The 72,089-nt window shown below is 38.8% G+C and overlaps 1 protein-coding gene across 1 annotated transcript; it reads right to left on the reverse strand.

The window, feature by feature from the left end:
- Positions 1-20,793: 20,793 nt before the first annotated feature.
- LOC121450661 (zinc finger protein 431-like) lies at positions 20,794-36,760 on the reverse strand. The gene is made up of 6 exons (XM_041655825.1): positions 36,578-36,760; positions 24,475-24,601; positions 24,209-24,269; positions 21,834-22,142; positions 21,589-21,722; positions 20,794-20,825 (listed from the first exon to the last, which is right to left on the reverse strand). Exons 1-6 carry the CDS (start codon positions 36,758-36,760, stop codon positions 20,794-20,796), a joined length of 846 nt encoding a protein of 281 aa, XP_041511759.1.
- Positions 36,761-72,089: the final 35,329 nt, after the last annotated feature.

A 72,089-nucleotide genomic window follows, 5' to 3' on the forward strand; every position in this document is an offset into this window, starting at 1 on the left:
GAAGGGAGATTCTGTTAATTATTTAGGCTATTGAATAGGTTTGCAAAAATTTAAGACACAAAAGGCACAAATTCGGAGAGATCACCTACGGACTCTTAATGACTTTCAAAGACTGTTAGGAGACATTTGCAGTCTACGACCAGCTATTGGAATAACACCTGATCTAATAATTCATTTGAACAAAACCTTGGATGGTGATAAAGATTTAAACAGTCCCAGAGAATTAACAGCTGAAGCAGAAAAGAAACTGACAATGATTGAGGAGAAATTACAACAGGCACATGTGGACAGAGTGAATCCAGAGCTCGATTGTATTCTCGTCATATTACCATCAAAAATTTCTCCTACAGAAATTTTAATGCAGAGAGATGATATTATCTTGGAATGGATCTTTTTACCACATAAACCAAGTAAGAAACTGAAAACTTATGTGGAAAAAGTCTCTGAGTTAATTATAAAAGGCAAGCTGAGACTTCGTCAACTAGCAGGCATAGACCCAGCAGAAATTATAGTGCCTTTCACTGCTGATGAACTAAAGAAATTATGGGAAGATAAAGAACCATGGCAAAGAGCTTTTGCTAATTTTTTGGGAGACATTAATAACAACTATCCAAAAAGCAAGCGGCTAACTTCATAAAGAGAACTTCTTGGATCCTTCCTCGGATCATCCGTGATGCTCCAATAACTGGAGCCCGTACATTCTATACTGATGCCAATAAATCAGGGAAGGCAGGTTACAAATCAGAAGACTTGGGTAAGGTGGAGCAAAGTCCTTATGATTCTGTCCAGAAGGCAGAATTATATGCCATTATTATGGTGCTAAGGGATTTTAAAGAACCTATTAATATAGTCACTGATTCACAATCCGCAGAAAGAGTTATTTTACATATTGAAACTGCTGAATTTATACCTGATGATACAGAACTAACCTCATTGTTTCTCCAGGTTCAAGATTTGATCAGGAACAGGCTTTGCCCTATGTACATAACACACATCCAATCCCATATGGGTCTGCCAGGTCCTCTAGCACAAGGTAATGCAGAAATTGATCAATTATTGATTGGCAGTGTGCTACAAGCCTCTGAATTTCATAAAAAAACATCATGTTAATAGCAAAGGTTTGAAGAAAGAGTTTTCTATTACATGGCAACAAGCTAAGGAGATTGTGAAGAAATGCCCTACCTGCTCTTTCTATAACCAAACGCCACTGCCTGCAGGGGCTAATCTGAAGGGCATCCATAGGAATGAAATCTGGCAGATGGATGTGTTCCACTTTGCAGAGTTTGGCAAATTGAAGTATGTTCATCACACCATTGACACTTATTCAGGTTTTCAGTGGGCAACTGCTTTAAGTTCAGAAAAAGCTGATTCAGTAATCAGTCATTTATTAGAAGTCATGGCTATCATGGGTATACCTACACAAATAAAGACAGGTAATGGTCCTGCTTATGTGTCTAGGAAAATGAAACGGTTTTTTGATTATTATAATATCAAGCATGCTACAGGTATACCATACAATCCTACAGGCCAAGCAGTCATAGAAAGATCAAATCGAACTATAAAGGATATGTTGAGCAAACAGAAAGGGGTGGAAAACACCCCCAGATATAGGTTACATAATGCTTTGTTAACCTTGAATTTTCTCAACGCTAATGAGAAGGGAACGACGGCTGCAGAAAGACATTGGATAATGGAAAAGTCTGCTGAACTAAATCAGCCAGTTTATTTCAAGGATGTGCTGACCTCACAATGGAAGCCAGGAGATGTGCTGTGTTGGGGAAGGGGTTTTGCTCTTATCTCCACAGGTGAGGAAAAATTATGGATACCGTCAAAATTAATAAAGGTTCGGTTTGAAGATGAGAAGTCACTTGGAAAAGATAAATAACAATTCATTCACAAGGATGGTGAGCATACTGAGGGTAAGGTTTACAGATCAGTTGGGGGCAGGGTTCTTTTATTATCTCCACAGGAAAATACTCATCTTCAAAGAATTTAATGGACCCTGAATATTTAATTACTGATGGATGGAAAATAGTTACGACCCACTAAGTATCAACAATAAAATTCTATACATACTGTAAGTATTGATTTTTATATCTATTTATATGTTTTATTGAACACTTCTTTATAAATGTGTAGAGCTGGTTTTGGAGTTGGACTATTGCTCAGTCCCTCTTCAATTCCAAGCCTGTTGATAAGAGATATTTCAGAGTTTCTGTCTCAGGTCAGGAGCCATGAAATGGGACAGAATTAGAATAATTTTATACTTTATAATCTTTCTTTGCCTTTTCTCATATCTGTGTCTTTCTTTATATGTCAGTAGATGTCCTTGTTGTTAAAGTTTAAATTTCCCATAACAAGCAACATGTTTTCCTACAGTAATCTTTGAAGTTTCCAGGATGAAGATGGGGCCCCACAACATCAACTCAATCTGGTTTTTATGACGTCACGAATTTTTTTTTTTAAGCGCTAATATTAGACCTGTTTTTTGGTACCAACTGCAGGAGACAATTTCGAATGATGCACATTTTTGACAACACTCTGGCTGGACCTTCTCAAAATGCTCAGAGACTAGTTATAATTTTCTTAGGTCAAAGGTTAATTTGGGAATTTTACCATCATTTGCTTTCACAGGGGCCCCTAAGAAGAACGTCACCCCCATGTCAATCTAAGAGGACGATGTCCCCTCTCCCAACAGAGTTTGCCCACAGGGTTAGGGACACCTTTTAGTGGTTGGTTTAGGGTTGAGGGGATGGGGAGATATTGTATGGAATTAGGGGTATATTCAAAAACAGGGGGAATTAACTGGTTTGATGGGATGATTGGTATTTGTGACTTACTGTTTTTAGAAAATTATATTGGTACTGTTTCTTGTATATTGATATATTGAATATGGAATGTGAGTATTCCTACCTCTATTTTTGTATAAGAGTATGCTTATATTGTATTGATACATCTACCATATCACAATGTACATTTCTACCTCTGATACTATTTATGTAATAACATTGTTTACATTTGATATGTAATGACATTGTTTACAGGTGAAGATCATTGTCTTCATATTTTGCACAGTTGTTTATTCTCTTAGTTTTCAAATTAGATAGGTATTGAGAATTATATGTTTGTTATATTTATTTTTAGGTTAATCAGGTCTTTTAGATAGATAGAGATTATTTTTATTATAGATAGTATAATCTTCAGCCTCTTTGAAGAGCTGTAGAAAATGGCCTTTAATCTAACCTAGAATTCTGTGCCAACGAGACACAATTACTCCTGGCAACACCACTCTACTCCCAAAATAACGTTGAGCACCAAAGACACTCCACTGGGAGCTTGTCTTCTTGGCAGAACTGGCCTTTGGGTTAAGAAAAGCCCATACCTCAACTACTGACTAAGATATGAAACAGGATTGTCTTATCTTGCCAAGACAGGGTAGGATAATTCTAATAAAGTTCCTTGCATTTGATGTTAGGCCTTAGCCAAAGTTGGTTGACTCAACATTGCAAACGAGACTTTGGGTGATTTCCCAGGTAGTCAGTTGTCTGTCATGTGTTGCACATTTTGGATATCTCTCATTTGTTAAGTAATATTTATTCTCTTCTCAGATCTTTGATGGAGTTGAAAATTATTTAATTGTAGTTACTCTCTACATTATTTAGACTCCTTGAGATAGAATGTCTAGCAAAACTTTTGTTCTCAATATTGTTTGTTATATCTATCATTTGTTATTATTGTTTATAGTTATATTTGGTTTAGTTCTGTCTTATTTAGACAAAAGGGGGAGATGTAGGGTTAAGCCAGCCCCTTTAGGGGGCGGGTTTGCCTCGGGCGAATGCATAGGGATAAATCGGGCACGCGGGAGGCAGCCCCTCCCATTTTCCTGCCTTCTGTGAAATGGCTAAGCAGAAACCTCGGTTCTGTAAGTTTGTTTAAACATTAAAACTGTATATATATTCTTCAATATCTGCCTTTGCATTTATTTACTGCCGATACAGTCGACTTTTCGGTTTTTATGCCAATACCACACTGTTTTCATTACTATAGCTCTGTAATAGAGTTTGAAGTCAGGGATGGTAATGCCTCCAGAAGTTCCTTTATTGTATAAGACTGTTTTGGCTATCCTGAGTTTTTTGTTTTTCCATATAAAGTTGATTATTGTCCTCTCAAGATCTGTGAAGAATTTTGATGGGACCTTGATGGGGATTGCATTGAATCTATAAATTGCTTTTGGTAGAATTGCCATTTTTACTATGTTGAACTTCCCAATCCAAGAGCAAGGGATATCCTTCCATTTTCTGCTATCCTCTTCAATTTTTTTCTTCAATGCCTTAAAGTTCTTGCCAAATAGATCTTTCACTTTCTTGGTTAGAGTTACCCCAAGATATTTTATGCTGTTTGTGGCTATTGTGAAAGGTGATGCTTCTCTGATTTCCCTCTCTGTTTCCTTATCCTTTGTGTATAGGAGGGCGACTGATTTTGGAGTTGATCTTGTATCTGGCCACATTACTAAAGGTGTTTATCAGATGTAGGAGTTCTTTGGTGGAGTTTTTGGGGTCGCTTATGTACACTATCATATCATCTGCAAAGAACGAAAGTTTAACTTCTTCCTTTCCAATTCGAATCCCCTTAATCCCCTTATGTTGTCTTATTGCTATTGCTAAAACTTCAAGCACTATATTGAAGAGGTATGGAGAGACTGGACAGCCTTGCCGTGTTCCTGATTTTAGTGGGATGGCTTTGAGTTTCTCTCCGTTTAGTTTGATGTTAGTTGCCGGTTTGCTGTAAATAGCTTTTATTATATTTAGGTATGACCCTTGTATCCCTAATCTCTCCAAGACTTTTATCATAAAGGGATGGTGAATTTTGTCAAATGCTTTTCTGGCATCTAATGACATGATCATAAGGTTTTTTTCTTTCAGTTTATTTATATGATGGATTACATTGATAGATTTTCGTATGTTGAACCAGCCTTACATCTCTGGGATGAAGCCTACTTGATCATAATGGATAATTTTTCTAATGTGTTCTTGGATACACATGTGTTTGCCAGTATTTTGTTGAGGATTTTTGCGTCGATGTTCATGAGTGAGATTGGCCTGTAATTCTTTTTCTTGATTGAGTCTTTGTGCGGTTTTGGTATCAGAGTGACTGTAGCTCCATAAAAGTTATTTGTCAATGACTCTTCTGTTTCTATATTGTGAAATACATTAAGGAGTATAGGTAATAGATCTTCTTGGAAGTTCTGGTAGAATTCTGCATTGAAACCATCTGGTCCTGGGCTTTTTTTGGTAGGGAGATTTTTGATAACAGCTTCTAATTCTTCGCGACTGACAGGTTTAATTAGATTGTTCACCTGGTCCTGGTTTAACATTGGTATATGGAATTTATCTAAAAAAGTGTCCATTCCTTTTATATTTTCCAGTTTTGTGGCATATAGGCTTTTGTAGTAAAATCTAATGACTCTCTGAATTTACCTCTGTGTCTGTGATTATGTTCCCCTTTTCATTTCTGATCGTATTAATTTGCATATTCTCTCTCTGCCGTTTGATTAGTTTGGATAGGGGTTTATCAATCTTGTTGATTTTCTCCAGGAACCAGCTTTTTGTTTCATTGATTCTTTGGATTGTTATCTGTGTTTCTATTTTGTTGATTTCTGCCCTCAGTTTGATTATTTCTAGTCTTCTACTCCTCCTAGGTGAGTCTGCTTCTTTTTTTCTAGAGCTTTCAGGTGGGCTGTTAAGTCTAGAATGTGTGCTTTTTCTGTTTTCTTTAAGTGGGCACTTAGTGCTATGAACTTTCCTCTTAGGACTGCTTTCATAGTGTCCCTTAAGTTTGAGTAGGTTGTTTCTTTATTTTCATTGAATTCAAGGAAGACTTTAATTTCTTTCTTTATTTCTTCCTTGATCCAGGTGTGGTTCAGTAGTTGACTGTTCAATTTCCATGAGTTTGTAGGCTTTCTGGGGGTAACATGGTTGTTGAATTCTAACGTTAATCCATGGAGATCTGATAAGATACAGGAGGTTACGAATATTTTTTTGTAACTGTGGAAGTTTGCTTTGTTACCGAGTATGTGGTCAATTTTTGAGAAGGTTCCATGAGCTGCAGAGAAGAAGGTGTTTTCTTTCCTATTTGGGTGGAATGTTCTATAGATGTCTGTTAAGTCCATTTGATTCATTACCTCCTTTCATTCTCTTATTTCTGTTAGGTTTCTGTCTGATTGACCTGTCCATTGGTGAGAGAAAAGTGTTGAAGTCTCCTACTATTAGTGTGTGCGGTTTGATGGCAGCCTTGAGTTTTAGTAATGTTTCTTTTACGTATGTGGGTGCTTTTATATTAGGGGCATAGATATTCAGGATTGAGACTTCATCCTGATGAACTGTTCCTGTTTTGAGTATAAAATTTCCCTCTCCATCCCTTCTGACTGAATTAAGTTTGAAGTCAACTTTGTTAGAAATTAGTATGGCCACACCTGCTTGTTTCTTAGGTCCATTTGCTTGATAAACCTTTTCCCATCCCTTTACTCTGAGTAAGTGCCTGTCTTTGTGGTTGAGGTGTGTTTCTTGTAAACAGCAGAATGTTGGATCCTGTTTTCATATCCAATCGTTTAGCTTGTGCCTTTTAATAGGTGAGTTGAGTCCATTAACATTAAGTGATATTAATGACCAGTGGTTGTTAACTCGGGTCACTTTTTTAGTAGTAGATTTTTTGTGTTTCCCTTCTTTGACTTGTGCTGGTGAAGGGTCTCTAGATGTTTGAGTTATTGTGGTCATTGTTGGACTCCTTGGTTTCTGATTTTCCTTCTATTACTTTCTGTAATGCTGGATTTGTGGCTCCGTATTGTTTAAATTTGTTCTTATCCTGGAAAATTTTGTTTTCTCCATTTATGGTGAACGAAAGCTTGGCTGGGTATAGTAGTCTGGGCTTGCATCTATGTTCTCTTAGTTTCTGCAGTACATCTATCTAGGACCTTCTGGCTTTCATGGTTTCCACAGAGAAGTCAGGTGTAAGTCTGATAGGTTTACCTTTATAAGTAACTTGACTTTTTCCTTTGCAGCTCTTAATATTTTTTCTTTATTCTGTATGTTTTGTGTTTTGATTATTATATGGCGAGGAGATTTTTTTTTTTTGGTCCAGTCTGTTCGGTGTTCTCTATGCTTCTTGAACATTCAAAGGAATATCTTTCTTTATGTTGGGAAAGTTTTCTTCTATAATTTTATGAAATATATTTTCTGGACCGTTGAGCTGTACTTCTTCTATCCCAATTATTCTTAGGTTTGGTCTTTTTATTGTGTCCCAGATTTCCTGAATGTTTTGTAAGGAGAATTTGTTGGTTTTGCTGTTTTCTTTGATCAGTGTGTTTATTTTCTCTATGGTATCTTCAGTGTCTGACATTCTTTCTTCTATCTCTTGTAATCTTTTGGTAGTACTTGTCTCTGTAGTTCCTCTTTGTTTACCCAGATTTTCCATCTCCATCCTTCCCTCGGTTTGTGTTTTCTTCATTACTTCCATTTCATTCTTCAAGTCTTGAACTGTTTCCCTTACCTGTTTGTTTACTTTTTCTTGTTTCTCTTGGTTTTCTTGGGTATCTTTGAGCGATTTATTCATTTCCTCTACCTTTTTGTTAGTAATCTCTAATTGTTTATGGCAATTTTTCACCTCCTGTTTAAGGTCTTCTATTATTTTCATATAATTCACTTTTGAGTCAATTTCTTCTAATTTTTCTGGAGTAGGGTGTACAATTCTTCTTATTTTGGTATCCCTGGATTCTGGTGATGTCATGTTGCCTTTCAGGTTGTTGGAGGAATTCTTGCATTTGCGCCTTCCCATCTCTTCCTTCAAATGGAGCCAGGGGAGGCCTGGTGTCTTGGTCCAGTCTTTGCTGTGATTGACTCTCTGGGTGTATCTCTTCAATGTAGAAGCAGGAACTGTCCAGTCCAGATTGAACTCCTCGGCACCAAAACAGGGCCGCCCATCCAGATGGAACTCCTCAGCACATAAACAGGGTCGCCTGGGAGCCCAATGATCCAGGGACAAAAGGAAGAATGTGGCAGGCAGGAGGGGGTCCAGGAGAGTACAGGAGACCCTAGAGCACAACCTGAAGCTGCACGGGCTCCCTTACAGGGACATTGAGGCCTGCCCTGTAGGCAGTCAATCACTGCTCTGGGTGGGTAGCCTTAGTGTAGGAGCTTAAAACTGTTCTTGAGCACTGGTCCTAGCATAGAGCAGGGCAGGGTTGAGGGGGGTTGCTGGGGGGCTGGGTAGTGCATAAGAAAGCTATATCCATTTTTTTAAGCTCATTGCTGGGAACATGCTTTCTTTTTTTCATTTCAAATAATTTTTATAATATGATCTTTTTCATTTCACATAGCTATCCCAGTTCAAACCCCCTTCTTATTTTCTGTCTCACCCAATCTTCACCCTCTTCCCATTAAATAATAATGTGAAACCAAGTGGAAACATATAGAGATCCTCCTGGATATTGGAAGCAGACAAGATTGCCAGGCAAAAGTTGGGACCATGGGCATGGGGATGTTGTAGAGGAAGAGGAGAGGGAGAGAGAGTAGGGAGAAGAGGAGGGTTGGGGAGAGCTTGGGGGAGTGGGATGGTTGAGATGGAGGAAGGACAGATATGGGAGCAGAGAAGAAGATATCTTAATTAAGGGAGCCAATTTTGGGGATGGCAAGGAGCTTGGCCAGGAGTTCCCAGGTTTCCATGAGGATGTCTGCAGCTAGGACTCTGGGCAGTGGAGGAGAGGGTGCCTGAACTGACCTTGTCCCATAGTCAGACTGATGACTATCATGAATATCACCACAGAACGTTCGTCTGGCGACAGATGGAGATAGAGAAGGAGACCCACATTGGAGCACTGGATTGAGCTCCCAAGGTTCAGTTGAAGAGCAGAAAGAGGAAGAATCTGAGCAAGGAAGTCAGGACTGCAAGGGGTTGGTTCACCCCTTGTATCAAGCCTTGATACATTCTTCATGACCCAGCAGGCCTGGGTTTGAAAAAGCCTGGGATAAAACCGGACTAGCTGAACATAGCAGACAATGAGGACTACTGAGAACTCAAGAACAATGGCAATGGGTTTTTGATCCTACTGCACCTATTGGCTTTGTTGGAGTCTAGGTTGTTCGGATGCTCACCTTACTAGACCTGGATCAAGGTGGGTGGTCCTTGGACTTCCCACAGGGCAAGGAAACCTGATTTCTCTTGGGCTGACAAGGGAGGGGAACTTGATCGGGGGAGGGAGAAGAAAATGGGAGCCTGTGGTAGGGCAGAGGCAGAAATTTTTAATAAATAAATAAATAAATAAATAAATAAAAAGAATTGTCTTCCAGTTTTAAAGATCCAATGCTTTCAGTCCACACACACTAACAACTACTCCACCAGCTGGTTCTGCAGAAGCAGATGTCATCCCTAAATAGGACGGTCTTTTATCTACCTGGAGCTTGTAACTTGGAGGTGCTGTGATTGCAGTTAGCACTGCCAGCTCTCCTGGGAGACTCCCCTGGTGGGGTTTGGGGTGGGGGTGAGTGTGGGATACTGGTGCTATCTCCAGCTACAAGCCTAAATGTAGAGCCTGGCAAACCTTAGAGAGGAAGACCTCAAGGGAAGAGAGGTGGCTGGCTGCCTGGAATTTACAAGGAAACTTTCATAATCCTCACCCCAAAGCCCTGTCAAAAATAGGATCCCATTTTCTGTGTGATATCTGAGATGAACCCCAGTGCTGATCTGGTATTTATCATCCATAAGAAATCAGAAACTGTCAAATGGTGGTGATTCTCACCTTTAATCCCAACATCCTTCAGGCAGAATTATCCACATCTGATTGTGAGTTCAAGGCTAAACTGGTTTATACACAGAGTTCCAGGAAAACCAGGGCTGTTACACACATAAATTCTCTTACGAAAGCCAAAAAGTAAAAGGAAACATAGAGCCTAAAATCCAAAGAGCCAAATATAAAAGTATTAGAAGAATGTAATAAAAAGAAAAAATAAAGTCTAATGAGTAATTGCATTGTAAATCTGAGTGGGCAGAAGTATACACTGTGTGACACAGTGCAGTTTTCTAAAGGCCTCAGTGGTGGGATGACAACTAACATTTTCAAATTAAATCAGAAAGCACAGACAGCAAATGATGAAGGCTCAGCTCCTTAATCTCAAGGTCAATTAAATGGAGGGATTTCTGCCATTGTGAGAGATATTTTTGGTTGCCAACATGACTACAACTGGAATGAACTACAAGCCAAAAATGGAGGGCACACCTGTAAAGGATCATTTTCGATTGGCTTGTTCTCAATCTCAAGGAGGGAAAGACACTCCTTAGATGATTGAATTTGGTGGGACAACACACCTTTAATCCAGTTCATGAAGCCAGAAGACACACCTTTAATTTTGACCACCCCTTGTGCTGGAAGACTATATAGACACATAGGTGGAGGCTTTGGCTCATTTTTCTCTGGCCCTCACCTTGTTCCCATCTCTGTTCCTTCTTGGGAATAAGAGCCAACATCTTTGGGATTCCAGTAGATACTGAAGACCAACCAAGAGAGAAAGCACTCTGGACTGAGCAACTCCTGAAATTTTTGAAGTTTCAGTTCATCACCAGCCATTGTCGGATTACCTGGACAGCAGCCTGTAAGCAATTCCCATAAATTCCAAGGGGGAGAGAGGTTGATTGTACTGTTCTATAAGGTGCTCTGTTGTTTAGAGAATTCTGACTAATAAGTCACCAAGGCTCTACCACATGAAATTAACTAAATGGGCCCCAAACTGGTGCTCAAATGCCCAATACTGTTGGGACCTGTCTCTTTCACATATCACAGTGTTTTTTTTTTTTTAGCAGGATCTCAGGTTTTTGAGCCCTTCGTGACAATTAGCCAGTGCTGATTGGAATCTTTGAAAGTCATAGAGGCAAAATTTTATAGGAAGTGAGTCACTGCCGGATAGAGAATTTATCCTGAAATGACATCAGCCACAGAAAAACCTAGCTTTATAAGATGATATTTCCAGCACCATGGCTTTGTATGTTTTTCTCAATAGCCACACTTTCTATGTATGTCTCATTTCTTTCATGGTTTTTCTTTTATCATATTTCAACGTTCACACTAATCTAGGAATTCCTTTCATTCTTTCAAATTCCTTAGGTTTTAATTTTTGAAGTATCCAGAAGGTATTCTATGGATTGTAATTTGCATAGAACATTATCCCTATTTACCTTTAATTTAATTTGTATCTCATCACTTGATAAGATTGGCCAAATATTTTCATTTTGTTTCAGTGTTGAAAATAATCAAATCATTATTTCTCTGATGTAAGTATTTGTATTTGCATTGACACATCCGAGATTCCCTCTTTGATATTTTCTGTGATTCCTTGTCTACTGTGTTCTATGTCCTTGGAGTGCATCATTAGTTTTGTGTGGGAAATCTTCAGTATTGCTATAGGATAGTGTTGCGGGACGTCCTCCCACTCCTCCAGCCTATCACCGCTGAGGTACCAGCCCATTGGGGCGTGGTTTCTCTCCCTTTAAAAAAGCGGCCACTTCCCTCTCCTCTCTCTCTTCACTTCCTGCTCTGCCTGCGACTAGACTCCTTTCCTGGTTGCGTAGAGGGCTGTTGCCTGGGACAGTGATCTGTAAGTTTTTTCCCCTTTTAATAAATACCACCCTATTAATCATAATCCTAAATTGGTGTGGCATTGTTTGTGACTTACGCCTTCATTTTGGCACCCAACGTTTGGTTTCAGAACCTCTCCTTTCCCCGCTCGCAGCCGCGAGTTCGGCTTGGCGGCCACAAGTTCGGCTTGGCGGCCGCAAGTTCGGCTTGGAGGCCACGAGTTCGGCTTGGCGGGCACTAGTTCGGCTTGGCAGGAGCCCTCTCTTCCTCAGTTGCTGCCTGTGCCTTGCAGCGGCGGCCTTGGACTCCCCACGTAGATTTAAACTCCACAGGCCCGCATAGTCTCTGCCCACGTGGTTTGCTCTTTTCTGAGTTGCTTTTAAATCTCCCTTGCAAGCACAGCTCTTAAGTGGCGTGAACCAGAGCACATGGTTGCTGAAAGCTGCAACCCCTCAGGGTGACTCTGTCACGTGGAGGCATAAGCGGCTTCCAGATTGCTCTTCTCTACCCCGGGATTCTGGGTTTCTGGTTCCGTCTCTGGAATTGATTTAATTACATTTACTTTGTTGAGAAACTTGCATTTTCCAGTTTTTAACATCTACTAAGGCACTGAAACAGGACCATGTTTTCACCGCGACTCTGCAACTGCGCCACCTGCTGGATAATATGTAATATGGCAGTTTTCGTTTCTAATGCAAATTTTACTGCTTTGTTTTCACTAATACAATGGATTAGTAAATTTATATTTACTAATTCAATGAATTACATCATACAAGGTTTATATGATTATGGGGATACCTTAATTTGCTTGTTACTAGGCTTCAGTTTTCTTTTCCATATTCTATCATTAAGGAAGAATATGGCACTCCTAAGAACGATTGAATCTTTACGTACTAATAATGAACAGAAGAATATGGTACTCCTAAGAACGATTGAATCTTTACGTACTAATAATGAACAGAAGAATATGGCACTCCTAAGAACGATAGAATCTTTACAAACTAATAATGAACAGAATATGGCACTCCTAAGAATGATAGAATCTTTACGAACTAATAATGAACAAATAATTGACAGGATTAAAATTATTGAAAATCAGAGGTTATCTGAACAAGTGGATACTATGACAGACAAAATTGATTCCATATCCAAGGGTATTAGAAAGTTACCTGAAAGGGTTCAGGCTGTTGAATTTGACCTTCAGACTTTATCACAAAGTTTTGATAAGGTAACAGACAGAATGTACCTCCAAGATGGGAATCTACATGATATACAAGAAAAGTTTAAGGAGGACATGTTATCTTTGAAGGAAAAAATTAAAGCTTTGGAATCACAGGTGCAGAATGGGGACCAAAAAATTGATACCTCAGTGAAATCACTGGAAATATATACAGGTCAGGAGATTCAGGATTTAAGAGAGACAATGATAAAAAGATTTGAAAAGATTGGAGAAATTATTGCAGCTGGTGAACAGAGTAAGGAGGCACAAGGACAGGATACAATGCCTCCACCAGCTATTAGAACTGGCTTACCCAGGGTTCTAGCGACATACCCTATACTTAATTCTGACAAAGTGTCAACTTCTAAAGGCTCAAAGGGAGTCAGAGAAGCTAGCTGGACACCAATAGCAATGAATGATCTGAAAGAAATTAAGCAAGCTGTTAATTTTGGCTTGCACAATGCATATGTAAAGGAAATGATAAGGACTTGGGCTTCTAATGCTAGAGCTACCCCCCATGATTTCCATCAGTTAGTGTCTGCAGTTTTAGATAATGGACCTTCTTTGATGTTTGGAATTTATTTCAGAGAAGAATCCAAACCTATGGAACAGCAAGGAAGAGCAAAAGGTATTGAGGTTTCCCAAGATCAAATTCTTGGTACAGGAGAATATGCTGATCCACAGGTCCAAGCTCTTTATGACGATGAAGTACTGTGTCTATGTCACCAAGCAGCTTTAAATGCTTGGAATAGGATACAAGATCCAGCAAAAAGGGTTGAATCATATACCAGAATTAGGCAGGGACAGAGAGAACCCTTTATTGACTTTTTGCAAAGATTAATTAAGGCTCTGGACATAGGGGTAACAGACCCAGAAGCTAGACGAATACTTCTTGAATCTCTAGCTTTTGAGAATGCAAACATAGAATGCAAAAAGATAATTGGGCCTTTAAAGTCTAGATCAGCACCTATGGATGAATGGATTCAGCATACGATGAATGTTGAGACGTTTAGCTATAATGATGAATCTTGGGTAGGAGAAGCGATTTCCAAAGCAATGAGGAGACATCAAACTGCCAGGTGTTTTAATTGTGGTAAATTAGGACATTTGGAAAGGAATTGCAGGCAAAGAATTTCTAGGAATAATATCTCGTCTGGGAATGACAAAAATAGGAGACCTCGGCCTTCAGGTATATGTAGGAGATGCGGTAAAAGCAGGCATTGGTCGAACGAATGTAGGTCAACAACAGACAGACGGGGCAATCCGATATCATCGGGAAACTCCTTGGGGGGCCTCTCGCAGGCCCCCAAGCCAACAGTGGCCCAGTCATTCCCAGTCACAGTGGAGAACGTGCCTCACCAAGAAAATTAAAAGCTCCAATTTCTGCTGTAAAAAGTAATACTGGTCTAAATAATGAATTACGTGTGGAGGATGAGTCAAAAAACCCAATAGGACAGAGTAAACGTATATTTTGGCAGACTTCTATTAATGATCAAAGACCAAAGCTAAGAGTCTGTATAAATGGCACTTTTATTGAAGGCTTATTAGACACAGGTGCGGATGTAAGTATCATTACCCCAGAATCTTGGCATCCGAATTGGCCTCTTCAAGAGGTAGATGTTCAGTTCCTGGGAATTGGAACCCTATCTCGTGTAAAACAAAGCACAAGATGGGTTGAATGCATAGGGCCCGAAGGGCAAATAGGAAGACTAAGGCCATATATAGCCAATATTGCCATAAATTTATGGGGCCATGACCTGCTACAGCAATGGGATACCCAGATTAACATTCCTGTATTTCCAGGAACTCATAATTCTGGGAAGGATATGATGAGGTATTATGGGAAAAGGTCACCAGCCATTCAGGCTGTACAAGAACATACAGCAAATACCAAACCTTTAGAGGTACCAACAGCCCTACCTTTAAAATGGCTAACTGAGAAGCCAATATGGACCAAACAATGGCCTCTAGCTGAAGATAAACTACAGGCATTGGAACAGCTGGTGCAAGAGCAACTAGATGCTCACCATATTGAAGAATCAACCAGCCCTTGGAATTCTCCTGTGTTTGTTGTAAAAAAGAAATCTGGTAAATGGAGAATGGTGACAGATCTAAGAGCTGTCAACAAAGTAATTCAACCTATGGGCCCACTACAATCTGGAATTCCTTTGCCTTCTCTGTTACCAAAAGGATGGCCTCTTATAGTTATTGATTTGAAAGATTGTTTTTTCACTATACCGTTACAAGAAAAGGATAGAGAAAAATTTGCCTTCACAGTGCCTACTTATAATAATTCTCAGCCTAATAGGAGATATCAATGGACTGTCCTCCCACAGGGTATGCTCAATAGTCCTACACTGTGCCAATATTTTGTAAATAAGCCATTGGAAATAATTCGTAAACAATTCCCCAAGTCCATCATTTATCATTACATGGATGACATCTTGTTATCTGATTCAAATAAAGATACTTTAGAAAGGATGTTTGAAGAAGTAAAGAAAGTCTTGCCTAGGTGGGGATTACAAATTGCCCCTGAAAAGATTCAAAGAGGAAATTCTATTAATTACCTAGGTTACAGAATAGGGTTAGAGAAAATTAAAACGCAAAAGGCACAAATTAGGAGAGACCGCTTAAAGACTCTTAATGACTTCCAAAGATTGTTAGGAGACATTTCCAGTCTACGACCAGCTGTTGGGATAACACCTGATCTAATAGTTCATTTAAACAAAAACATAGATGGTGATAAAGATTTGAATAGTCCAAGAGAACTGACAGCTGAAGCAGAAAAGGAACTGACAATGATTGAGGAAAAATTACAGGAGGCACATGTGGATAGGGTGAACCCAAATCTTAGCTGCATCCTAGTCATATTGCCTTCCAGAATTTCTCCTACAGGGATTCTAATGCAGAGGGAAGATATTATTTTAGAGTGGATATTTATACCTAATAAACCAAGTAAAAAATTAAAAACTTATGTGGAAAAGGTCTCTGAATTAATTATAAAAGGTAAGCTGAGACTTCGTCAACTAGCAGGTATAGACCCAGCAGAAATTATAGTGCCTTTTACTACTGAAGAAATAAAAAAGTTATGGGAAGACAATGAACCGTGGCAAAGAGCTTGTGCTAACTTTTTGGGAGAAATTAATAGCAACTATCCCAAAAGTGATAGACTTAATCTCATAAAAAGAACTTCTTGGATTCTTCCTAGAATTGTACGTGATGCTCCAATAACTGGAGCCCGTATGTTCTATACTGATGCAAATAAATCAGGGAAAGCAGGTTACAAGTCAGATGAATTGAGTAAGGTGGAACAAAGCCCTTATAATTCTGTCCAGAAGGCAGAATTATATGCCATTCTTATGGTGCTAAGGGATTTTAAAGAACCTCTTAATATAGTTACAGATTCACAATATGCAGAAAGAGTTATCTTGCATATTGAAACCGCTGAATTTATACCAGATGACACAGAGTTGACTTCATTGTTTATCCAGGTACAAGACATAATCAGGAACAGGCTTTGTCCGATGTACATAACACACATCCGGTCCCATACAGGTCTGCCTGGTCCTCTAGCCCAAGGCAATGCTGAGATTGATCAATTATTGATTGGAAGTGTGTTGCAGGCCTCGGAATTTCATAAGAAGCATCATGTCAATAGTAAAGGCCTAAAGAAAGAATTTTCCATTACTTGGCAACAAGCTAAGGACATTATAAAGAGATGTCCTACTTGTTCTTTCTATAATCAAACACCGTTGCCTGCAGGGAGTAACCCAAAGGGTACTAAGAGAAATGAAATTTGGCAGATGGATGTGTTCCACTTTATGGAATTTGGTAAATTAAAATATGTACACCACACCATAGACACGTATTCAGGTTTTCAATGGGCTACTGCCCTGAGCTCAGAAAAGGCTGATTCAGTAATCACACATTTATTGGAAGTTATGGCCATCATGGGTATACCTGCGCAAATAAAGACAGATAATGGTCCAGCATATGTATCTAAGAAAATGAAACGCTTTTTTGATTATTATAATATAAAACACATTACAGGTATACCAAATAATCCTACAGGTCAGGCAGTTATAGAAAGATCAAATCGTACTATAAAGGATATGCTGAACAAACAGAAAGGGACTGAAAATACCCCCAGAAATAGATTACATAATGCTTTATTAACCTTGAATTTTCTTAACGCTAATGAGAAAGGAACAACAGCAGCAGAAAGACATTGGATAATGGAAAAGTCTGCTGAACTAAATCAACCGATTTATTTCAAAGATGTGCTGACCTCTCAGTGGAAGCCAGGAGATGTGCTACGTTGGGGAAGGGGTTTTGCTCTTGTTTCCACAGGAGAAGAAAAATTGTGGATACCATCAAAATTAATAAAGTTTCGATTTGAAGAGGAGAAACCTCTTGGAAAGGAGAAATGACAACTCATCCACAACGATGATATTCATACAGGTGGTAAGAAAAACATATAGAATGGGGGCAGGGTTCTGTTCTTATCTCCACAGGAAAACACTCATCTTTGAGAAATTCAAGGGACCCTGGATGTTTGGATACTGACAGATGGAAAAATACCTGCCCAATAGGAAATATGAAGACAACTGAATGGATTGTGTAAGTAATATTAAACCACATTTCTAAATTTATAAAGCTGGTTTTGAAGTTGGACTTTGGCTCAGTCCCTCTCCAATTCCAAGCCTGTTAGTAAGAGAAAAACCCAGAGTTTCTGGAGTTTCTGTCTCATGTCAAGAGCCATGATATGGGACAGAAAGAAATATGAGTTTAGAAAACATCTTTGCTTTTCTTCATATCTATCATACTTTTCATTGAATATATCTATCATGTCTTTCATTGAATATATATATATATGTTTATATATGTCTATATGATTAATGTTTAAGTTTTTCATAATGAACAATGAGTTTTTCCTGAAGTGACATTTGAAGTTTCCAGGAAGAAGATGGGGCCCCATAACAACAACTCCACCTGGTTGATATGACGTCATGATACTGATAGCGCTACTACAAGACCTGCTTTTGGTACCAGCTGCACAAGACAGTTCCAACTTGGTTAGCTGAAATGGTGCACATCTTATACAACATTTTGGCCAGACCTGCACAAAATACTCAGAGACTATTGGCAATTTTAAAAGACATTGATCTTGAAATTTAACCATCATTTCACTTTCACAGGATCCCCCAGAAAGAACGTCGCCCCCATGACAGCTGGAAGTAATTCTAGAGGACGACGTCCCCTTTCCCAGTAAAACTTGCCCTTGGGTTTAGGGACATCATTTAGGGGTTGATTATAATTAGTATACGATTGAGGGTTGGGGGAGGAATTTTATACGCTCAGGGATCATTTTGAAAAAAAAAAAAAAGAGGGATGATGGGATAATAGATTTGTAATTGTGAGTTACTGTTTTTAGACAAATACATTGGTATAGATTCTTGTATATTGATACAAAGTTAAATTATATTGACTATTGTACGCATGCATGTTTCTACCTCTGTTTAAAACATTTTTTTATGTATTGACATATATTGTATTGATATATATATATATATTGTATATATTTACCATATTGCAGTGTACATTTCTACCTCTGATTAAGATACTTATATAATGATTGTGTATTGATATATATTTGCCTACTGCAATGTATATTTGTACATTGTTTATATTTGGAGGTCATTGTCCTCATTTGTTTCACAGTCATTTATTGTCTTAGTCTTTAAGTTAGATAGATATTGAGAATTATATAGACTAATAGTCATCTAAGTTTGTCATTTATAATAGACTAATCAGGTTCTTTAGATATATAGAGATTATACTCAGTATAGATAGATAATCTTCAACTTCTTCAAAGAGCTGTAGAAAATGGCCTTTAATCTAACTCAGAGTTTTGTGGTAGTGCGACACAATTGCTCCTGGCAACACCACTCTATTCCCGAGAGAATGTTGAGCACCAAAGACACTCCACCTGGAGCCTTTCTTTTTGGCAGAACTGGCGTTTGGGCAAAGAAATGCCCATACCTCAACAACTGACAAAGATACAGAGCATGCATCAATGGATAAAACAGGACTGTCATATCCTGCCACGACAGGGTAAGATAGTTTTGAAAAGTTGCTTGCCTTAGAAAATGGTATGTCAGTTATGTTAGGCCTTAGCCAAAGTTGGTTGCTTCAACGCTGCTAATGTGACTTTGGGTGATTGCCCAGGTAGCTAGTTGTCTCTGTAATTTGTTGCATGTTTTGGAAGTTGTTCTACTGAACTTCCTAATTACCCAGGTAACATTATTTCCCTTCTCAGATCTTCGATGGGGTTGAAGACTATATAAATGTAGTTACTTTCTCTCATGACTTGGCCAAGTTATTTATTATACAAGACCTAAGCTAGTTAGAATAGGATATTTGTACTTATTGTATATAATTTCATAGTAGGTTTAGAACTCTCTTATTTAAACAAAAGGGGGAGGTGTTGCGGGAGGTCCTCCCACTCCTCCAGCCTATCACCGCTGAGGTACCAGCCCACTGGGGCGTGGTTTCTCTCCCTTTAAAACAGCGGCCACTTCCCTCTTCTCTCTCTCTTCACTTCCTGCTCCGCCTGCGACTAGACTCCTTTCCTGGTTGCGTAGAGGGCTGTTGCCTGGGACAGTGAACTGTAAGTTTTTTTCCCCTTTAAATAAATACCACCCTAATAATCATAACCCCGAATTGGTGTGGCATTGTTTGTGACTTACGCCTTCAGCTTCCTCTTCAGAAGAAAGGCAGGAAGAGAGAGGGAAAGGTGGCCAATGGGAGCTTGCCTCAATGGGCAGAGTGACTGGTAGTGGACAGACCTTGTCTCTTAAAGGGACAGGGACTGACAGGGAAGGTCAGTATAATCATAACAGGAATTATTACTCAAATTATCCTCTTTTTTCCATTCTTAAAAACAATATATTAACACCTTTAAAAGAAGAGGTAATATTCAATTTATCTTCTTTAAGCATTAGTGAAATGGCTCAGTATGAAATGTCTGTGGTCTACAAGACTGGAACCTGACATGAATACCATATGAAGATGGCCAAAAGAAGATTCCATAAAGTTGTCTTCTAGTCTCTACATATCTGCCATGACCTACAAATCCAGAATCCCATTACAGACACATAAAAAAGAATTTTTTTTAATATAAATCTCATTGCTGTTAAATTATCTGGCATCCATGGATATCCTGATTAGAAGGCAGTACTTTAAGATGAAGAGACAAATGGATAAGTAATTGGGACACGAAGAAGAAAATGAAACACTAAATAATATATAAATATCCATAGCAATCAAGCTATGTTATAAAATATAGTTGATTGCTGATTATCCTACTTTATTATATATCAACCAGATAAAAGACAATTCTGCTTTGAATATGCACATGAGGTATTTACTGTTTCTTATATTCTCTATTATTCAGTAATTTCACATCAATATCATTAAAACATGTTATATCACAACAAAAGAGAAGGCACAAATATATATCCATCAATGTTTACAGCTGGATTAGTTATCTAATGTAAATGAAGTATACTGTGAAATCTAAAATAGTTATATCATTATTTAAATTTGCAGGAATTTCCTTTATATGAGTTTGCAGGGGCAAACAAAATAAAGGATACTACAATGCTTGGACAGATGGTTGATATTGTCAGATGTATTTTTCTCCAGAATCAACCCTCCTGTGTACCTTAATAATTATGCTGCCAGCCGGGTGGTGGTGGCACATAACTTTAATCCCTGCACTTGGGAGGCAGAGGCAGGCAGATCTCTGTGAGTTCAGGGCCAACCTGGTCTACAAGAGCTAGTTCCAGGATGGGCCCCAAAGCTACAGAGAAAACCTATCTCAGAAAAATATAAATAAAAATAATGTATGTTGGCAGAAGATCTTGCCAAATCCTTTATAGTTAGACTCCCTTCAGTATTGGTTTTGCACATCCTCAAAGAATACTGTAATATGAAAAGGCTTTAACAGATTGATTGTGAACTAAAAGCTCATTCTTGTAGAAAAACTACCACGAAATAAAAATAAATAACCACACTGACTATACTTATAGGGTTTCTTTGCAGCATATTTTCTCATGAATTTGAAGACTTCTGATATGTGCAAAGGCTTTACCATAGTGGTCACATTCATATGTTTGCTTTCCAGTATGTGTTCTTTTGTTTTTGAAGATTATTGTGATGTGCAAAGACATTATGATTAAATTCATAACTTTTATCTCCAGTATGTTTTCTTATATAAGACAAAAGATTACTGTGACTTGCAAAGGTTTTAACACACTTATTACATTGTTCAGATTTCTCTCCAGTGTGTGTTCTTTTATGCCGTTAGGATGACTGCTGCTTTGTGAGAAGACTTTACCACACTGAACAGATTCTTAGGGTTTCTCTCCAGTATAGGTTCTTTAATGTCTTAGAAGACTATTATGACATGTAAAGGCTTTATCACAATGATTACACTGATAATCTTTCATTTTCATATATATATATATATAATATTTGGAGAAGATTCTGATGTTAAAAGGCTTTAAAATACTGATTTACAATCACAGTTTCTCTTTAGTGTGTATTCTTTTATGCCTGCGAAGACTACTCAAATGTGTAAAGGCTTTATGACACTGATTACATTCATAGGATTTCTCTCCAGTGTGTATTCTTTTATGTATTTTAAGATAACTGTGCTGTGCAAACGCTTTATGACACTCATTACATTCATAGGGTTTCGCTCCAGTATGTGTTCTATTATGCTTCTGAAGGTAATTGTGTTGTGAAAAGGTTTTATGACACTGATTACATTCATAGGGTTTCTCACCACTATGTATACTTTTATGCCTTTGAAGATAACTGCAAGATGTAAAGGCTTTACCACACTGATTACATTCATAGGGTTTCTCTCCAGTATGTGTTCGCTTATGCCTGTGAAGATGACTGTGATATGTAAAGGCTTTAGCACACTGATCACACTTGTAGGGTTTCTCTCCAGTATGCGTTCTTTTATGCACCTGAAGAGTGCTATAACATGCATAAGCTTTATAGCACTGATCACACTTGTAGGGTTTCTCTCCAGTATGTGTTCTTTTATGCTTCTGAAGATGACTGGGGCGTGTAAAAGCTTTACCACACTGATTACATTCATAGGGTTTTTGTCTAGAATGTGCTCGTTTATGAATTCGTAGTTGACTGTGACATGCAATGGCTTTATCATGTTGAATATCTTCATAGGTCTTCTCTTCAAAATGAATTCTCTCATGCTTTTCAAAATGACTGTAATATGTAAAGGATTTAACACATTAACTATATTCAGAAGGTTACTTGGCATATGTAAAAGCTCTACCACATTCATTACAATGATCACTCGTTATATCTATATAAATTAATTTTACATATTGTCTAAATATATATATATATATATATGTATGTATGTATATAATGATCCTCCTGCCTGTACACCTCCACACCAGAAGAGGGCATCAGGTATTATTATAAATGGTTATGAGCCACCACCATGTGGTTGCCAATGGGCCTTGGTCTAATTTTTTTCCTTATTTTTCTTTTTTTATTCTTGATTTTTATTGAGCTCTACTTTTTTCTCTGCTCACCTCCCTGCCTCTCCCTTCCCCTTTAACCATCTCCCAAGGTCCCCATGCACCAAATTCACTCAGGAGATCTTGCCTTTTTCTACTTCCCATGTAGATTAGATCTGTGTATGTCTCTCTTAGGGTCCTCATTGTTGTCTAGGTTCTCTGGGATTGTGATTTGTGGGCTGGTTTTCGTTGCTTTATGTTTAAAAACCATGTATGAGTGAGCACATGTGATATTGTCTTCCTGTATCTGGGTTACCTCACTCAAAATGATGTTTTCTAGCCTTGGTCTAATTTTAAAGAGGAATCGGACCTAAAGTTTATCACTTCATTTAAACTCATGTTTTCCCCTACACTGCAGGTTGATATTCATCTTTGAAGACGTCTTTCATGGTAAGAGCTTTCATTACATGGTTCATATTTATAGCCTTTTGTTTTCTATATGAGAGTTTTCACATATGTGAAGAGAACTGGAAAAACAATGAGCATTAAATAAATATTCACAAACTGTCCAAGAGTGTGAGTCATACTACATTTGCAAAGTGAACCAGGACAAACAGAGTGTTTACAAATCCCTAGTACTCATGAGGTTTTTCTGCAGTGTTACTTTGTTGATGTATTCCCAATGAAGCTGGAAAATCAATTATTTATAAACTTGAATCACAATCAACAAATCTATTCAAAGTAGACTACTACGTATCTTCTAATTGTTCAGAGACAGATACTGTTACTTCTTTCCATATCCCTATGTTCCTATGGTTTCTATCCAGAGTGACAGTAAAGGACAAATAAATGATTTCCGCATTGCATTTCAATAGTTTGAATTTGATCCACATAGTCATGTGCTATGAGGATTATGGTTTTTTCCACAAAAATTGTCCCTTGACTCTGTCTGTCCATCTCAATAAACTCAGCAAACCCATCACCAGTATATAAGTCACACTAGCTTTCCTAGGGACTATAGAAGGTTTTGGACAGATACTTATCACCTGTTCAAAGTGCACACCTATTGTAATATGAGTGATATGAAACTACACAGATTTGCAGTTCTACAGCACAGCTCTCACTCAGCTGTGATTCAACTGGTGATATCTGTTGAGGCACTCTTTCTTTCTCTTCTTTTGATGGAGGAAGGTCATTGGCTAATAAAGGAACTGCCTTGGCCCATTTTATTGGTTAGAAGATAGATGGGAGGAGTAAACAGAACAGAACGCTGGGAGGAAGAGGAAGTGAGCTCAGACTCCACAGCTTTCCTCTCGGGAGCAGATGCCTCAGAGAGACGCCATGCTCCTGGCTCCTGGGCAGATGCACGCTATGAAGCTTTGACCCAGGATGGACATAGGCTAGAATCTTCCCGGTAAGTGCACCTTGGGGTTCTACACACAGATGATTAGAAATGGGCTAAATTAATATGTGAGAATTAGCCTAGAAGAGGCTAGATAGAAATGGGCCAAGCAGTGATTAAATGAATACAGTTTGTGTGTTGTTATTTCGGGGCATAAGCTAGCCGAGCAGGCGGCGGGGTGCCGGAGAGGCAGCCCCGCCACCCTTACTACTACATTCTTTCTTATGTCCTTGCAAACATAACTTTCCTACCTGACATGGAGGTATTTGGCTTTTTGAGAATTTAATAGTCACCAATACACTTTAAGCTTTGCTTATTTACATTGTTGTTTTCCTTTTAAAAATCCAGAACACATTAAACTTTCCTCAGAGGCACATTTATGTCAGCTTGCATATGTAAATTACCTGCCATGTCTTCTAGAACTTTGAGACTGCTCTTCAATAGCATGAACTTCCCAATTGTAGCCTAAAATATATAATACCAGAAAATGTATGATATATTATTGGGAATTTCAAAAAATATAAGTTAATATCTTCAATGAGCCTTAGCACCATGCATCATTTATTCAGCACACTCTTCCTCTTTCTCAATTTAAATTACAGAAAACTCCCAATAAAAAAGAAAAACTTGTTCTCTGATTTTAAAATGTGAAGTCAATTTCACACCTTACCAATAGTAGTGAGGTTTCTGAAGGTCTCCAGCATCACATCTTCGTAGAGATTCTTCTGGGAAGGGTCCAGCAAAGCCCACTCTTCCTTAGTGAAGTTCACATGCACATCATCATAGGTCACTGCATTCTAATGTATCCCGTACATGTGGAAAACAAAAGGTGTGATACCAACAACATTGTAAATGTATACTTATTTGACAGATTAGTCATCTATTTCTGGTGCTTCTCACACTAATTTTATGACAGGGACCTTATAATGTCATCCTCACATCACTACAGAAGGAAACTGAATAGGAAGTTCACCCCTGTCATTTTTGCAATGTTTCAATGGGACATGCCTTGCAAGAGAAAGGCAGTACTCAGTAAACATCAGAGAAATTATATGACCTATTACTAACAACAAAAAATAATAGACAGCCGGGCAGTGGTGGCGCACACATTTAATCCCAGCATTTGGGAGGCAGAGGCAGGCGGATCTCTGTGAGTTCGAGACCAGCCTGGTCTATAAGAGTTAGTTCCAGGACAGGCTCCAAAACCACAGAGAAACCCTGTCTCGAAAAAACAAAACAAAACAAAAAAATAGACATGTTGGGTTATTGATTCATGCCTTTAATTCCAGCACTTAGAAGGCAGAGGCAGGTATATCTATCTTTTTATATTCTAGATTGATATTTTTCAAGGGAGACAAGGTCAAAATATGTATTTTTGGCAAACACAGATGCCTGTAATTGTACTGCAGTAAAATCACAAACTAAGAATCTATGACCTTAAATTTTGTAATTTTTTTTGTGTACAGAACCAATTCAACCTCAATAATTTATCCAAATTTTGGGTCTTTGTTGTAACAGATCCTGCCATGCCTGGAACAGAGTGTAGGAGTTTAAGTATGAAGTTGTTTACTTGGAATAGGAATCTCTTTGTCTATCCCTAACTTAGAATGAAGGCTGAGTTGGATGGAGTCCTTCTAGGTATCCAATGCTGAGCCAGGGCCTTTTCTTCCATGGTGCTAAACATGTTGAAATTTCCTACCTCTGTTTCACCATACGACTGACTTCTGAAACTACCAAGTGCTGACTTTCTCTATAAAACAGACTTTCTGCCACACTAGTTTCTGATGTGGGAGTGTCATATATCAATCTGTTGATTTCATTGGTTAAGTAATAAACAAACTGCTTGGGCTCATAGCTTAGAACATAGGTGGATAGAGTAAACAGAACAGAGTGCTGGGAGGAAGAGGAAGTGAGGTAAGGCACCTCAGACAGAGACGCCATGCTCCCGGCTCCTGGGCAGACACATGCGATGAAGCTCAGACCCAGGATGGACGTAGGCTAGAATCTTCCCAGTAAGCGCACCTAGCTGTGCTACATAGAATATTAGAAATGGGCTAGTCCAGGTGCGAGAGTTAGCCTAGAAGAGGCTAGATAGAAATGGGCCAAGCAGTGATTAAAAGAATACAGTGTCCGTGTAATTATTTTGGGGTATGAGCTAGCCAGGCAGCCAGGGTGCTGGGGACGCAGCCCCGCCGCTCATATTACTACAAATGGCGCCTAGATGTGTGGACAACTGAACCCACTGAAAGCCTGAGAAAGCTTGGGAAAGAGTAAAGCATGTTTTCTTGATAGTGACAATTTCTCGGGTCTACTCTGCTTGCTAGAGGCAAGCAAGCGCCTCATCTAAGAGAGGTTTCCTGACTCAGCTTTAGCTGCAAAACCCTGCAGCTCATTAAGAGGTCCTGCCACGAAACACTTAAATGGTGTTGACGAAAAGCTGAACGCATGCTTTTCGGTTTTCAGCCGAAGCAGGAAAAACCCTGCGCCGTTTAAAAATGCCGGCTTTCTGGGCTGTCCTGCCCAGGCAAACTCTGACTCTTTTACACAGGCGGTTTGTGCGGTTTGCAGGCACAGGCTGCTGAAACTCGCTTGCTGGCAGGGACATTGAAACACTGTAGACTTGTGGCACTGAATGCGGCTCTGGCCGGCACCTCAGCCACAAGGTTGGAATGGCAGAAAGCTAAGGAATGGGCTACATCTATCCGGCAAAGCCACGGCTTTAGTCCTAATGATATTGCTTGGTACATTAAAGACAATAAAGAGAGATTCAAAGACAAAGAAAATTTTTAAATGATTTACAGTGTGTTAAAAATATATGCAAGCTAAAAGTTAAATGCTCTTAAAAGTATAAAAAGGAAGAAAGAGGGTAGTTGGGTGTGGTAGTACACACCTTTAATCCCAACATTTGGGAGGCAGAGGGAGATTGACCTCTGTGACTTCAAGGTGTGGTAGCACACATCTTTAATCCCAGTGCCTAGAAGGCAGAGACAAACAGATCTCTGTGATTTCAAGGTGTAGTAGTGTACACCTTTAATCCCAATGCCTGTGAGGCAGAGACAGGCAGATCTCTGAGAGTTCAAGGACAGCCTGGTCTACAGAGTTATTCCAGGTCAAAGATACAGAGAACCTGTCTCAAAAAAGCAAAAAATAAAAGTAAAAATAAACAAAATAGAGATTAAAATTAAGTGTACAAAGATGGAAAATACACAGAGAATTTTGATACTGTATGCTATTATGCTCTGTTTGAATTGTTTAAATGCTGAGGAAGGAGCAACAGCTGCTAAAAGATATTTGTTTATAAATGCTGCTGAACTAATCCAACATAGATATTTTGATGCCTTGACTTTGAAATTTGGATCTAAGGACATGATGCTTTGGAAAGGAGTTTCTTATTTTGTTTTCACAGAGGATGAGACCCTGTTCATTTCTTCTATTCCGATATGGTATGATGGACCACGCCTTCCTGAAGGATTTCTGTGAATATCTTCAGAAAATTGCTTTGCTCAACTGCCAACTGAGATGAAACTAGCACACAGGTTATACCATGAAGGACCTAATTAACGACGCCTCCATTCAGCAGGAAGCAGTTTGGAGAAAAAAAACTGCGCCCATGTTCCCAAATATGGTTTATAAATGTTCTTTAACATTTAAAGGGGGATATGATATAGATATGAATAATTTGCATTAGTATAGATTTTGCTTTATTGATAGAGATTTAAGGTCAATTTTGTTATATGTATATGTATTTCTGCTATTGATTAAGGTATTGAGATTGTATAGTTCACTTAAAAATGTATATAGGTTGTTAATAGATAATCATAATAGTCAAGTTTGTAGACATGTTAGTTAGATTTTCTAGATATATAGAGATACATTTCAGTTAGATAGACATTCTTCATATCTTTCAAAGACTGCAGAATATGGCATTTAATATTTTAATAATTTAGGGTTTTTCATGACAATGAGATACTCTGCTCCTGGCAGCACCAATCTACTTCAAGAGGAAGATGGGCATCGAAGAGGATCCTTATGGAGTTCGATAGCCATTTGGGCAAGAAACTGCTCTTGCCTGGACTATTGCATAAACTGGATACAGAGAACCCACAGAGAGAGGACTACTGAACTTGCCTAAAGGTGAGATGATCTTTCGGGGTTCCTGATTTATGAAGGAGTCTGCAAGACATTCTTCAGGACAAGCAGATAGTGACTGCCTTTGAATTTTCCTGCTTCATGGAAATGTCTGCTGGATACTATGGGTCTGAAGGCTGAAGATTGATGCCCAAACGGTACAGAGGAACTTTGGGTGACTGTACAGGCAGCGAGATGTTTCTGTCATTTGTAGCGTTTTGAAAATTGCTTACTTTTTTTTGCTTAGGTAATATTGTATTCTTCTGGAGTCTTTGATGGAGTTGTAGAATAGATAGATAGTTATAGTTATAGTTTTCCATTGTAATGATAAAAGATAAAATAGATATAAATATTATAACTGTAACTCTTGCTTGATAACTGTTTTGTTATATGTAATTTTGCTATGTTAAAGTTAAAGCCTTCCTTTTTTTGTTTAAACAGGAAAACGGGAAGTGATGTGGGAGTGTCATATATCAATCTGTTGATTTCATTGGTTAAGTAATAAACAAACTGCTTGGGCTCATAGCTTAGAACATAGGTGGGTGGAGTAAACAGAACCGAATGCTGGGAGGAAGAGGAAGTGAGGTAAGGCGCCTCAGAAAGAGACGCCATGCTCCCGGCTCCTGGACAGACATACGCGATGAAGCTCAGACCCAGGATGGACGTAGGCTAGAATCTTCCCAGTAAGCGCACCTAGCTGTGCTACATAGAATATTAGAAATGGGCTAGTCCAGGTGCGAGAGTTAGCCTAGAAGAGGCTAGATAGAAATGGGCCAAGCAGTGTTTAAAAGAATACAGTGTCCGTGTAATTATTTCGGGGTATGAGCTAGCCAGGCGGCCGGGGTGCTGGGGACGCAGCCCCGCCGCTCATATTACTACAAGTGTCATTGCCAATAAACACCTTAATGAGTTATCAGTAATACCATCCAAAAGATTCTATATTCCATCTAAGATAGCATCCCATTATTCTTAAATACTGCCTTATTCAATTTCTTGCTGTGATGCCAGGAGCCATGTGACTTCTTCAGGTGACAAGGCCTGAGAATAGCATGAACAAATTCTCTTTGTGGCTCGGCCCTGAAGTGCGGATGTCCAAAAATCTGAGCCTATTTCCACCTTTTCTGAAGGTCAGAGAGTTTCAACTTGCTCCAAGTTATTGCCTTTCCACCCCCAAAGGTCAGAGAGTTGGTACTTAATTTTATTCCTTCAAGGTTATTGTCTGTTTCTACCTCAAACAAAGGTTTCACATCGATTCAGATCAGAGAGTTCTGCTCACTCTCAAATTGATTTGCAACAGGTGTGGCTACTATCCAGCCCTTGTATTTCAGGAATAGAGAAATGTATCTGTTCTAAGGATCCAACTAAGTTCCTACTCCAGGTGAGAGATATGAATTCCACCCAGGGGAGGAATGGTTTTCCTGAGGAATTTTTTTTTTTTGTTTTTGTTTTTATTGAGAAAAGGAGAAAAAAAAACAAGTTTCCACCTCCTCCCAGCCTCCCATTTCCCTCCCCCTCCTCCCCCCCTACGCCCCCTCCTCCCACCCTTCTCCCCCTCCCCCCACTCCTTTCCCCCTCCCTCTCCAGTCCAAAGAGCAGTCAGGGTTTTCTGCCCTGTGATAAGACCTAGGACCTCCCACCTCTGTCCATATCTAGGAAGGTGAACATCCAAACTGGCTGGGCTCCCACAAAGCCATCACATTACGTAGGATTAAACCCCCGTGCCATTGTCCTTTGCGTCTCATCAGCCCTCATAGTTCGCCATGTTCAGAGAGTCCAGTTTTATCCCATGCTTTTTCAGTCACAGTCCAGCTGGTCTTGGTGAGCTCCCAATAGATCAGCTCCACTGTCTCAGTGGGTGGGTGCATCCCTCGTGGTCCCGACTTCTTTGCTCATGTTCTCCCTCCTTCAAATGGGGCACTGATCTGAACAGAGAATTCTCAACAGAAGAAGTTCAAATGGCCAAAAGACACTTAAGGTCATGCTCAACTTCCTTAGCAATCAGGGAAATGCAAATCAAAACAACTTTGAGATATCTTCTTACACCTGTGAGAATGGCTAAAGTCAAAAACACCAACGATAACCTTTGCTGGAGAGGTTGTGGAGGAAGGGGTACCCTCATCCATTGCTGGTGGGAATGTAATCTTGTGCAACCACTATGGAAGTCAGTGTTTCGGTTTCTCAGGAAATTCGGGATCAACCTACCCCTGGACCCAGCAATACCACTCTTGGGAATATACCCAAGAAATGCCCTATCATATGACAAAAGCATTTGTTCAACTATGTTCATAGCAGTATTATTTGTAATAGCCAGAACCTGGAAACAACCTAGATGCCCTTCAATGGAAGAATGGATGAAGAAAGTATGGAATATCTACACATTAGAGTACTACTCAGCGGTAAAAAACAATGACTTCTCGAATTTTGCATGCAAATGGATGGAAATAGAAAACACTATCCTGAGTGAGGTATCCCAGACCCAAAAAGATGAACATGGGATGTACTCACTCATAATTGGTTTCTAGCCATAAATAAGGGTCACGGAGTCTACAATAGGTGAATCTAAAGAAGCTAAGTAAGAAGGGGAACCCAAGGAAAAACATATAGTTATCCTCTTGGCTAAGGGAAGTAGACAAAATTGCCGGGGAGAAAATTGAGATCTTGGGGTGGGGTGGGTTGGGGGTAAGGGGAGATGGGGAGAGAAAAGTGAGAAGGGAAGGAGGTCGGGCCTTGGGAAAGCAGGAGGATTGGGATAAAGGAAGGTTGGACAGGGGAGCACGGAACCACAATTCTTAGTTAAGGGAACCACTTTAGGGTTGGCAAGAGACTTGAACCTAGAGTGGCTCCCAGGTGCCCAAGCCGAGGTCCCCAGTTAGTTCCTTGGGCAGTTGAGGATAGGGAACCTGAAATGTCCCTATCCTAGAGCAATACTGACGAATATCTTGCATATCATCATAGAACCTTCATCTGGTGATGGATGGAGATAGAGACAGAGACCCACACTGGAGCACTGGACTGAGCTCCCAAAGTCCCAATGAGGAGCAGAAGGAGGGAGAACCTGAGGAATGTTTTGGTCTAGGGTGTGAGAGCTACTTGTCTTGTTCTAGTAAAAGAATGTTTGCCTAAGAATGTAGCCTGCAACCCTCAACTGGTCTTTTCATTTCCTTGTATCATGTTAATGTAGTTTTTTTTTTTATCATCTTACTTCTGCCTTCTGGGGTCTGGGGTATTTTAAGCAAATGGAAATTAAAAGCAGGTGATTTCAATTTTCAATGGAATGCCCTCCTGGTACTACTCTACGTTTACTGTTTTACTGCTTTTACTCTCATCTTTGTCCTCTTTACCGAACTTTCAAATGCCCATGCCCCTACCCTGATAAGTGATGTTTGTATAGAAGCTGGTCTCTAACACTGGAGAACTGGACCCATTTTGGCAAAGCCTATGGACAGTTCTCTGCATAACTCTAGGCATGACCCCAGGAGCCTAGGTACAACCACCTCTCAAGGAACAGGTTCTACCAGTAACAAATTCTCTTTGCGGCAAAGCCATGGAGAATTTAACCAACTTTTTTTTTTGGCAAAGCTGATGGATAATTTGCTGCATAATTCTGGACATGACCCCAGGAGATTATGTGCTGCCTCTTCTTCTTGTTTCTCTTATAAAAATTATTTTTGACTGCCTAAAGTTTTATTTTCTTAGAGTTAAGGATGAAATGGCTTTTACATAGAAAAAGCTTTCCTCTGGTGATTCTCCTCTGCATGAGCCCGAGAGGATGTTGTTAACAAAATACAGTGATCCTGAATTAGCTCCTAAAGCCTTTGATATTTCAAGTGTGACCATAAATTAAGGAGTCTCAAGAAAAGGATATTATCTTTCCATTGCATTTGTGACCTGAATCATGTCACAGTAGTTCATGACATCACAAATCTGGATAACTGTTTTTGGAGAGATTGATTTTAAGCACAACTGTCTTGGAGGAAAGCTCATAAGTAGACGGTATCAGGAGTTAATGGGAACAGTCTAGGAATTAGGAAAGAAGCAGACTCATAGAAAGCCATAGCATCCTCATTTCTTACAGCTGTGCCAATACTAGAGGAAGCTGAGAGGCAGGAGACAAGAGAACAAGGGATAAGCAATGCCAACTATGAAGAATAAGCTTTTTAGTTATGTTCCTTACAGGATGATGGAATAACCTGGTCTATTCCTACAGAAGACAGAATAGCACAGAACGTAGAATGAATTGATTCAGCTTCAACTGTGTGTTACTGTGAGAACTTAGGTTTCACTAGACGTAAACATTAACCACTAGACACAAAAATCTCTTTCACTTTTCATGATGCTTTAACCAGAAATGCTGCCAACCTGGCACACTGTTCTACCTGTAAGTGTGACTATTTAGAAAACTTCTTGTGTTCTTTGCTCTACTATTTATGCTTTTAATAGTAAAAGTATGAATTAAGTAGGTAATGGTTACCACTGGGAAAGTTGGGGCTGGAAGGAGAATAAGATAAGAGAACAAGTGGGAAAATATGGTAACCATTATTAGAAACTTGAAGAACAAATTTGATTGTAAATCTGTTTATGCAACCTATTAAGACTGTATAAATAAAAATGGCTCAGGCTATGCAGGACTACTATATGTATGAAACAGGTGGTCAGGGTTTCGTCATTGAGCATACGTCAAATGTTCATTACTGGGAATCAAACCAGTGAAAAATTAGGAGGTGGCACCGTGAACATGCATGAGAGGAAGGTAATTTACTGGACATTTGTGTAGTGTGAAAAGAACTCCTCCCTGAGTAACCCGCAGAGCCTCTGGGAATGAGTCCAGGCGAGGAACAGTAGACAACTGAAGAACTTCTGAGAAGGTTGGGATGAAGAAAATGGATAGAATACAAAAATAAGTGAAGTTCCATCATTTTCCAGATAACAACAATATAATTAGACTATACCTAATAAAATCACACAATATAGATGACACCAATGATAAAAGGACACACAAACGGAGATCGACAAATTTTCCATGGGTTGTTAACCAAGAACTACAAGATTCTAACAAAATAAAAATCAAAGAAGTCACCATGGGTCCTGCAGTTCTCTCCTTTTCCCATGATACAGAATGGCTTGAGGAAGAAGGGCTGTTCCACCAAAACTGAATACACTTTTCTAGATGCCTTCAGGTGTTTCTCCATTGTAAAAAATACTTCTGACTACTAGAAGAATCTCAATCCCTTATGATAAAGAAAAGGATGTCTCTTAGGATCACTTAGAAACTATTTTGCTCCCTGTAATTGATGATTGGATGTGAAGAAATGAAGACCAAATCAAAACAAATGCAAGATAACAGGTATTTAAATAGACATTGTATGGTTTGTATTATACAACCAAAGCAACTTGTTTTCCATGTGTGTATAAGTGACACACCAGATAAGATTGTTTCAGATTTCCTATATCTGGAGTAACAGGTAGTTATAAGCCTCCAGACTTGGGTGCTGGTTTCTATATTCAGGTCAACTTGCTAAATGACATGCCCAGCCCACATAGTACATTTTACCCAATAAACTAAAAGTATTTCACAGATTAACAAAAACCTAAATAAAGAAAGAAGTAGGTAAATGTTGCCTGGGAACCTGATGCATCAGTATTAAGATTTTTGGAATGTGACCAGGTAGGCTGCCTGCAGACCTTCCTTCCCCATTATCTGTTACCTAAGACCCAATACCCAGGGTTACCCCTAGGGCTGCAACAGATTACCAGCTATAAATTCCTCTCACTTTTCTGTGTCTCTGTGGATTCCACAGCACATCGTCACCGGCCCATTCCTTCTTGTCTTTCTTCTGTGTCCCCACTACAGCTGATTCAGACACCCTTCAGCTCAAATACTCGCCGCATCTGCCAGATGACCAGGTAAGCTATTTGCAGATCTACCATATTATCTGTTACCCTAGATCCAATTTTCACAGTTGCCCCTAATGTTGGACTAGAACACAAGAGACAGCTTCCCATTACCCTCGTCCTTTCTCCAGGCCTCCAATAAATACCTAGGATAATCTCCCACTGGCTTCCCCTTCCTCTAGCTTCCAACACCAGCAAAAATTCTCCTCTGAACACACCAACCAAGGTCAGTATAAAAGGGCACTACTCACCAACTACACGCTCTGAAATTCCAGGGAGCAAACAGAAACCTAGGGGGGAAAAAAAAAAACTCCCATCCAACCAAGACTTTCCCAGAAATCAGCACCTAGACTTAATTCCTCCAAACCCAGATTTCTAGACACAGGAACATAATCCACAACAGCCAGGGACGTATGTCACAACAAAGTCCAGGTATCCAATCTTGGCTGCTCCTAATATTCCAACAGTGCTGAACTATGACAAAAAGACATTAAAACTATATAAAGATGGCAAAGGCTCTTAAAAGGAAAATTATTAAGTCCCTCAAATAAATTCAGGGGAAAAATGCAGGAAACAAATAATCCCAAAATAAAGAGAAAAAAAGACAATAGTTGCAGAAAATAAACAAAACTTTTCAAGACCTGAAAATGAAAATGGAAGAAATAAATAAAGTGAGAAAATCCTGGAAATGAAAGCAGCCTGGAAGGAGAAGAGAGCTAGCTGTCTTGCCAGCACTGGGCTCAAAGTCAGGAATAGGTGTTCACAGCAATGTTCAGTTTCATACAGGGAGGCAAGCTTCAGCTAGAGGGGATGTTGACTTAGTCCAGTATTTTCCAACTGTCCTGATGCTGTGACCCTTTTTATACAGTTGTTATTGTAGTGGTGTCCTCCCCCATTATCTCCATTGCTACTTCATAACTGCAATTTTGCTGTTGTCATGTACTGTATAATAATCATCTGTGTTTTCTGATGGACTTAGGCGACCATGAAGGGTCTGACTCATAGAGTCACAACCACTATTCTAAAATGATATAAATATATAAATACATATATAAATAGCAATTAAGAAAAAAATGAAATTAAATTCTTAGTGACTAGGAAATGTCTGGAAAATAGACACAACAAAGCATAGAGCAGTAATGCTTTTAAAATGAAATTTAAAAAACGGTATCAATAATTGACTTGTTAAAGAGATAAATTTAACTGGAAGAACACTTAGCTAGAATGACTTTGAAAAAGAGTGGGCACTTTCATTGTAGAGAGAATGTCATCCATAAGAGACTGTATGACTTTGTCTCATGAGCTGCTGAGTGTGACAAAGAGTGACAGCCAATGGCCTGTATCTCAAACCTCTCAGGTGACCTTACTGTGTCAACCAGGATTGCACACATGTGCATGGGAGAGTTCACTAATTGAAAATTAAATATTTATTGGTTAAAGCTACCCTCCCTAAATTCTATTCTCATCAATTACGTTTATCTTTATTCACGTGGAAAGAATTAATACATGCGGGGAAATACACAGTCATTCACTGTGCCCCTTCACATCCTTCTTTATGATGCAGAGCTCTGAGCTCACTGCTAAAGCATTAGTCTGTGATCTATATCTATTGCCTAGTCTGTTTCCCCCTGCAGTACACACAGGACACTGTTCCTCCTCTTCTGGTCTGAAGTGAGAGCCAGGCTCCACATGCAAATCCTTTTACTCTTCCTGCAATTGACAGTCACTCTGTGATTTAAACTGGTAATTTTAGAACTCTGTAAAGGTGTAATCCAAAAACTTAGGGTGCTTAGTCAGAGGCCTAGCAAGGGCAGTGTCCTCTGGGACTATAGACAGAGTTCAAATCAGTCTCAATCAACATTGAAGACCTTGTCTCAAAATTGAAGACTGCTTTTCAAAATGGGTTAAAAGGCAGCTGTTTAAGAATTGATATGTTTTATGTCACAACAGGACTTAATGTTGGTTGTGACCCTTTAATGCCCCCTTAAGGAGCATGATAGAGGCCTGCTCTTTGAAGTAGGGGAGGAGGACTTTTGGCCCAGAGTAAAACAGTGTTTAATCTTTTTTTTTTTTTTTTCTGGGAATGTAGCTAATGGCTGATTAATGCTGGTTAACAAACATTTACGTTTTATCTTAGTAACCTTTAACAGGCGTGGTTAGCAAACTACTTATTTTGGGGGTATTTGCGAGACAGTTCTTTCCCTAAATTCTACTTTATGTGACTTCATGTCTCTCGAAGATTTCGCAAATGCTTACACCATCAATACTGTTACCACCAATTCTACTCTTCTACATCAGTTTAGCAGGGGAACGCTACTCTACATAGGACGTATCATTCAAAAGCTCCACAAAATTAAGCCAGATGGATCCTAAACCTAAATGCTCTATTTTACAAGTGCGGATCTTCAGGAAGACGCCACAGAGACCAGGGTTCTCCGAGTTTGTCAATCGTGCCTTCCATATTGACAACATAAGTATTCAGACAGCAGGATTTCCCAGTAAAGTCAACAGGATGGACATTTCTAAGTACGATTACACGCCCCAATCTTTTCACAGATGCAGCCTGTGGAGGTAAATTATTCGGAAACGGCTGCCCCGGCCCAGGGAACGATAACGATCACGGCCAACAACCGCAGCAATGCCAAATTCAGCGTTTGCCCACTAGCTCCCACCCAGACAAGGGAGGGAAACACGGGCGTCTGTGGATCAGATGGCTGCTCCGCAGAGTTTGGGGACATCGGTCCCTCACTCACCATCGCGTGCCAAACTTCCTTGTTTGATGACAGACGCTCATAGTTCACCATGGATCGACTGCACAGCTCAACCGTGATTTCTGCACCTGGAACCCAAGACGCAGCAAACAGGTAATTTGTGACTTCCTCAGGAGTGCACGCTAGCCAGGAAACAGGAAGAACCCTCCCACCTGACAAGCGCATTCGCTAGTGGCTCTGATTGGCTAAACGGTGCCTGAGTGACAGGACATAGTGAGAGGAATGGAACAACACGATGGTTCTTGGCCCTAGCTTTGCTTCTAAGCTCAGACCTATCCCAGATTTGCTGGGAATTTGTGCCAAATTCTACGGCAAGTCTCTTGTTAATGTAAAGCAACCGGTTCTGTTTTAAAACTAAGTATGCATAATCAGAAGGAGGCTAATCAGACAATGTTGCACAAAACAAACATAGTGTAACTCAAGAAAATAATTAAAAATGTTTGCAGTGCCATTAGGGCTGATAATCTCTGTCATGAAAGAGTTGGGTTCTCAGGACCTGAAGCAACCTCTTCACGAAGGATGGGGCTCCAGACCATTAACAGCTCTAGGAAGCATCTTCCTGATTTCAGAGAATGATACTGTTTCTTTATACATCGGGTACTGGAAGAAACGCCTCTAAGGCATAGGTGGCAGGCTGCCAAATTTGGAGAGACCTAGTTCTCAAGCATTATCTGGAAATTCTGCACTTTTTGTTTGAGATTTAGGTGTAAGATTCATTTGGAGATTATTTGAAGAGGCTGTATATGGCATCTTACATTCTGGGCAGAACAGCACTGTTATACCGTGATCTAGGAGAGCAGGACTGATGATATAAAGGATTTCCCAATGTTTAGAAGATATTAAGTGACACAAAGTAGAATTTAGCTAAGGGAGGATTGCCTCTAAAAGACCCCGAAGGTAAGTAGTATGCCAAGAAGTCCTGGTTGCAATGAGGATGCTAGGGTGTAAAATGCTTATTCACGTTTTGTGTATATTGCTATTGGTCAGATTCCTGTGGTAAAAAGAGCAAACGAGATGCTTATCAAAAGGGAGCTTAGAGAGATACTCTGTGTAAAGATCTTTCTATAGTAAGCTGGAGCATCATAGTTTTAAAAGGGATTACTGAGACTTGTTGTACTGGATTCTGTACTCTTGAATTTGATGATGTATTTGCTCTTTCTTTATATTGCCTACATACAGCCATTAAAATCCAAAAGCATAGTTATAGTAGCAGTGCTATGTATTATATGAATACTGCCTTGTGTTTTTGCTAAGGTTTAGTTTAACACATTGTACCCAGGAAATACTAATTTATTGTATTATCTTACATACAGTTTCTATTTAGTTTTCTTTTATTTCGTTGTTGTTGCTCAACACTATCATAAGACAAAGAAATGGCACCTTCCTATGATCAGCTGTGCCTGCTTACAAAGGAAAACGACCACCAGGTTTGCTGACTGTAGATATTCCATCATAGAGGAGGGATTAGAAAAAGAAAGCAGTGCATATAAGAACATATGGAAATGTCTTCAGTAAAGAAAGACTTACTTATATTAAGATGATAATGACTGGAAGGCTCTAGAAATAAAAAGACTGGAAAGCTTTTGGAAATTATGAAGTTATAAGTAAGTTGTTTTAGGTACATAAAGGATGAGATTTAACGACCACATAGTTGTTAACTAACGACCACAATTTAAGATTGCCAAGTTCAGATGTCAAGTATTTTGAGGACAGGTTGAAATGTATGTCAAGCAAAAGTTTATTTAATTGTGTCTGGCTATCAAAATATTTTTTCTAAGCACATACACATAGCACACATGGCACACACATACACAGAGCAAGAATCTGGTGAAATCTAAGAATTGAGAATATGAGAAAGTATGACCCTTTATCACCTATTGCTTTGATTATGACTGAAGCATTAACAAGAGAGTAGCATGCGGAACACAAGTCTTTAATGAATACTGTATTGACAGCCATGCTTCCAGAAAGGGAGACTCGAGGAAACCTTCATATGGTTATATTAAGTGTGTGGTACATAGGTTGGTAGTGAAAATGCCTATGAACAATAAACTGGGGGTGACTCAGCAAGACCGTGTGCTCAATACATTCTCCACACGGCTCTTCAGAGATACAGACAGCATTTTCCCTACTCACAGAAGAGTGTCTGTGGAATGTCATCGGATTTTATGGTCTGCTTTGGAGAATGTAGGATTAAAGAGCATATGATCTTCTAGCTTTTATTTTCTCAAATGTCAGTGTTTCATATTTGGGGTGATATCATGCCCAGGCAATCTTCAGATCTTATGTCTTATCTCAGCAAGGGAGAGGATGACAGATGCAGGCATGTTTTCACTTGGTAGGGAATACATTTATCCTGGAAGAAATGAATGCTCCTTAGAGGAACAGATTGCAGATACAATAGTCATGAAAAAGTTGGTCTAGTTTTCTCTCTTGTAACAGGAATGAGTTGAATATTTTCTAGTTGATGTTTTGATTTCCTTTGGAAGAGTCTACCTATCAATGAGGGAATTCAGACTCTTCCTTGTTGTACTTATCGCTTCCCAGATGCCTTTAGCTCAAAATAATCACTGTATTAATATCTCGTCATGTTCGCACACCTGAACTGAAGACACTCCTATGTAACACATCGGCCCTACTTTTTATAAGGTTCCTTTTTCTTTTCTTCATCCTTTCTTAGTATGGCAACTTGATTTGCATCTTGAACTCTTTTTACTAATGCTTAATTTTTATTATTAGAGTGTGCGTAAATGTGTCTCTGTGTGTAGTTTTTGTGCATAGGAGTTCATGTGCCCTTGGAGGAAAGAGGTGACAGTAGCTCCTAGGCAGAAAAAGAGACATTTGGAAGATGTCTGCTATGGACTCTGAAAGTTAACCTGGGTCCTTTGCAAGAGCAGTGTACACTCTCGACTGCTGAAATACCTCTCTAATTCAGACATCTTTTGCTTTGTAAAATAACCTATCCTTTTCCTTTTACAAACCAATTCCAGTTCCAATTCCCTCCAATCCTCCCATTCTATCTCTCCCGCACACACAACACCCACCATCCACTCATCAGAGAGGGTAAGGTAGGTACATTATTTTGAGGAAGGTTCAAGGCCCTCCTTACTATATCTAGGCTAAGAAAGGTATCCATCCAAAGAAAATAGGTTCTGAAAAAAACAGTACAAGCAGTAGGGATAAATCTTGGTGCTACTGCCAGTGGCCCAGTAGTCATACAACTATCACCCACATTCAGAGGGTTGTAGTTTGGTCCTTTGCTGCTTCATTCCCTGTCTGGCTGGAGTTTATAAACTCCCATTAGCTCAGGTAAACTGTTTCAGTGGGTTTACCCATCATGGTCTTTACTGTTTTGCTCATATTCTCACTCCTTCAAATCTTCATCTGGATATTGGGAGCTCAGCCCAGTGATCCACTTTGGGTCTCTGCCTCTGCTTCTCTCAGTTGCTGGATGAAGGTTCTATGGTGACATGTAAGATATTCATCAATCTGACTACAAAGCAAGGCCAGTTTGGGCACCTCTCCTCTGTTGCTTAGGGTCTTAGCTGGGGTTATCCTTGTGGATTCCTGGCAATTTCTCTAGTGTCAGATTTCTTGCTAGTCTCATAATGGCTACCTCAATAAAAATATCTCCATCCTATCCTTGCTCTCATCTCTGTCCTTCCTCTATCTCAACTATTCCACTCCCTCATTTTTTTCTCCTCCCTTCTCCTGTCCCCTATTCTTTCTCTTCTGCCCTCCTTTCTCCCCCCATCCCGATACTCTCAATTTTGTCAGGCAATCTTGTCTATTTCCACTTTCCAGGGGGATCTATATATGTTTTTTCGTGGTTCATCTTGTTACTTAGCTCCTTTGTCCTTTACTTTACAGCTAATATCCACTTATGAGTGAGTAGATACCATGTTCGTATTTCTTGGCCTGGGTTACCTCTTTCAGGATGGTTGTTTCTAGTTCCATTCATTTGCATGCAAATTTCAAGATGTCATTTTTCTTTACTGCTGAATAGTATACCAATATGTAAATGTACAGCATTTTCTTTATCCATTCTTAGTTTGAGGGGCATCTAGGTTGTTTCTAGGTTCTGGTTGTTACAAATAATGCTACCATGAACACAGTTGAACAAATGTCCTTGTAGTATGATTGAACTTCCTTTGGGTATATGCCCAAATGTAGTATTACCCGGTCCCGAAGGAGGTTGATTTTCAATTTTCTGAGAAGCTAACATACTGATTTCCAGAATGGCTGTACTAGTTTGCATTCCCACCAGCAGTGTAGGAATGTTCCCCTTACTCCACATCCTCTCCAGCACAAGCTATTATTGGTGTTATGAATCTTAGCCATTCTGACTGCTGTAAGATGGTATCTCAGGGTCATTTTGATTAGAGTTTCCCTAAACGCAAAGGATGTTGAACATTTCCTTAAGTGCCTTTTGACTATTTGAGATTCTTTTGTTGAGAATTTTCTGTTTATGTCTGTACCCCCATTTTTAATCGGATTATTTGGAATTTATTGAGTTCTTTATATAGTTGGGAGATCAGTCCCCTGTCAGATGTGGGGTTGGTGAAGATCTTTTCCCATTTAGTAGTTTGTCCTTTTGTCTTATTGACAGTGCCCTTTGCTTTACAGAAGCTTCTCAATTTCAGGAGGTCCCATTTATTTATTGTTGTTTTCTGTGTCTGTACTACTTGTGTAGGAAGTGGTCTCCTGTGCCCAAGCATTGAAGGCTACTTCCCACTTTCTTTTCTATCAGGTTCAGTGTGGTCAGATTTATATTGAGGTCTTTAATCCATTTATACTTGAGTTTTGTGTATGGGGAAAAACATGGATCTATTTATGTTCTTCTACATATTGATATTCAGTTATACCACCACTATTTGTTCAAGATGCTCTCTTTTTTTTCCAGTGTATAATTTTGGCTTCATTGTCAAAAATTGGGTGTTCATAGGAGTGCAATTTAATATCCAGGTCTTTGATTTCATTCCATTGGTCAGCCTGTCTGACTCAATGCCAATACAAAGTTGTTTTTATTACCTTAGCTCTGTAATAAAGCTTGATGTCAGGGATGGTGATGCCTCCAAAAGTTCCTTTATTGCACAGGATTGTTTTGGCTATCTTATTTTTGTTGTTGTTCTTTTAAACCTGTAAAGATTGTATTGGGATTTTTATGGGGATTGCATTGAATCCATAGATTGCCTTTGGTAGGATTGCCATTTTTACAATGTTGATACTACCTATCCAACAGTGTGGGAGATCTTCCATTTTCTGGTATCTTTTTCAATTTCTTTCTTCAAAGGCATCAAGTTCTTGTCAAACAGGTATTTCGTTTCTTTTGTTAATGTTACCCCAAGATATTTTATGTTATTCATGGCTATTGTGAAGGCTGATGTTTCTCTGGTTTCTTTATCATTTTTATATAGGAGGGCTACTGATTCTTTTGAGTTGAGCATGTATCCTAACACATTAATGAAGGTTATATATCAGCTGTATGAGTTCTCTGGTAGAGTTTTAAGGGTCACTTATGTATACTATTATATCATCTACAAATAGTGAAAGTTTCATTTCTTCCTATGCAATTTGAATCCGATTAATCTTTTGTTGTCTTATTGTTATAGACCTTCAAGAACTTTGTTGAATAGATACAGAGAGAGTGGACAGCCTTGTCTTTTTCCTGATTTTAGTTGGATCACTTAATTTCTCTCCGTTTAATTTGATGTTGGCTCTCAATTTTCTGTCTATTGCTTTCGTTATGTTTAGGTATGTCCCTTGTATCCCTGATCTTTCCAAGACCTTCATCATGAAGTGGTTTTTAGAATTTGTTGAATGCTTTGTCAGTATCTAGTGAGATGATCATATGGCCTTTTTTCAGTTTATTTTTATGATGCATTACATTGATAGATTTTTTATATGTTGATTCATCCCTGCATCTCTGGAATGAAGCCGGATTGATCATGGTGGATGATTTTTTGATGTGATCTTGCATTCAGCTTGCTAGCATTTTATTGAGTAATTTTTGCATCTTTATTCAAGTGACTTTGGAGTATAATTCTCCTTCTTGGATCAGTCTTTGTGTGGTTTCAGTATCAGGGTAACTGTAGGCTCATAGAAAGAGTTTAGCAGTGTTAATTCTGTTTCTATTATGTGGAACACTTTGAGAAGTATAGGTATTAGCTCTTCTTTGTGGTTCTGGTAGAATTCTGCACAGCAACCATCTGGCACTGGACATGTTTTTGTTAGGAGGCTTTTGATAACTGTTTCTATTTTCTTGAAGACAAGGACAGCCTTGTCTACAAGGGCTAATTCCATGACAAGCTCTAAGATTACAGAGAAACCCTGTCTCTTAAAAAAATATTATCACTTATTAAGCTAAGGGTCAGGTCCTACTGTGCTGCTACAAGTTGCAACATTATACAGTCATTGCTCAGCCATCTTTTCATGAGTGACTTATCAGAATCAAGGACTTTGGTAAAGTTAAACCAAAGGTCAAGGCTTTTTGGTGTTATTGCTTTGTGAATAAAGTGGCTAATTTTGCTGCATATTTTTATTGCAGTTGACTCCCCTTCTGTTACATATTTGAAAAATAATTCCTACAGTTCAGTAATTCCTTATAGTGTTAGCTATGTGTGAAAACAGTTTCCCATTGCCAGGCCTTCGCTCCTCTCTCCTAGGTAAACGAGAAGTGCCTTCCTGCAATTATCTTTATCAGCATGCATTTGGTCCGTGTTTAGGGTCCAGGCAAACACATCTTGTTCCTAGCTGCCCAGACCAGAAATAATCTAGAATGTTTCTTAATAATTGTTAACTTATAAAAATCTAAATTTCTTATCAAATATGTCAAATCCAAGCACTCATAGGAAATGTCAAACTTTTCTTAACATCTTATCGTGAACTAAAGCGATGACAAACATTAACTGGTCAATACCATAATTCTAGAGTGGACATTAACAATAAATTCACAATTTGTCATATCACATTCCCTTAAATCCATTCCAATCCAATGACAAAGAAAGGTTTCTCTTATAGGTGAGAGTTCAACAGCACTGCTGCTTTTAAGTAATTGTCCCAGTCTCTGAGAAGCAGCAAAAAACCTTTAGGCTACCTTCCTCATACTTGGAAAGAGACTTCCGTTATGCCTTATAATGAGTCCTTTTTCCCCTGAGGGGAAAATTGAGGTCTCGGTTCTCAGGTCCAGTATTTCAACAGCAGATTGAATATCATATTGGCAAAATGAGCTCTTTGTCATAAAGAGCAAAACAGTCATATGTTCGGTCTTCATTTCTGGTCTGGCTCCAGGGTAAACAGGACTCACTAGGTCTGGAAATCTGCATAGCAAGTCCATCAAGGGGCTGGAAATCAGCTGTCATCGCCAGGATCTTTTTTCCCATGTCGGACTGCAGCAAATATTCATTCTGGTACCGCTTTCCTCAGCCTGCAGCGTGGTGGTATGAGGAAGTCAGGATCACAGGTTCAGGAAGCTCTTTCTGCTTCTCCTGTTGAGTCATCAGTGGCTGGCTTCCTCTGCTGTATATGCAGTCATCTCATCCAGCTTTATTTCCTTCCTGTGAAAAAAGAACAAACATATCCTGGAGCCTTTTGTAAACCCTGAATCTCTTGACCTATGTACAATTTTAGTCATCTCTCTGACTCACATAACCTCTGGTCCTCATTCTGTACACGTGATTCCAAGGTATGAAATTTATCCACGAAGAATAATGTCTCGTCCTTGGATAATATTTGGATGGCATGCAGATTGCCTTCCTGGAGAGATACTCTACCTGCTAACATATCATAAACTGTTAAAAGATATTGATTGTTAAATTTAGTAGTATGATTTTCAGATAATTTTTAGCACCCTTTGACATGGATTGAATTTTCCCTGTCAAATTAACGTTATCTTTGTCAATTGTATTAAATTTTTTAGTTAACTCTTGATTGTCATTGGTATTAATCCTGTTAGCTAGCTGTTTATTATTAGTCTGTAAAACTGTATCGTTTATAAAAGTGACTCATTTTTGGCTCTGTTATCAAACCATTTTCTTAAGGCTATAATATGAAAAACAAAGCTAATTCCCAAATATTTTTTATAAATGTTTATTTACATTTAAAGGGAAATATGCTATAAAGATGAATACTTTGGTAAGGATCTTGGTTTATTGATACAAATTTATGCTCAATTTTGTTACATGTTTATTTCTACTCTTGGTTATGGTATTGTGTTTGTGCCTCTCATGTAAAAATGTAATCTATAATTAAGAAATACAGGTAAATAGACAGTTATCTAAAATAGTCAAGCTTGTAGTCATGGTAGTTAGGTTTTCTAGATGCACAGAGATATATTTCAAATGGATAGTTACTCTTCAAATCTTTGAAAGACTAACAGAATATGGCATTTAAGAACTTAGGACTTTTTTTGACAGTGAGATAAAACAGCTCCTGGCAGCACCAATTTACATCAAGAGGATGATGGGCAACAAAGAGGCTCTTTATGGAGTTTGTTAGCCATTTGGGCAAGAAACTGCTTGATGGTATGCTGTATAAACTGGTCATGAAGCACCTGCAGAGAAATGACTGTTGAAGTTACCTAAAGAAGGTGAGACAGTCCTTCAGAGTTCCTGCTTCACGAAAGAGTCTGCCAGACATTCTGCTTGACACAGAAAAAGGTGACTGACAAAATGCCGATAGAGACAGAAGTGTCTTTGAAATTTCCTGCTTCAAGGAAATGTCTGCCAGATACTATGGGCTTGTAGGCTGAAGGTGAATGCTCCAATGTTACAAATGAACTCTGGGTGAGTGTCCAGGAAGCGAGATGCCTCTGTTAATTCTAGAAATTTGAAAGTTGCTTACTTCCTGTTTACTTAGGTAATATATCCTTCTGGAGTCTTTGATGGGGTTGAAGATTAAACAGTTATAGTTATAGCTTTCTTTAGTTATAATAAAATATAAAATAGATATAAATATTGTAACTATAATTCTTGCCTGATAACTGTTCAGTTGCATGTAATTTAGCTATGTAAAAGTTAAAACATTCTTTTTTATTTAGATGGAAAAAGTGGGGTTATGTGGAATTCCCCTCTGTATGCAGTGAACCATTGGCTAATGAATAACGCTGCTTTGGCCTTCCAAGCAGAGATAGAGCAGAAAGTAGATGGAGTCATGAAGAAACCACATAGCCACCAAAAGAGACAAATGACAGGGAACCATACCGGTAAAGCACAAACCTCGTGGTAAAATACAAAATAATAGATATGGGTTAATTTAAGCTAGCTAAAAATATGCTTAAGCTATTGACCAGACAGTATTGCAATGAATATAGTTTCTGGGTGGTTATTTTGGGTTTGGGTGACCAGGAAACAAACTAGCAGTCTCTGCCTAGAGAGTCCCATTTAAGATAGTCACAGATATCCAAGAACACAGAATTACTACTTGCCCAAAGCTACTGATATACAGCTGCTCAGATATATAGAAGAATAAGCATGCACCGGTTTTACCTCGCTTAAAAGACTTAATGTTCTGGCTTTGTGGGAGCCTAGCCAGTTTGGATGTTCACCTTCCTAGATATGTACGGAGGCGGGAGGACCTAGGACTTACCACAGGGCAGGGAACCCTGACTGCTCTTTGGACTGGAGAGAGAGGGGGAAAGGAGTGGGGGGAGGGGGAGAAGGGTGGGAGGAGGGGGAGGGAAATGGGAGGCTGGGAGGAGGTGGAAACTTGTTTTTTTTTTCTCCTTTTCTCAATAAAAAAAATTCAAATAAAATATTATATATATATATAAAGATTCCTAACTCCTTACACTCACCTTTACCTCAGTTTACTGATGCTTTTAGTTCAGGAAATTTCCTGTTTGTGTTTTACTCACAAGGACAGCAGAAGAGACAATTAACTGCTAGGCAGCCACAGACCCACAGTGTCTGTGATTGGAACAGTTGATAACAGTATATCCCAGAATGGATCATTTAGAGGCCTGGATCTCCTCTTTGTTTCTGCTGCTAGGAACAAGAAGTGTAAACTCCAGTTGTAGGCCAATAGAAATTGCAGCATCTGGTGAATGGGCTAATCAGATCAAGAGTCATTAGCTTCCCCCTGACTGTTTATGTAGGTTGCCTGGATATCACCGGGTATCCTCTCTGAATGCTAGGAGAAAAAAGTGGTGCACTGATTTAAAAACAATCCATGCCCTATTTATAATTTTACTGAAAATAAACCTTTCAGCTCTTTATCTTACCTTCTAAAAACATAGCATAACACACTAACATTCCCATCTAGAATTTCCTGATGATTTATTTCCTGTCTTAACTAACTTTCTCCATTAAGGACGTCACTGGATGTGTACCAGCCACTCCCACCTTTGAGCTGACAGTCACAGACCTGTGTGTGAGTATGTGAATACTCTTATCTGATTTTAATGGGCGAAAAAGAATTACAGCCCTGGACATAAAATTAGCCGGCGCAGGGATGCAATCTTGTTAAATTAATTAAGACAAATGTTGCATGTTTTCTGTAATTTCTAGTTCTTGGATGTAATGTAGATACATAAAATCATTCAAACTATATCACAAGGAAGTAGAAATGACCCTGTCTAGGGGAACAAAATAAATTGAGGGTAAAGTATTATGGGTGTGAACATATGTGGCAATGACAATGTAACATATTATGATATACAATCAATATACAGAATGAAAAATTTTGGAAAGAAAGTATGGAAATATGTTCATTTTAAATTTCAATTCACCTATTATTAGAAAACATGATCAAACTTATGTTAAAAATTGACAACAAAGTAGAATAATAAAAGTATTTTAGAGTTGCTGAGGAATCCCATCAGGACAGGTGAGTGTGTGCTATCCAGGGGTGGACTGTCCCTGAAGAGAGCACAAAACCCCCTCCCCCAGCTCCTTCTGCAGGGCTGTCTTTCTTTCGCACGACCCAGCCCCCCCCAGCACCCCTCCCCAACCCTGCCCTGCTATATGCTAGGACCAGTGCTCAAGTACAGTTTTAAGCTCCTAAACTAAGGCTACCCACCCAGAGCGGTGAGTGCCTGCCTACCTGGCAGGCCTCAGGGTCCCCTGTAAGGGAGCCCGGGCACCTTCAGCTCCGGCACCAGGCTTCCTGCGCATTCCTGGAACTATATGAAAATAATAGAGGACCTTAAACAGGAGGTGAAAAACTGCCATAAACAATTAGAGATTACAAACAAAAAGGTAGAGGAAATGAAAAAATCGCTAAAAGACACGCAAGAAAACCAAGAGAAACAAGAAAAAGCAATCAAACAGGTTAGGGAAGCGGTTCAAGACATGAAGAATGAAATGGAAGCAATGAAGAAAGCACAAACCGAGGAAAGAATGGAGATGGAAAATCTGGGTAAACGAACAGGAACGACAGAGACAAGTACTAATAACAGATTACAAGAGATAGAAGAGAGAATATCAGACACTGAAGATACCATAGAAAAAATAAACACACTGATCAAAGAAAACAGCAAAACCAACAAATTCTCATCACAAAACATTCAGGAAATTTGGGACACAATAAAAAGACCAAACCTAAGAATAATTGGAGTAGAAGAAGGAGAAGAAGTGCAGCTCAACGGTACAGAAAATATACTTAATAAAATTATAGAAGAAAACTTTCCCAACCTGAAGAAAGAGGTACCTATGAAGGTTCAAGAAGCATACAGAACACCAAATAGGCTGGATCAAAAAAAAAAAAAACATCCCCTCGCCATATAATAATCAAAACACAAAATATACAGAATAAAGAAAGAATATTAAGAGCCGCAAAGGAAAAAGGCCAAGTTACTTATAAAGGTAAACCTATCAGACTTACACCTGACTTCTCTATGGAAACCATGAAAGCCAGAAGGTCATGGATAGATGTACTACAAAAACTAAGAGATCATGGATGCAAGCCCAGACTACTATATCCAGCCAAGCTTTCGTTCACGATAAATGGAGAAAACAAAATTTTCCAGGATAAAAACAAATTTAAACAATACGTAGCCACAAATCCAGCCTTACAGAAAATAATAGAAGGAAAATCACTAACCAAGGAGTCCAACAATGCCCACAATAACTCAGACATCTAGAGACCTTTCACCAGCGCAACTCAAAGAAGGGAAACACACAAACCCTACTACTAAAAAAGTGACCGGAGTTAACAACCACTGGTCATTAATATCACTTAATGTCAATGGGCTCAACTCACCTATAAAAAGGCACAGGCTAAGAGATTGGATACGTAAACAGGATCCAACATTCTGCTGTCTACAAGAAACACACCTCAACCACAAAGACAGGCACCTACTCAGAGTAAAGGGATGGGAAAAGGCTTATCAAGCAAATGGACCTAAGAAACAAGCAGGTGTGGCCATACTAATTTCTAACAAAGTTGACTTCAAACTTAAATCAATCAGAAGAGATGGAGAGGGACATTTTATACTCATAACAGGAACAATTCATCAGGATGAAGTCTCAATCCTGAATATCTACACCCCTAATATAAAAACGCCCACGTATGTAAAAGAAACATTACTAAAACTCAAGGCAGCCATCAAACCACACACACTAATAGTAGGAGACTTCAACACTCCTCTCTCACCAATGGACAGGTCAATCAAACAGAAACCTAACAGAGAAATTAGAGAATTAATGGAGGTAATGAAGCAAATGGACTTAACAGACATCTATAGATTATTCCACCCAAAGAGGAAAGAATATACCTTCTTCTCTGCAGCTCATGGAACCTTCTCAAAAATTGACCACATACTCGGTAGCAAAGCTAACTTATACAGTTACAAAAAAATATTAGTAACCACCTGCGTCTTATCAGATCACCATAGATTAAAGTTAGAATTCAACAAAAATTCTACCCCCAGAAAGCCTACAAACTCATGGAAACTGAACAGTCAACTATTGAAACATACCTGGATTAAGGAAGAAATAAAGAAAGAAATTAAAGTCTTCCTTGAATTCAATGAAAATAAAGAAACAACATACTCGAACTTATGGGACACTATGAAAGCAGTGCTAAGAGGAAAGTTCATCGCACTAAGTGCCCACTTAAAGAAAACAGAGAAAGCACATATTGAAGACTTAACAGCCCACCTGAAAGCTCTAGAAAAAAAGAAGCAGACTCACCTAGGAGGAGTAGAAGACTGGAAATAATTAAACTAAGGGCGGAAATCAACAAAATAGAAACACAGAAAACAATCCAAAGAATCAATGAAACAAAAAGCTGGTTCCTGGAGAAAATCAACAAGATTGATAAACCCCTATCCAAACTAATCAAACGGCAGAGAGAGAATACGCAAATTAATAAGATCAGAAATGAAAAGGGGGACATAACCACAGACACAGAGGAAATACAGAGAATCATCAGATCTTATTACAAAAGCCTGTATAACACAAAACTGGAAAATGTAAAAGAAATGGACACTTTTTTAGATAAATACCATATACCAAAGTTAAACCAGGACCAGGTGAACAATCTAAACAGACCTGTTGGTCGCGAAGAATTAGAAGCTGTTGTCTAAAACCTCCCTACCAAAAAAAGCCCAGGTCCAGATGGTTTCAATGCGGAATTCTACCAGAACTTCCAAGAAGAGCTAATACCTATACTCCTTAATGTATTCCACAATATAGAAACAGAAGGGTCATTACCTAATTCCTTTTATGAAGCTACAGTTACTCTGATACCAAAACCATACAAAGACTCAACCAGGAAAGAGAATTACAGGCCAGTCTCACTCATGAACATTGACACAAAAATCCTCAACAAAATACTGGCAAACCGAATCCAAGAACACATCCAAAAAATTATCCATTATGATCAAGTAGGCTTCATTCCTGAGATGCAGGGCTGGTTCAACATACGAAAATCTATCAATGTAATCCAGCATATAAATAAACTGAAAGAAAATAACCATATGATCATCTCATTAGATGCTGAAAAAGCATTCGACAAAATTCAACATCCATTTATGTTAAAAGTCTTGGAGAGATTAGGGATACAAGGGTCATACCTAAATATAATAAAAGCTATATACAGCAACCAACAGCTAACATCAAATTAAACGGAGAGAAACTCAAAGCCATCCCGCTTAACTCAGGAACACAACAAGGCTGTCCACTCTCGCCATACCTCTTCAATATAGTACTTGAAGTTCTAGCAATAGCAATAAGACAATATAATGGGATCAAGTGGATTCGAATTGGAAAGGAAGAAGTTAAACTTTCGTTATTCGCAGATGATATGATAGTGTACTTAAGCGACCCCCAAAACTCCACCAAAGAACTTTTACAGCTGAAACAGCTTTAGTAATGTGGCAGGATACAAGATCAACTCCAAAAAAATCAGTGGCCCTCTTATACACGAAGGATATGGAAGCAGAGAGGGAAATCAGAGAAGCTTCACCATTCACGATAGCCACAAACAGCATAAAATATCTTGGGGTAAATCTAACCAAGGAAGTGAAAGATCTATTTGACTAGAACTTTAAGGCATTGAAGAAAGAAATTGAAGAGGATACCAAAAAATGGATGGACCTCCCTTGCTTTTGGATTGGGAGGATCAACATAGTAAAAATGGCAATTCTACCTAAGGCAATTTATAGATTCAATGCAATCCCCATCAAGATCCCATCAAAATTCTTCACAGATCTGGAGAGGACAATAATCAACTTTATATGGAAAAACAAAAAACCCAGGATAGCCAAAACAATCCTATACAATAAAGGATCTTCTGGAGGCATTACCATCCCTGACTTCAAACTCTATTACAGAGCTACAGTAATGAAAACAGTGTGGTACTGGCATAAAAACAGAGAAGTCGACCAATGGAATCGTATAGAAGACTCGGATTTTAACCCACAAACCTATGAACACCTCATTTTTGATAAAGGAGCTAAAAGTATACAATGGAAGAAAGAAAGCATCTTCAACAAATGGTGCTGGCACAACTGGATGTCAACCTGTAGAAGAATGAAAATAGACCCATATCTTTCACCGTGCACAAAACTCAAGTCCAAATGGATTAAAGACCTTACTATCAGTCAGAACACATTGAACCTGATAGAAGAGAAATTGGGAAGTACCTTACAGCAGATGGGCACAAGAGATCGCTTCCTATGTATAACCCCAGAAGCACAGACATTAAGGGCAACATTGAATAAATGGGACCTACTAAAACTGAGAAGCTTCTGTAAAGCAAAGGACACTGTCACTAAGACACAAAGGCAACCTACTGACTGGGAGAAGATCTTCACCAACCCCGCAACAGGCAAAGGTCTGATCTCCAAAACATATAGAGAACTCAAGAAACTAGACTTTAAAATGCTAATTAACCCAATTAAAAAATGGGGCACTGATCTGAACAGAGAATTCTCAACAGAAGAAGTTCAAATGGCCAAAAGACACTTAAGGTCATGCTCAACTTCCTTAGCAATCATGGAAATGCAAATCAAAACAACTCTTAGATGTCATCTTACACCTGTCAGAATGGCTAAAGTCAAAAACACCAACGATAACCTTTGCTGGAGAGGCTGTGGAGGAAGGGTACCCTCATCCATTGCTGGTGGGAATGCAATCTTGTGCAACCACTATGGAAGTCAGTGTTTCGGTTTCTCAGGAAATTCGGGATCAACCTACCCCTGGACCCAGCAATACCACTCTTGGGAATATACCCAAGAAATGCCCTATCATATGACAAAAGCATTTGTTCAACTATGTTCATAGCAGTATTATTTGTAATAGCCAGAACCTGGAAACAACCTAGATGCCCTTCAATGGAAGAATGGATGAAGAAAGTATGGAATATCTACACATTAGAGTACTACTCAGCGGTAAAAAACAATGACTTCTCGAATTTTGCATGCAAATGGATGGAAATAGAAAACACTATCCTGAGTGAGGTATCCCAGACCCAAAAAGATGAACATGGGATGTACTCACTCATAATTGGTTTCTAGCCATAATTAAGGGTCACGGAGTCTACAATAGGTGAATCTAAAGAAGCTAAGTAAGAAGGGGAACCGAAGGAAAAACATATAGTTATCCTCTTGGCTAAGGGAAGTAGACAAAATTGCCGGGGAGAAAATTGGGATCTTGGGGGTGGGGTGGGATGCGGGTAAGGGGAGATGGGGAGAGAAAAGATAGAAGGGAAGGAGGTCGGGCCTTGTGAAAACAGGAGGATTGGGATAAAGGAAGGTTGGACAGGGGAGCACGGAACCACAATTCTTAGTTAAGGAAGCCACTTTAGGGTTGGCAAGAGACCTGACTCTAGAGGGGCTCCCAGGTACCCAAGCCGAGGTCCCCAGTTAGTTCCTTGGGCAGTTGAGGATAGGGAACCTGAAATGTCCCTATCCTAGATCAATATGACGAATATCTTGCATATCATCATAGAATCTTCATCTGGTGATGGATGGAGATAGAGACAGAGACCCACACTGGAGCACTGGACTGAGCTCCCAAGGTCCCAATGAGGAGCAGAAGGAGGGAGAACATGAGCAAAGAAGTCGGGACCACGAGGGATGCACCCACCCACTGAGACAGTGGAGCTGATCTATTGGGAGCTCACCAAGACCAGCTGGACTGTGAGTGAAAAAGCATGGGATAAAACTGGACTCTCTGAACATGGCGAACAATGAGGGCTGATGAGACGCAAAGGACAATGGCACGGGGTTTTGATCCTACTTAATGTGATGGCTTTGTGGGAGCCTAGCCAGTTTGGATGTTCACCTTCCTAGATATGGACGGAGGTGGGAGGTCCTAGGTCTTACCACAGGGCAGAAAACCCTGACTTCTCTTTGGACTGGAGAGGGAGGGGGAAAGGAGTGGGGGGAGGGGGAGAAGGGTGAGAGGAGGGGGAGGGAAATGGGAGGCTGGGAGGAGGTGGAAACTTGTTTTTTTTTTCCTCCTTTTCTCAATAAAAAAAAAGTATTTTAAATGCTCACACAAAATTAGGGGTGGGAAATTGTGATATTTTGACCAGGAACCTTTAAACAGGAAGAATCATTAAATATAACAAATACTGGTATTAGTTCTTGTTTGAAAATCTTGTAGAATTCTGCCCTGGAACCATCTGGTTCTGGGTTTTTTCTTGTTGGAGACTTTTCGTAACTGTTTCTATTTCTTTAGCAGTTATAGTTCTATTTAATTTGCTTATCTGGTACTAATTTAATTTTGCTAAGTGATGTTAAGAAAAGTTGTTTGTTTCCTTTAAGTTTTCCAATTTTGTGGAGTACAGGTTTTCAAAATATGATCTAATGATTCTCTGGATTTCCTTCATGTCTGTTGTTATGTCCCCTTTTTCATTTCTGATTTTGATAATTTGGATATCTCTCTCTGCCATTTGGTTAGTTTGGGTAAAGTTTTTCTATATTGTTTATTTTTATCAATGAACTAATTTATCTCATTGATTCTTTGTTCTGCTTTCTTTGTTTTTATTTTGTTGATTTCAGCTCTCAATTTGATTATTTCCTGCTATCTAGTTCTGGTTTGCTTCTTTTTGTAATAGAGCTTTTAAATGTATCTTAACTTACTAGAGTGGGATGTTTCCCAGTTTCTTTATGTACACATTTAGTGCTATGAACTTTCCTCTTAACACCGCTTTCATGTGTCCCATAAATTTGGGTATGTTCTGTGTTCATTTTCATTGAATTTAAGGAAGTCTTTAATTTCTTCCTTTATTTCTTTCTTGATCCATTGATGATTCAGGGAGCATTGCTTAATTTCCATGTGTTTGTGGGCTTTCTCGAATTAGTGTTGTTGTTGAATTCTAATTTGAAGCCATGGTAATCCGATAAGATACATGGGGTCAATTTTTGAGAAAGTTCCATGAGGTGCTGAAAAAAGGTATATTCTTTTATGTATGGATAGAATGTTCTATAGATGTCTGTTGAGTCCATTTGAGTCATAACATCTGTAAGTTCCCTTATTTCTCTGTTAATTTTCTGCCCGGTAGACATCTCTCCACCCCTTACATGAAGTGCCCTGACTGCGGGATTAACAATTTGTGAAGGAGACAAGATGTCATGGTTTTAATGTTGATTTTGCTTCAGCGCTGGAATTTGCATATCTGTAATCTGTTTGTTTCTTTTTTTATTTCTTTCTTTTACATATTTTATTTTTGAAATTCAAAATGGACTTTGGAGAGATGACTGAGTAGTTAAGAAAATTTGTTGCTTTTGCAGGGGACCTGGGTTTGTTTCCCAGTAACCACATGGTTGTTGGTGCCCAACTGTCTTTAACTCCTATTTCATAGGATCAGATGCAGTCTTCTGACTTCTATGGGAACCAGGGCATGTATGGACTGGTATATATATATATATATATATATATATATATATATATATATATATATATATATATATACAGGTGAAATTCACATATAAACTGTAATAAATAAATCTTTAAAACAAGAAACCTCATGTTCCCCTTTTCTTTCGGTGGTGGCATTTGCAGTGTTGAGTGGCATTAGGCCTATGTGAAAGACTGAGATTCTATGGTAACTGTAATGTAATAGTTTGGACACTAGAGGGAGACCTTACCTTTCTGTTTTTTATTTTCAGACATGCACAACACATTCAAAAGAAAAGATCTGTCTTCCGCCAGAGATAAAGCCAGTCTGTTTTATCGTGGTTTTCAGGCTCATCTGTGGCAGGTGACAGCTGTAATTAATTTCCTTCCATGGGCCTTCAACTGCCACACAGTAACACCGCTCTTTCCAAGACTGGTTTGGGACTTCTTTTGTTTTTTAATTCCCCCTTATCAGCTCCAGGCCTGCCCAACCTCCTAGGCTCGGACTGTAGCTTTGTCTGGACGTCACTGGCCTTTTAAAGGTGCTATTGAGTTATCTCTCAACTTTTTATCTCACCTTCACTGCAGGATCCTGACCATAGATCTTTTCAGAATTGCCCAGGGGAGTCCAACTCCCAAATGTGGAGTGTTCATAATCTACAAGTAAAGTTCTTCTGGAGGTGTAGACCCAACCTTTGTTTTCTCTGAGGGACAGTTCTGACATGCTGTTTGTGTTATTCAGATGCACCGAAAACTGTAACACATTGTTGTTTTGACTCTCTGTCCACCATCTTTGCCCTTCCTCTCTGCTACAGCAGCCAGCAACTCTAAAATAATAGCAGTTTATTGGACTGCTCCTTAGAACCTCAGGCAAAGGATGTAACAAAGGAGATAAAGAATCAGTTTCTTTGTTTTAGATTCCATCCAATTCCAACAATGTGTCGCGCTAACTTGAAAGGGGAAAAAAACTCACAAGGTCTGAACCTTAAACAAAGAACTATAGGTAACTAATGACTCCTGATGAAGGGAGAACTACTCTTCTCCAAGGAGGAACCTCAAATTGGTTATGGAATGCCAATTGGTAAGTGCTAAAATTATATATACATAATACACAAATGGACTGGATAGATTGTACTTATATATTTATGCCTATTTATCTATCTGTCTATCTATTTACCTGCCTACCTACCTATCTATCTGTCTGTCTATCTACCTTTCTATCTATCTTTCTAATCATCTTCTGAAACAAAAAACAGATTTTGAGGCCCATGCTGCTTGAAGCTTTAACAGCCACTAGAGGGAGAAATCCCACGAATAATAGGATAGATTTCCAGTATATCACTTAGCCCTTTAAATTTAAGAATGTTCTATTTCATTTTTATAACTGAAATTAAAATGATTTTAATATTAAGTTATTAAGGAATGTAAACAGCTTCTCTAGCACTTGTATAGGCATGGGGGTCTAAAGTATAAACTCCCAACATGGCCGAGGGACATAGGCTTAGAAGCAAAAGAACCTGATCTTGTTCTGTTGCTTGCTTCATGTGTGATTTGCGTGGAGTTAAAATGTTCTTCTGAAGATGTTTTCTGTTGTCTAACCTGAGCCTGAAAATAATGTCCATGGGCTGCTTCCTCTTATGTGCTAAAGCTCATTTAGCGGCACATGTAGGAGTGGCTATATGTAAGGATTAGGTTAGGATCTCAAAGCAGAGGACAAACAGAATCACTCCTTCAGCAGTGACAAGTCTCAGACTAGAGCCACTTTGGGCTAGCTCCTCCTTTATTCCCAGCCCTTACATCTATGTAGTAATGTATTAGCTGCCTTAGGTTTGGTTCTGACCTATATTCATTCCTTTTGTGTTTTGAGTCTGCCTGGATTTCATTATTATCTCTTCAGCCTTGGGCTTTCCTCTTGTACTTTATATCACGCTATTGCTAGACCCTTGTCCTGGCATGATCGTTTGAAACATCCAGTAGATTTTTTAATTCTTCTTTCCCATTTCACCCTTTTGCCCGATCCTCTTTTGAAAACACATTTTAGGATAAAACTACAGATTCTGTCTGTCTATCAATCTGTCTGTCATCTGTCTACCTAACAAAAACTTCAACTCTTCCCCCCCCAAGAGGCATAGAGTGTGCAACAACAACCCCATTTCTACACATGGGAAATCTTGTGAGTTTTGGGTCAGGGTAGTTTGAGACTTCTGAAACATTATAGACTATTGACATTGCCTTTAGCTGCTTCCAAAAACACGAAGGTAAGATTTCATTGATGAAAACAATCACATATTTTGGACACAGAATGTGGGTAAATCTTACCTGGTTGCTTCCTACCTGGAGACTACATGTCAGAGGTTTAGAAGGAGGTAGGTAAGCTGTCAAGGAAGGAAAACAGTCATAGTCTCCCCATCTTTAAATCCTATGAACCACATGACGGCCCAGCTATGTTTCATGGTGCACTGGTGGCAGTTTTATCGAGAGGGTAGCCACCAGTTCTTTAGCTGGACTTAAGGCCTACTCAGCAGGAGGCAATGCTTGCCTGGGACTGGAAACCTAGCCAGTTACCCATGGTTAAGATCATGGCCCTGGAAGAGAATGTGCCACTGCTATTTTCCTAAACCAGTATTATTTCTAACAGTTTTGTGATTATTTGTATGATACCCACAGTGGAGTTCATACTTCTCAGCAAAGAAGCTTCTATTGGCATAGTAGAGGCTACTTCAGGGGGTCTGCAACTGATTAAAATGCAGATAATAAGTGACTATGAAGTCCCTAACCCCAACTGATATGTCTAAAATGAAACCTCTACACAGAAAACTCAAGAAAAACCACAGAAGACACGGTGGAAACGATTTTTAAGGGTCAAAGGACAAGGATGGCTGTTTCTGGAGAGGGTCTTCTACAAATGCTATGGAAACAATACCTATGAAAATCTCAGCATTATGACTTCCTTAAAAAGATCTGTATAATAACAATATCAGTTACCAAGCCAACATTGGTGTGGGAAATTTTACAAAGTCTGACCTCTACATGAAGCAGTGTGGGCTATGGAAAGATGAGTAGTCAGTTTTCTCCAGACATGAACTTTCTGATAGATAATCGAGCCCCAGCCCTAAACACATGTATATATGAACAACAATAACATTTGTAGTTTGTGTGTGTGTCTCTGTGTATGTGTAGCAATAGTAATAGGTCATAAATTTGGGAGAGAGGGGAGAAATGAGGAATTGGACACGAGAAAGTGAATGTGGCAGTACTCATTTATCAAATTCTCAAAAGCTGAAATTGAAAATGTATTTGCTGCCATAATGAAGCCCATTACTTCATAATACTATCTTGAAAATTAATAAAAACAGAAATAATAAAAATATAAACATAAAAGAATACCTAGAAGGAAGAGAAGCATGGGGATATTTTGGTAGTATCCAAAATGCATGCACATACACTTTTCTACTAAGATAGCAACTATCTCTTTCTTTTACTATTGTCTTTAGGCTCCACAAAGAAAGCCACTGTCTTTTCTGATTTATTTCCAAGATGCAAGTACATCCTAGGTTTCAGTATTATTTGTTGGATGCTTGAATGGGCTCTTCGCTCTTCCAATCATGTCAACATAATTCACTAGAGAAGGCAGAAGGTCTGTGTGCATGAGAAATGATGCTGTTTGTTCCAACTACTTTCCTATTTTTCTCCAAACATATATATTGGAATGAAAACTAAGAAATGTAAAAGTGCCGAGATGTTTCATGGTAGAGTCAACAGTCTTTGGAATTCCTAAATCATGCTGTACATAACTGACACTTTTTTAAATAGTATTTTTTCTTGCATCTTTCCAGGTAGATGTTTCTTCTCATTTTTAGACTTTCTACAACTGATAATTTGGTTTAGGAGTATTTTAAGTTAGCACTTTATAAAGTAGACTTTCACAGTCTTACAACAACAACAACAAAACCAGTTGAGTTGTTTTGGGGAAAGTTTAAGGCGAACTTATTATGTTTGAATAAGTACAAATGACTCTAATATCTTCTTTGGTTAAGACTATGATTAGGGCTAGGCTTACACAAGTGTCTTGGCAGTGTGAGCTGTTATTTCAGACTCCACTGGCATCTTTATATTAAAAAGGGTCATGATGTGGGTCATTGTTTATTTGAGACATTTTCTACATTTTGGTCCCTTTACACACAATAGATATTGTTCTTGCTTTAATATACAATCTCCTTTGTCAACATCATCACATCATGCATTTATTGAATCCAAGTATGTGTCATGTTCATGCTTCTTGTCTAGTGAGTGAAGAACATAGAACATGGTTGAATGCTGAGAACTTAAGGGATAATAAACACAGAGGTTCTGATTCTACTAGAATTATTTGATAGTGTATGAATAAGCTTAATAAAATGAGAGACTCAGTTTTTTTTAATTTATTTATTTATTAAAGATTTCTGTCTCTTCCCTGCCACCACCTCCCATTTCCCTCCCCCTCCCCCAATTAAGTCCCCCCCCCCACCTCAGCCCGAAAAGCAATCAGGGTTCCCTGTCCTGTGGGAAGTCCAAGGAACCCCCACCTCCATCCAGGTCTAGTAAGTTGAGCATCCAAACTGCCTAGGCTCCCACAAAGCCAGTGCGTGCAGTAGGATCAGAAACCCATTGCCATTGTTCTTGAGTTCTCAGTAGTCCTCATTGTCCACTATGTTCAGAGAGTCCGGTTTTATCCCAAGCTTTTCCAGACCCTGGCCAGCTGGCCTTGGTGAGTTCCCAGTAGAACATCCCCTTTGTCTCAGTGTGTGGGTGCACCCTTTGTGATAGCCAGAACTTGGAAACAACCTAGATGCCCTTCAATAGAAGAATGGATGAAGAAAGTATGGAATATATACATATTAGAGTACTACTCAGCAGTAAAAAACAAGGGCTTCTTGAATTTTGCATGCACATGGATGGAAATAGAAAACACTGTCCTGAGTGAGGTAAGCCAGACCCAAAAAGAGGAGCATGGGATGTACTCACTCATATTTGGTTTCTAGCCATAAACCAAGGACATTGCGCCTATAATTAGGGATCCTAGAGAAGCTAAATAAGGAGAACCCAAAGAAAAACATATAGGCATCCTCCTGAATATTAACCTTCAGCAGGCGATGAAAGGAGACAGAGACAGAGACCCACATTGGAGCACCATACATAAACCTCAAGGTCCAAATCAGGAGCAGAAGGAGAGAGAGCACGAGCAAGGAACTCAGGACCGCAAGAGACTCAGCTTTGATAAGAATTACTACTCTTCATTTCTGTGAGATGCAGGTTGGGTAACAAATTATTCTTTGCTTATTTTTTATTGGTTTCCAACAACTACACCAAATACTGACTTTTCAACGTAATGTATAAGAAGAGTTAGCACTCTAAACTGTAGACATTCATGAATGTGATTTATGGAATGAATAAAGACTTGGGGTTGTTCACCGAACCTTTGAGATTCAATTTCTAAGTGCATAAAATGAGATGAACCTAACAGGCAGAGTCTCTAGGGAATGGAGCTCATGATTTGTTGCCTTATCACTTAATAAACAGGGGCTGTGCTTTGTTTCCAGGACCTGATATCGTCAAAGTGTGGGTCATTCAATACTGTCCTATCTGACTATAGAGAACTCAAACAGGAGAACACTTGTGCACATATTTTCTATGAACTGGACAACCATAAGAAAGAAGAACTCTGCTTCTCAGAACCCCTCTGATGCCTGGAGGATTATTAACTGAACATCTTGCTGAATATTAAATGGACTGTATTTGTGCTTCCACCTGTAAGAAATAGAGGACAAACAGAGGTGGTTTTTTTTTTATGTTGAGGTACTTTACAAACTGTAGAAAACTGAGGATAACTGGTGGAAGGCATTTATTTACCTGTTTCTTTGTTACCCAGGGCTGCTACTTTTCCAGAAAGTTGGGCATGATTTCACTTCTGCTCATGTTTTCCAAGCCTGTAGTCCCTTTCAACATAAGACGTTCACTTGCTTGAAGTCTTCAAGCAATTTACATGAAACATGTAAACTTGGGGTGAACAACCCCATTTACCCATGAAACATGTGAATTCCAGAGCATGTGAGATGATGCATTGGAATAGAGCAAGAATGCATTGGAATTTCTGTTTTTATTTATTTTTAGGGAAAAGTGCATCGTCTATTATCCTACGACTTTGTGTGCTAACTACAAGCAGTAAATTACTCAACATTAATTCCAGCTTTGGCACAGACTCATGGGCATATGTTGGAAGTCTGTCCTATTCTTGTTCCAATTGGCAAATACTGATTTGCTGAATGTGCCAGGTCTACTAACTACCTTTGTCTAAACTCACACTCATAAATTAGACTCAAAACTTGAAAAATATCCTACAACAGACCTACCTTGGTGTTGTTTGTTTTACGCAAGCACAAGTTAAAGATAAGGAAGAACTCAGTTTTCCCTAACTGGGTATTAACTATAAATCTGTGTGTTATGTGGTAAAGGTAATGACAATTTGGGTAATTCTGACAAGACACTTACCCATTAAGGTAGTTATGATCAGAAATACTGATGATGCCCACCACTGGGGACAGTCCCTGCACTGAGCAGTAGACTTGAGTAGCTGACAGAAGCAACGGTCAGAAATAAGACATTCTAACTCTACAGTACTTCATTTTTTTTCTGTTAATAAGTGACTGCAATCTTCCCAAATCTTGGGAATCATCGTGCAGGAGTTTCTAGAAAAATTGTAAGGGTTGAATGTGGTGGGTGATTACAAGGAAACAGTTCCAGACACAATAGAGAAGTTACACATATGAACACATCAGCTGTGATCATGCACAAGACCAGCACAAACCAAGCCAGACAAAATCCTGTATGGGGAGGGGAGGAGGGCATGGGGTGCCACTCTTAGTGCTGAGGAGCTCTAGGTAATTGATAGCCACCGGGAAAGGGAAAGTCGTCTCTCTTTAAGGAGTGGTCCCCATAGGCTGACCAAGATTCCAAAAGTCCCATAGTCAAGAACAGATGGACAGTACAAATTGTTCTTGGTGGGTTTTACAATGTAAAGTTGGGTCGGTAGGAACAGGGAAGTAAAGAATCTGGGAGAAGTTAGGGGAGGAATTGGATACTATCAAGGTGAACTTCAAATTCTCAAAGAAATATTAAAAATTTTAAAGCTTTCATTGTTTTAATTAGTTATAATTTATTTACTAACCAATTCTCTATTTTAAGATAACTGTAAGATGTACTATATGAAACTTCTTAATTTTATAAGAAATTTCAACAGTTAGAAGAGTCGTGTCTTAGCTATAAATTACTAATTTGAAAGAATCACATGAGTCATTCCTCTTTCAAGAGGTACGTACCAGGCAAGATGGAGTCCACGTGGGGTTGTCTCCATCCATCACTGACAATCTTGTATGCACTGACCATGGAAAGTGTCAGAAGATTTGAAAACTTGACAGATTATTCTGGAGAGAACATCTTCTTTTTTGACAGATGCTTGCTCCCTGGTCCTGTCTCTGCTTCACTGGGCAGGCGAGCCGGCTCTGTTTTGCTTCACCCATTATAAAACTGGTCCCAACCTCTAAGGCAAAGAGACAAAAGGCCATCTATTAACCTACGTCAGAACTCGGTTTCTAGGTCTGAACCTGGCTTGGGGCTGTCACTGGCTATAACCAGAGTGAAAATGTGCCTTTTACAAAGAAGTGGTTACACTTGGGGAAGATTCTAGTTTTAAGTGAACTTTGAAAAACTTGAGCTGTGTCTAGACAAGTAGGATTTGAATGTGTTCTGTTCAATGTTGACAGTGCTATTCACCAAGTTGGTGTTATTCTGGCAAGTTCTCATTTTCAATAGCTATAGAATCTTCGTCTCTTCTTGTCAGAAAAAAAATGATGTAGGGATCTGTTATTAATTTTTCTTTCCTGAAACTATTTTCTTTAAGCATCTAAGGTTGCCTTGGAGATGCAGCTTTAAAATCAATGCCAAACCCTGTCTCCAGAAGAGCCTTAGGTTTGGCAATATTAGAGTAATTAGAAAATATTCTGTATGGAAGAAAACAAATAAGATAAAACAAAAAAGCAAAAACTCCCAATTGAAACCCTTTGCTGCATGCAATATTGCTCACTCTACTAGGAAAAATGACTTTAGGTTCAAGAGAGGAAATGCATCTGAGCACATCACAAGCTTTTCCGAGATTTTATGCCCAAGCTTAAGGTCTTTTATGACAAGAGTGGCCTTGAGTTTTAAAAAGAAGTAACTTCAAGATAACAGTTCTCTCTCTCTCTTTCTCTATCTCTCCCTCATCTTATCTCTCATCTTCCTTCTTTTGTTGTTCGATCTCTCCCTTTCATCTCCTCTCCCTCTTTTCTTTTTTCCCTCTCTTTTTCTTGTATGCAAGATAATACATGGGAATGGTATAAAATTTATAAAATAAAATATAAATCACATATATACATGTATATATATATATATGAAAATCGCCTGCAATGTCTGAACACTGGTGCACACATGCTAATGTGTGTACCATCATATATCACATGCCCAGATGTGTGCACGTGTAATTAAAGACAATATCCAGTATTGATTTTGCTTAGTCGAAGAACAGTGAAGCAGGTTAATTTTAACTAGCAATTGTCACTTAAAATACAATCAGAAGAATGTCCTACAGCTTCTTTTATTTAAACAACAACAACTATTATTGTAGAGGGACAAATATTTTATTTTCTTGTTCATTTATGAAAGTCAAAAAGTTGATATCATGTATAAATAGAATGGAGGAGAAACTACTAAAGACAAAGGAAGGCTGGAGGAGAAGAAGACAAGGGAGGCCAGAGGGTAGGTACCAAAGTAACAGATGGAAGGAATGAATTCTCGTGTTCTGTGACAGGTTAGAGTGCTGTGAACTTTAAAAACAGTTTATAAAGAATCAAAGAGTCTTAACAAAAGTAAATGACAACCACTTAAGGAGATAGAAATGCTAGTTAAGCAGATTTGATAACTTTATGCCTTATTTATATATCAAGACAGCAGGGTTTAGTCTGTCATGAAGGGGAATCTGACTCTAGTTGTGGCCACGGGAGCCTCTGTCATGATGATTAAGTCTAAGACTAGAAACAGAGTGATGGAAGGTCCAGCCCACAGAATGAAGCCACCTCACATTTAGGGTGGGTCTTCCACTCAGTTATACCAATCTAAAATCATCCTCACATCATGCTCAGAGATTTATCTCCTTGAGAATTCTAGACTCTGTCAAGTTGACCATAAGAATTAGGCACCACAGTCCTCAGAGGTCCCCTAGGAGAGGATTCTTTGATCTCTTCATTATTGGTCTTCCTCAGCCATGTCTCCAAGCCTGCAGTGGCAGTGCTGCCAAAAGAGGTTACGCCAAGGGACTCTGAATTGGAATTAAGTTTAAAGATGTTTAAACAGTGTTTGAAAGTAGGGGTTTTCTACAGGTTCACTTGGAGGCTTTTGAAAATACTGTTACCCACAAAGACAGGCTCTGCAGATTTTTTTTTTTTAAAAAATAAGGCTTCACTATTGAACAGCACCTTCTACAGGAAATGTCCAAATCTTACATTTCCCCTTCAGCTTCCACTGGCTCCCCACCTGCCTGTTTGATATTAAGAGTTTAGAACTGGTCTAATTTGGGGGTTATTTTTTCCTTACTATTAAAAAGGGACAGGAGAAAAGTAATTTTATGCCCAGACTATCATGGGCAAAAGCAGGCAGTTCTTTTGATGATTTCTCTGTGTTCATGAATCTTACGGGAAAATATTTGAAAAGGAACAGAATTTCCATGGAAAAATTACACCGGTTACATGTGTAACTGACAAAGTAAAACTAAAAGCTTCCCAAAGAATCACCAATATAAAGAGAAAAGAGCCTGCAAGCTGCATGAATTTTGCAAATGCCTATGCTGTCCTGTGAAAAGTAAGAGTCCATTTCCACAGGTACCTTCCCATGAGGAAACCCTTTGGACAAGTAGTCATATGCTGATTTGAGATAGGCTGCATAACTCCCAACAGATATCATTTGGAAATAAACAGACCAATGTGAAAAGGGAAAAGAGAGAAGAAATTGTTGTTTGGGGGAAAGTAAATTTAATATTGTATGTGTTATGTATACATATGTAAAAATTATTTGTAGAGTTAGTATGTCTTAATAAAAACAAAAGTGACAAGATGAGTTGGAATATGCCATCTTCAAAGATAGGGAGTAGAAAGTGTTTGTCCAGAAATACAAGTGAGTGCAGTGTTTGGGGAACGATATGTTGCTGGGGTTGTAGGGTTTAGAGAGGAAAGAGATGAGGGTGAACAATGCTCAGCTCATCAAAGTTCTTATATTTTGACCTAATGCATTTTTCAACCTTAAAAATCAAAAGGGTAATTATCAGTATGATAATGTGATCAAATTTCTATTTCAGAAAACGTGTTGTGCCGGGCGGTGGTGGCGCACACCTTTAATCCCAGCACTCGGGAGGCAGAGGCAGGCGGATCTCTGTGAGTTCGAGACCAGACTGGTCTACAGAGCTAGTTCCAGGACAGGCTCCAAAACCACAGAGAAACCCTGTCTCGAAAAACCAAAAAAAAAAAAAAAAAAAAAAAAGAACAGAAAACGTGTTGTAGCTTGATCATATACAATGAAGTTGAAGGAGATACAATGGAATAAGGAAACCTACTTTTGAGTATATGTAGTGAGTGTAAGAGGAACAGTCATTGGTGTGAATTGCACGTAAATAGGAAGGGGTGAGTAGCAGGAACTGCATGGAAAAGAGACATAGAAATCAGAAGAGATGATAATAATTTTTAAGCTTAGAAGAATTTATCATATGGAATCTGTATATTGGGGCAAGTGAGCACAAAATTATGAATTCATAAATGCTCATGTAATCTCCAGGGTCTTGAAAGGGCCACATGCATGGAAGGGACCCTGGAACCTCTTAGGCCTCAGAGATGAATGGTAAATCTTCCTGTTCTCAGATGGGTTGACTGGACTGTAGAGATGCAATAGACACAGGAGAGGTTATGGGGAAGATGATGGTATCTTTTCTGATTTTAATAATGTCAACAGAATATTGCATGAAATATCCAGGTACAGTATAAAGCTCCAGAGGGTTGTGAACTGTAGATGCCCCTGAATGTCATCAGCATGTGAACAAGGATGCACAAACAGGTGTTTCTACCTAATCTGAGTTAGGTAGAAAAAATAGATGTGACACATTTGGAAAGACCAGAGTTCAATGGTGAAAGTAAGAATAGAGTTATCTGAAGGAAGGTGGGTAGGACACCACCAGGGACCCAGGAAAGGAAGTAAATGCTCTGGAGGCAACAGGCAGGACTGACCTTGGCTTCCCACTTCCATGCTTTACTGTTCTGTCATTATTGCTGATACAAAAAACATATATTTCCATGGTTCCTAGAAGCTATGATCCAATACACTACCACCTTCAGAGAGGAGACATCGTCTCTCCAGTCTACACGGATTCACAGGTGAGAGATGACCATTCATTTTGCATGCTGTTCTTTGCCCCATTTATCTGAGGAGAGGGCTTAGTATTGTCCTCTTTCCTATTGCTTGTCCTAAATCAGCATTATTTACTAATGAATTTCACCGACATTTCCATAAATGTGTATGACATAGTTGAGTCTTATTCATCTTCCTTTGCCGACTCTTGTTTTCCTCCAACTTCTCTTGGTTCCCTTTCTCTTTCCAACTATTCTCCCTTCCACTTTCTTTTTTTTTCCAGATTCCTGAACCAATGAGTTTTATTAATGTTATTAAATAATAAGAGAATAGGTATGAGATTATTTACACAAGCAAGACACCTGAGGTTACACTACTAAAAAAAAAATGTTTCTCCCTCTCCCAGTAAACATTAGTTATCTACACATCCTCAGTGAGGGGTGGGACATAATAAATCATTTTTCTAACTGTAAAGAATATTGATAGGTTAAATGTTGTATAGGTCTTGTTCAGGTAGTCACAGGTGCAGAAGGGTAAGAAGTGCAATCATCATGTCATACCTGGAAGATGCATTTCACTCTGGTTCTTACATCCTTTCCTGCCCTGCTATGGTAGGCTTCCGTGGGCCTTGAAGGGAGTGACGTCACACTGGCATTAATGCTTAGTATTCACTTCTCTCTTATCTGCATTGTTGAAATTTCTCAAGTAGATGTTCTTTATGACCCAGACACAGAACCCCAGAATATGTACTCAAAGGACTTTATACCTTTAACAGAGATACTTGCACATCCATGGTTACTGCTGTTCTATTCAAAGTGCCAGGGAAATGGAATCAGTCTACATGTTAATTAACTGATGAGCAGATAAAGCAAATGTAAACAATGGGATTTTATTCAGCCAAAAAGAATGAAACAATGAACTTCAGGAAAATAGATGGACCTGGAAAGATATACAAAATGAAGTTATTCCAGGCTCAGAAAGATAAATATCTCATGTTCTGTCATATATGTAGATCAACACTACATGTTCTATCATATATGTAGATCGATACCAGATATTCTATCATGTATTCACAAATGTAGATCAATACCACATATTCTATCATGTAAGTAGACTAACACCACACATTCTAGCACACATGTAAATCAACAGCACATAATCTTTTATATATATATATATATATATATATATATATACATACCACGGTTCTATCACACATGTAGATGAAAATCATATGTTCTATCATGTAAGCAGAATACCATATCTCTGATTCTTTATGTAGACCTATATCACATAGTCTATCATGTATGTAGATAAGCAGAATGCATTCTATCACATATGTAGCTTTTACATCTATAAAACTCTCAAAACAACTGTATTGTTTATGATGATTCTGTTTCTGTTAGAGAGCTAGAATTTTCTAACACCTTTACCATGCTGTCTGACTTTTGACAAAGTTAATGCTCTCTGTAGAGCAAAAGTGACTTTCTCCATGTATTCACCATTTCCCCATTTTCCCTTTACATCCTGGGTACAATAAAAAAGATTAAGATAGACACGTTCCTCTTGCCCTGTTTCATCAAAAAATTAAATCACTTTCCTAAAACCCTTGGAGCCAAAAACCAGCCACAATTTTTTTTTGACTGACAGATATTGTACACTTAATTTACAAGAGTGTTGAATTATTGATACTGTATTTCTTTTTCCTTAATTTTGTAATACTTTCTGAAAACTTGATTTCACTGTGTGCTTTCATCCTGATTTCACATTTTTATTTTAGCCCATAACAAAGATTAATTATTTAGAGTTTGTAGTTACATGTTATCAATCTACTTTGGATATTTTTTCAACTCAGTATTGGTATAAGGAAAGGAAGGCTAAGCATTTTTAGAAGTTTTTTTGTGGAAAGACATACATATGCCCTCATCTGACCTGCCCTCCCAAACTCCCACCCCATATAATCCTTTCTTTATTTAGTCCATACTTGCATATCATAGTTTATCACTGAAGGAAGTCAGAGCAGTAAGTCAAGCAGGAATAGAGGATGGGACCACCATACCCCACATAATAGAAGGAGAAAATCAACTCTTACAGTTTAACCTCTGACCTCCTCATGTGTACTGTGGCACAAACACATTTCAATACACACACACAAACACAAATACACACACACTACTGAATACACAAAAATAGATGAATAAATGTAAAAAAAAATTAATGGTGCTCCAAAGTCAAAGGATTGGTAATGATCAGTGTTTATAAAGGGTTTATGTTTTGAAATATTTGAGATAAAGCACGCTCAAACTATATCAATAGATAATATCTAGCATAATCTGAAAAACAAGCCTCCTCAGATAAGTTAAGAAATAACTAATGCGCATTATTCACGTGTATTATTTCATCAAAACCTAGACATGTGTAAAGAGTTGTAATTATGATATGAGGAAAGTCATGGAAAGTCATATCAGTAACATGAATTCTGGGCAAAAACATGGAAATAAAAACAACAAGTGTATTAGCCAGTGTTTTACTATAGAGTTATAGTAATTTAAAAAAGCCGGATACTTGCACAAAAACAGATGAATACATGAATTGAATAGAATTGAGGATTAAGGCATAGGTTCACACAACTACAGCCATCTAATTTTTGTTAAGGATGCCAAAACTTCACACTGATGCAAAACATCATCTTGGCTTGGCAGTGGTGTCACACACTTTTATCCCAGCACTTGGGAGGTAGAGACAGGTAGATCTCAGTGTGTTTGAGCCCAGACTGGTCTACAAAGTGAGTTCGACTGGCTTTGCCTTAGATTTAGGTAATGCAACTTGAAATAAAAAGATAATTTACTTTTTTTTTTTGTTTGTCCCTGCCAAAGACAAGTAAAGAAAAACAAGGAATTTCCTCTACTTAGCTCTTACAGGCTGTACGCAGTTGATGAGCTACTCAGAAGAGATCTTCTGGAGTTGTCTTTGTCCTGGGTCTTTGTTCCATGCCTGATTGGGCCTTGCTAATCTCTCATTGACAGGGATGAGGTCAGGGAAGAAAGGAACTTCTTTGTTTCTGGGAGAGTTTCTTCTTTATCTCCCACTTTCAATCACCACTAATAGCTATTCTGGCACAAATTCAAAGTTGGCTCAGTTAGGGCAGAGGAAGTATTTACTTTGCATTAAACAAATTATTTCTTCCTTTCATTTATTTATTTATTTGCCCTGGATTATTTCCTCAGAATGAAATGGATGATGCTGGGAAAGACAATTTATTTCTTTTAAGAGTCTCTACAATGTGACGCCTGAGACAGTAATCCATGCTGCATCCAAGAGCCTTCATTGGATACTGTGCTTCTGGGGTTTCCTGTTCAATGACATAAAGGGCAGAATGTGTTTGCTATGTAACTAGGATAGTGACCAGAATCCATCGGTAATATATTCTGACTGCCAAAAAGAAGGAACAGAACATGAAAGTATGCATTGAGACCTACTCTCAGTTGGGACATATTTTAGACTTAAGAGTTTCCATTCTTGCAATGCATTCACAAAACAATAGTTCCTCTCAATGAGCATGGAGAGTACAGGAAGGCTGGTGGAGCAGTTATTTCTCTAATTATTTTGACTCCCTAACAAGAAACAATTTAAGGGAGGAAGGAGATTGAGTCCATTATGGAGGGAAAGGCCTAGCAGCAGGCAGGTCCATGGTGGCAGGGTTGTGTATCTGGACTCTTGGTCTCCTCACATCTTGATGGAATGGGAAGCTACTAGGATTAAAGGTTTGTGTCATTGCTGCCTGGCTTGTAAGGCTGGCCAGTGTGGCCATTTTACTTTTCTGATCCTCAGGCAAGCTTTTTTTATTAAAATACAAATGAAATGTCATTACAAAAGAGGCTCCAGGCTATAATACCATAAGCCCCACCTCCAGTAACCTGCTTCCTATGCATTAAAAGTCTACAACATTTTAAGTCAGTGCTACATATTAGGAACCAAGTGTTCAAACATGTGAACCTATGGAAGACATATTAATTCAAACCATAACCACTGTGATTTGAGTTTCTTTTCTAGTTTCAGTTGAATATCATACCACTTTTTCAGGGCCAAATGTACAACTGACAAATCTACAATGGCATAGATCTGGGGTCAGGGTATGTTTGTTGATTTGAAGGCATCCAATGAAATGGAGAGTTTGAAATGACCCCTAGCCAGGCATATTCTCCAGATAGATAATACAGCATAATGGATAAAGAAATGAGCTTTGGGGAATCTGGCATTAAGTGTTGGATCCACTGGTTGTAAAAACTTGAGCTTCATTATTCTGAAGAATGGTTAGAATAATGCAAATTACTTTGAGTATTAGTTGTCATTGTTTGTGTATTCAAAGAATACCAGGCATAAATTGAATTGTTCAATAAATGGAGCTAATATTATCTGTCACATTCAGAGATCTTGGGGAATAGTCGTTCTCAATCTTCCTAATGCTGCAACTGGTTACTTACAGTTTCTCATGTTGTATTGACCCCAACCATAAAATTATATTTTTACTACTTCATAGTTGTAATTTTGCTACTGTTATGAACCATAATGTAAATATTTGATATACAGGGTGTCTGATATGTGGCCCCTGTGAAAGAGTCAAAATCCACAGGTTTGGAACTCCCACAAACATTCCTGCATCCTAGGGCTCCTTCAGGTTTGTGTTTTTCTTGTTGATGTAGTCGTCAAAGAAGTCAAGTTCCCTCAAAGAAGGACATTCTAAATAAATGACACAGGTCATCCAAGATTCTCAGAGACCTTTGAATCTGGCTTCCTATTGATTATACAAGTCATTGTCATCCGTGATTTATCATTAAGAGGGATAGAGAAGATGTAATGCAGGGACCTGGAGGATTTTATATAATGTAAATCGATTGAATGGTTTCTTTAATGAAATCTTTCTCTATGATAGAGAAATACGATATGAGAAATAAAATGTGAAGGAGTTGGAGGTGTGGGACATGCTTTTCAGGTTTGAGATTTTTTGTTTTTAAAGAAAATGGTAGATGTTTCATTGCAGGTCTGATGCCTGGAAAAGTCACAGCTCCCTCAGCTGAGTGCTGGGTCTGTGCTAGGTTGCATTGTGCTAGGTTTCAAGCATGCAAAAAAAAAAAATCTACTTTTCCCTTCTTTACTCTCAAATGTCCTTTTTTTCTTGTCTAAGACAATGTTAGCCATGTCCATTTGCCATTTCAGGACTAGCTAATGATAAAGAGCCCATAGGGGAATCCATTCTCATTATATTCTCTTTATCTTCACTTCCCATCTGTTTCTCATCAGTTCCTTGATCTTGGTGCTTAGCCTAGAGCTCTTCCATCTATCTGCATCTATGGTGTCTCATGTCCTGGTGTTTGTACAGCTCCTGAAGACTCAAGGTTTCTCCTCCATGCTCTGATTTTCTTCTCTCAGTTGGTATCATCTATCCCGACAAGAGCAGCCCATCTCTAACTATGACTGCTATATTAGAGGTTTCCAGATAATAAAACACAAAACAGTGCAGATCTGCACAGTGTTGATCCCACTGTGATAACCAAAATGATATCTTTTTTGAGAAAACATGGGTGTTATCATTTCCGTGAAGTTTAAATTAAAAATCTGTTTGAAGAAAAGTTGATGCTATGGTAAGAACAAAACCTTGATTAATACAACCAGTTGCTACTCATGTCTTACATGGTGTATATTGACTTAATATTTTTGTTTTAGCAATAGCTTTAATAGCCATACCC

Source organism: Microtus oregoni, unplaced genomic scaffold, assembly GCF_018167655.1.
Source record: "Microtus oregoni isolate MIOR12 unplaced genomic scaffold, Mior012 000007F_ref0000211, whole genome shotgun sequence".
Lineage (NCBI taxonomy): Eukaryota > Metazoa > Chordata > Mammalia > Rodentia > Cricetidae > Microtus > Microtus oregoni.

Excerpts from the sequence above, each read along its gene's own strand:
- LOC121450661 (XM_041655825.1), bottom strand. The coding sequence starts at position 36,760 with ATGCGCTTGTCAGGTGGGAGGGTTCTTCCTGTTTCCTGGCTAGCGTGC. Across the intron at positions 22,143-24,208 it reads AGTTCTAGAAGACATGGCAG|TCATTTTGAAAAGCATGAGA; the intron begins GTAATTTACATA and ends TACATATTACAG. Across the intron at positions 20,826-21,588 it reads TGGAGCGAAACCCTATGAAT|TATTCTTTGAGGATGTGCAA; the intron begins GTAATGAGTGTC and ends TTCATATTACAG.